Genomic DNA, 60948 nt, shown 5'->3' with positions numbered 1-60948 from the left:
TTCCTCAGCCCCGCCAATGGTCACCCCAGACTGCCAGTTAATTCTCACTGCCTGGGGCAAATGGGTGAACACAGCGGGGACTGTTCAAACGGGGTTCTAATTGGGCCCAGCCCTGTGGGGGCGGGGCCTCGGGTCGGGGGCGGGGCCTGAGCGCCGGCTCGGCTGGGAGCCCCTCCAGGAGCCGACCTGTGAGCCTGGCGGTTCCGAGTGGGGACTCCGGACCCTGCACGAGTCACCTCACTCCGTTGGACTCCCTTTCCCTACCCGCAGCTCCAGAAGAATGACGCCCTCCATGCCAACAAATCCTTGCACACGCATGCCCAAAGCAGCCCCGTTCGCCGTTGCCCAAATGTCTATCGAGGGGTGAAGGGAGAATCCAAATGTAGTCCATCCACGCTAAAGAATATTATTTGGCCACAAAAAGTTACGAAACGTTGACACACGCTGCCACGTGGGTGAAAACGTGGACGTTTATGCTGAGTGCAAGCCAGGCCGGAGAGGCCACACGGAGCATGATCCCATCCACGTGAAATGCCCAGAACAGGAAAATCCACAGAGGCAGGAAGCAGATGAGTGGGTGCCAGGAGTGAGGGAGGGGGTAGGTGGGGGTGACTGCTAACAGGGGCGGGGTCTCCTTTGGGGAGGTGATGGGTGCACACCGCACGTGTGAATGCACAAAACGCTACCAAACTGTATGCTTTAAAGGGGTTCATTTCATGGCATAGAAGTTTCATCTGAATAAAAACAAAAGCGGTTCAAACTCAAGAGAAGCAAGATCCACCTGTCCCGGGGTGCCCCTGCCCGGCCAGCTTTTTTCCTCTCTGAGGCCTCTGTCTGCCTTCCCCCATTCAAGTTCCTAGCCTCTGTGACTGTGCTAGGGAAGGGGCATGGGGTCCAGCTCCAACCTGAGCTCAGCCTCCCTTTGTGTCCCTGGGCCTCAGTTTCCCCTTCTGGGCAAGGGGCCCCTCCGCCCTCCTCGGCCTGGGGTTCGACCCTTGAGATCCTGACGCAAGATGGAGGTCACGGCCACTCAGCTCCCTTGGCAGCTGGGGGAAATAAACCAGTAAGCCCAGTCTCGTTCCCCACGCTTTTATTTAAAAAAAAAAAAAAAAAAAAAAAAAATCTGTAAAAAAGAGAACAATTTAAGGCTTATCAAAAATGATGAGTCCCAGGCGGGGGCCCCGCCCCCAGCTATGGCTGAGACTCTCCAACTGGGGGCTTGTCCAGCTGCCCCCTCACACTTTGTCCCTCCAGGATACAGGAGGGCTCCAGAGGCTCGCTGGTCCTCCTGTGTTACCCCAGGCTGACCTCTGACCCCAAGGTCTGGCTTAATATTCTGAACCGGGTTTCCCTGGTCATACAATACCCAGGCAAGTCGCATGTCCTGGAGTACTTGGAGGAGCCCCCAGACAGGCCCAGCCTAGGCCAGGAATCTCTCTGGCTTTCAAAGGCTGGAGGGGGGCCGGGGTGGCTCAGTCGGTTAAGCGTTCGTTCAGCCCTTGATCTCTGCTCAGGTCACGACCTCACCATCCGTGGGTTCAAGCCCCGAGCTGGGCTCTGCGCTGTCGGCATGGAGCCCGCTAGGGATTCTCTCTCCTCTCCCTCTCTCTCTCTGCCCCTCCCCTGCTCGTGCGCTGTCTCAAAATAAATAAATACTTTTAAAAAACAAACAAAACAAAGGCTGGAGCAGTGGTCTCCTGCCACCCATAAGCCCCACGGAGCTCCAATGACCCGCTTCTCTGAATGCCTCACTCCTGGGCCCTCTCGCCTGCCGGCCCTTGCCGTGTGGCCTCAACGGAGGCACTCGCTTTCTGAGCCCCAGTTCTAAGACGAAGGGGGTGATCTCCAAACATCGCTCAGCTCTGACCTTCTCCGACTTCTTTCTCCTCTTGCTTGTCTGCCTGCTGGGCCGCTATTCACACGCCACCGCCTCAGCCAGAACGCCCTCTGCTCCGGGAAGCCCTCTCTGCTCCCGTCTGGACTCTCCCAGTCCTGGGTCTCTTCCTCTGCTCCCACGGGACCGGAAGCGTTTACGTCTGGCGACGTCTCTCCCAGACCAGAGGCTCCCGGGGGACCCGAGCCCTGTCCACAGGCCGGCGTAGACAAGACGGGATCCGACAAGGGGCATCTGATGCCTCGCGAGGGCCAGTCCACGTCAGTCAGGTTCCAGACTCTTCCCCCGTCCTGGGTTATGTCGGAAAGCCCTGCCCTGTTCCGAGCCGCGGATTCCCCAACTTCAGCGCAGTCCGGTCGGGCCGCTCTCGATCCAGCCATTCCCCATGTCCACGGAGGCCGGAAGCCTGTGTGTACCCGCATCCCTCGAGGTATTCGCTCGCCCCTCAGCAGGTCATGGAGCGTGGCCTCATGGCCTCTGAGGGTGGGTTTGGATCCTCCTGACAGAAAGAACCCGGTCAACTACCACGGCGGGGCTCCAGAGGCTCGGAAACACCCCTCTCCCGCCCTGCTCGTCTCGGACTCCTGCATTCAGCCGGGAAGCAACACGCGGTGCGGGTTGGGGCACAAGGGGGGCTCGGGCCCTGAGCGAATGCATGCCATTCCCATTTAAAACTCATCCGAGTCCTACCCCCACCCGGGCTCCCAGGGCCTGGAGAGGCTTCTCGGACCCCCAAGCTCACCTCGGAGTACAGGGGTGGGGGGCGGTAGCGGAACTCCTGGATATAGGCGAAGAAGGGGCCTTCAAGGTTCACGTCAGCGTCCTGCAGCGGTGGAAAGGGACTCTGCCCTGCGGCCGCCACCTCCCCACCTGCCACCACCTCTGAGTACTCGGGAGGAGCTGCAAGTAAGAGACAGGGTGGGTGAGGCCGGTGGGAAAGGGGAGCCCCAGAATCGGGGACAACGGCCAGGAGCCGGCGTGCGCCAATCCTGGGGCTGCCGGGCGGTGTGCCCTCAGGATGAGATTCTGCGGGGGGGATCTGGGGCCACCGACGCGATCGTTACTGTGTACTTTCACAGACGTGGCCACTGAGGCCGGGGGAGGCGGGGAGGGTCAGCCTGGCGCCCGCCTCTCCGCCCCCCCAGCCCCCGGACAGCGGGATGGGGAGCTCACCCTCAGGTCGCTCTGGCAGGGCCCCCAGCCCCCAGTCCAGCAGGAAGCTGGCACGGCTGCCCACGCTGGACGAGCGGCTGCCGAAAGGGTGCAGGGGGATGGTGCCGATGACCAGCGGCAGCTCCAGGAGCAACTTGGAGGTGCCAGGGATGTCCACGCAGACCTGGAGGGACAGACCGTGAGGGAGGGCCCCCAGGCAGCCTCGGGGGAACCCCAGTCTGGAGAACAGAGCAGATATAGCCGCCTCTGCCTCCTAGGACCGACGGGACACTCTACCTTGAGGGAATAGTCCACGTGTAGCACCCGGCAGTGCAGGATGGAAGGACCCACGGGGGGGATCCGCAGCGCCCGGCCCTGCCACAGCGCCCGCCGCCCGGGGCCCACGGGCTCGCCCGAGAGACTGGCCACCACTGCTCGCTTCTGCTTGCGGGCACCTCGGGCCATGAAGGTCTGTGTCTGGACCACCGCTGCCCGAGGCAGCACTGGGCGCGTGGAGCCGTTGTCGATCTCGGCGAAGACGGGGATTACCTCACCTGCAGTGGGGAGCGGGGGGGGGGGGGGGGCTCAGTTTCCCCATCTGCAGCTCTGACGTCGGCCCTCTTCCCCAACCAGCTCCGCTCGCCTGGTACCTGGCGTATAGCCCTTTCGGTCAATCTTGGCCGAGAGGGAGACAAGGCCACGACTGCTGTACCACGATCGGGCGACTTTCTCCAGAGCTCCCGCCTGAGGGGCCTGGTGGGGCAGAGGAGAGGGACAGGAACAGGTCACTTTGTGCAAACCACAGACCCCGGCCCAAGAGCTTCCCGACCACCCCCAGCAGAGGGGGGATTTGGGGCAGCGTTCCTGGGTTCTTCATAACCACCTGTAACAGACAGCCGCAGATAAAACCCATCTCAGAAGGCTGAAAATGTGATGAACGAGCTAATCGCTTAGTATACAATCAGTGCTCAGAAAACCATTATCATCGCAAGTCCTGGCGGTCCCCTATTTCAGAGATGGAGCCCTCCGAGGCTCAGAGAGGGTGAGATACTTGTCTAGAGCCACACAGATTATTGGTGCAGGTGGGATCTGCACCCAGCTCCACTGGACTCCAAAGGCATCCCCACGCCTGCCTCCCTTCCTGCCAGGGCCCAGCAGTGATTTCCCACTTTGTGAAGGAAGTGAAGGGGGTGAGGAGCCCGTCGGGGTCACCCAGCAGCCAGGCCCCCACCTGCTCCCATCCCACCTCCCCTGGAACAGCCGCTCACCAGCAGGGCAGGCGTGTTGATGTCCACGGGCTCTATGACAGTAAATACCTTCCTTGCCCGGCGGGCAGGGACCCAGGGCCGGTGCAGGGTGGCCTTGATGCAGTATCGGACACTGCCATGTTTACCCTCGAATGACGTCACCAGGGTCCTGGGGGGGGGGTGGCGGGGAGATGGAGGGAAGGGACTTCAGGGGGCGAGATACAAGTTGGGGGTGGCCCCAGAGACTCAGGATGAGAGGCAGAGACGCGGAGGATCCTCCCCCAGGGGAGCAGTGCTGGGGGGCTGGGGTTTCGAGGGTCCCCAGATACAGAGCAATGGAGCCCTAAACCTGAAAGCAGCAGCAGGCTTAGGGATTCCCCTGCAATCCTGCGCCCCAGACACCGTAAGACTTACGGAGGCAGCTGGAAGCTGAACGGGAACTCGTGGCGCCCGGGAGGCAGCGTCGTGGTCTCTCCGGTGTCTGCAAGTAGAAGCCAGAAGGGGAGGCTCAGCGGCCGCGCCCGGTTCCAGGAGCGCGCAGCACGTGCGCCGCGTTGGGGTCGCCGGCCGGTACCTGGCGCGAGTAGCGTGGCACGGTGGCTCACGACCTCCACACGCTCGCTGTAGCTCTGCGTGTACGCGGTGCTCGAGCCGGCGCTGCGCGACTCGGTCCAGTGCACGTGGGCGCGGCCCCGCGCGCGCAGCTTCAGGGAGCCCACGCGCGCCGGGCCCGCCAGCTCCAGCAGCACTCGGCCGGCAACGGCCTGGCCGCCGCTGAACACCGGCTCGGCGCCCGCGCTCGCGCCATCCAGCTGCACCACGAACGCCTTCACCTTGTCGAACAGCATCGCGGCCGGGATGCGAACCCGCGACGCACAGACCCTGGCCTCGAACCCGCGACGCGGCGGCACGGCGGCGCGAAGCGCCGAGGCTACAGCTTCAGAACTCGAACCGGCCGAACGTGCGCAGGCGCACTCGCGGACCAGGCCAGAAATTCCTGTGCGCCCGGCGCCGGCGCTGCCTTTATACGGCGGGCGGGGTGGGGCGGGGCGAGACACAGGCCCCACCCCCACGAAGGGCCACACCAATGGCGCGGCGAGGGGCGTGGCTCCTCCCAGGCGTGGAACAAAACCTCAAACGCCCCAGCTGCCTGCCCTCTACCCTCGGTGAAACTAAAGCATCGGGGGCCAGAGCCGGTCTCTCGAAGACCCCGGGGGTAAAGAGGGGAAACAGGGCCGGAAGCGGGTCCCGGGCTTGCAGTTACCCAGCAAGAGCATTCTGGCACTAGGTTTAATCATCAACTGGCCACCACTTTCAGATATGACTCGAGACACGTCCAGCTCCGAGCTAGAGGAGTGTGGGATGGGCTGGACCCAATCGGGGCCTTGAGTGCCCAGGACTACCCTGGGCCTCAGTTTCGCCTCTAAGTGATGGCGGAAGGAGGAGGAAGTGCGTGGGGCCCTCCTCTGCTTGGGCGCCCGCCCCCCTCTTCTGATTAGAATCCCGCTTCGCTGGGTGACCCCGGGCTAGTGACAATCTCTTAAAACCTAAGTTTCCATGTTTGTAGAGCTGGAAGAAAATCAGTCCTGACCTCAGAATGTCGGGCCTTGAATCACTGTGTAGCCCATGCTCGACCTCTCCCAGAGCCTTGCTCCCACGTCATCAACCCACTCCCCACAAGCCGCCACTCTGTCGCACCTCGGCGCTTTTGCCCAGGCTGTTCCCAACTCTCGATGTTCCTGTCCCAATTTGCAGCCCCCAGCAAACTCCTACAAACCTCCTAGGCGTCCTTGTGCCCACTCCTGGCAGCCCCCTCCCCCCGGCCCCTCACCCGGGCCCCAGTCCCCTCCCAGACAACCGAGTGGAAGGGACGTCCCAGGAACCCCTAGGGTCAGGGCTGCGGTGTGCCCTCGAGACGGTAGGACTCCTCTCTGGGCCTCAGTTTCCTCAGAGAAGAACCTCCAGGAGAGTTTCTAAGGCAGTTTCCTCTTGGCGGTCTGCAGGGCACCGGCGCCCTCTGCTGGCAGCGAGATGAGCAGCTGCTCGAACCTACCCACTACCCTGGCGGCCACCTTTGAGGGGCCCTCAGACGACCCTGGGACCACCCCTGAGGCCTCGGAAGCCCCAGTGGGAGGAAATCATAACCGGACACGGTAACCTGCAGCCAGAGTGGCCACAGGGGCATTGGGGTCAGAACAGTACGTAAGGGAGGGGCAGAGGCGGTAGACGCAGTGATCAGCTTGGGGGGTCTGCACGGAAGAGGGGACTCTGAGACCAAAATGAAGGGCTAGTACCTTCCCCCCCGCCCACCAGGGCCAAGTGGAGCCCTGGAGGCTATAAGCCCAGGAGGAGATGGGGGATGAGGTGAGTCCATTTCACAGATGGGTCCCCAGAGGCCCACAGAAGGGCAGGGCCTCACCTGAGGTTACCCAGCAGTTCTGCAAGCTTCACCCCTGCAGTGTCTTAATGAAGCAGCTGGTGAGTCGAACCAGGGGTGAGACCGGCCCCAACTTCCCTTGAACCTCAGGGGAAGGGAAGTGCCTGGGGCGGGGGGGGGGGGGGGGGGGGGGGGGGGGCCTTGAGGTCTGGGTTTCCACAGCTAGTAAGGGGAGAGCCTGCACCTAGGGTGTTGAGACAAGACTGAAAGACTGTGGGCAAAGCATCTGCTTGGAAAAAAGGGGGCCATAGGTGGGAAACCAGGTCTGAGCTGCCTCTTTCCTCTGCCCATTTTACAGAAGAGTATAGTGAAGTCTGGCTTAGCCGAAGGGGTTTGGCGGACCCAGGAAGCCAACATCCTCCACAGCAAACAGAGCTCACTGCCGAGGCTCGCCCCTGGCCTGCTCCTGACTCTCTGTGTTGGCCTAAATGTGGGGGGCTGAGGTTCAGAGCTGGAAGTCTTCCCAGCCCGATCTGTCCCCACCCCAAGTCTCCTCTCTCTTTGGGATGCAAACCTCCCTGCAGCTATCACCAGAACTCCCAACCCGGGTTAGAACTGGTTCCTGCAAACACTGGGGGTAAACTGAGGGCGCGGGAGATGGGGGTCTTCTTTGGGAAATCAGGGACCCAAATCTGGAGTTAAAAGGAGATCCTGGGGTCCAGAGAGAAGGATGTCCCGACTCCACCCAGGGGTTCTCCCTGTAAACGGGGGGTGTCTCTTTCCTGGGAAAGAGGATTTGGGAGGGGGGTAGGTGTCCTGTGGGAGGGTCAAGACCCTGGGGAGGAGGTCCCCACTACTTAAGAAAGGTCACTCGACCACACAGCCTCTAAACTGAAACTCTCCCCGCACTGGAGTAGAGCGCCCAGATCTGGGGCGAGGGTCCCAGGGGATCCCAGCCGGGAGTGGGGGCGGGGGGCTGAGAGGCTCACCTCGGAGCAGCAGCTGCCGCCGCCGCAGGTACGTCTCGGCAGCAGCGTAGTCGCTGGAAACCGCGTTGACACCCACGCTTCGGCCCTCGAGCCAGTGCGTCGCCGCCCCGCCGCGTGCCGCCACCTCCAGCGCTCTCACCCGCAGAGGCGCCGCCGCCTCCAGCAGCACCCGGCCGCACAGCCGCTCCCCGCCGCGGTACGCGCCGCCGGGGCCCCGGGCCAGCTCCAGCGCGAAGCTTCGCACGCCCCCAGGGCGCATGGCGCAGGCCCGGGCGCACGGCGGGGACGCGGCACCCCGCTGGGAGGACGGCCCCCGCGCCCAGCGACCGGGGTGCGCCCGAGGCCCTCCCGCGGCTCAGCGCCCTTCCTCGCGGCGCCGGTCGCCCCCGAGCTTCCTCCGGCTTCCGCGAACTCGTGCGGGCGCCCCGGGTCCCCCACCCCCGGCGGGCGCGTCGGCCGCCGACTTCCTGGTCCTCCGCGGCCGCCCCCGTGACGCGCCCGGGGCCGCCGGGGACGTGCCGCCCGCGTGCCCGCGCTGTTGACTTTGCCACCCCCCCCCCCCCCCGGCGCGGGGCGGGCCCTGTTTTTGCAGGGTCGGCGCCGTTGAGTCAGAGGCGGGCGGGGGCGGATGTGGCTGGCCCGGAGCGGAGGCAGCCACCGGGCTATCTTGCGGTTTCATCTGGCCCCTACCCGGCACCTTTGGCCCCGGGCACCGACCCAGCTTCCCACTCTGGTCTCCGTGCCACCTCCTGACTGTTCTCCAAACCCCCCCGAGCTCAGGTCTTGCCTCTTGGCCTTTGCACTGACCAGTCCCCTACTAGGAACGCCCTTCCCCAGATCGGCTCTCCCAACTACCCCCCCCCCCCCCCCCGCAACCTCCGCCCCGCCCATGCCCAAATGTCACTTCCTCAGAGTCCCCTAGTCATACTCTGCCTTGTTGATTTCTTTATGGCTCTGGTTTCTTTCTGAGTGCTGTTTACCGTGCCTCCTCCCTCTGACTAGGTGATCCCCAAAGCTGGGCACTGTGCCCTATTCTCCTCAGCCCATCTTACAGACAGGGAAACTGAGGCCCCCACAGGGGGGCAGCCTCTGCCCGGTAGCACCCAGCCCTGGTAGTCAGGACTCCCAACTCCGGTCTGGAGCCCGTGGGCACGTCCCCACTCTTCTTGATCTTGCACCCACGTTATCTCCTGAGCCAGGTTGCTGAGCTCTTTATCAGAGGCTGCCAGGACCTGAGGCTCTCAGCTGGGCCAGGACTAGCCTCCCAGGGGCCAGGCCACCATCTCCCTGCTATACCCAGAGCCCAGCAGCTGCCAAGTGCCTGCCACCCCTGCCTCACCACAGCACACTGAGCCCAAGGCCTGGAGGGACCTTTCTGATTTTCCTTGTGTCCAGAACCGGGAAGGTTCCGGAGGGGAACTCCAGCCCACCCCAAGCCCACCCCGGAGGCCACTCTAACCCGAGGATCATACCACACCCTCCCCCACTTGTACTCCCCCCCTCCAGCGCCCTCCACCGAGGTTTTTCGCTTTGACCCATGGGCCCCCGAGTTTGAATCCCGACTCAGCCCTCCTCTCGTTCTGCAGCCCCAGGCAGGTGGCTTCACTTCTCTGGCCCGCGGTTTCCCCACCCCGCCCGGGCCAGGTTCTGGTGACGAAGTGTGGTGATTTACGTGATGGTCCCTGTCCACGGCAGGCCCAATGAACATGGTGCTCTTACTCATGTCCCCTTCCCCACCGGACCCTGGTCCACTGTGGGTGCTCCAGCAAAGTCGGCTGGTAGAATGGGAAGGAGGTCTCGATTATCTGCTGCCTCCTGCAGGCCGGGGCTGGGTCCAGTGGGGACTGCCGCTGCTGTCCTCAGGAGGTGCACCCAGCTGAGCTCCGGCTTGGGGGGCCACCAGGCTAGAACAGTGATGGCAGGGGCTCGCCTAGACCCCCACATCCGTTCTGGGACCTGGAGTCAGGTGGCCACCTCCCATGTCATGAGTGTCCCCCAGCCATGCAAAACAGGCAGCAACTGGGTGGGTCCTGCTTTATTCAGAACTGGCAAGGACCCCTCTCCTGGTTGCTCCGTGCCCACCGGGGGCCTGGGGAAAGCCAGGGGGCCAGGGGACCAGAGGAAGCTCCTGGCTCCCCCCGGCTCCATTCAGGGAGGAAACGGGTGGTGGCCCACCCCTGCCCTCGCCTGCGGTCCGGCCCTGCCTTCTGCCCAGACGGTCTGGGTGGGGAGGGCCCTGGTCCACTCAGCCCAACTCAGCTTCGGCTCCTTGAACTCCAAGAGGCACCACTGTACAGGGCTTCCTGGGTGGCGTGGACGTGGCGGCCACACGATGGCCAAGATTGAGGGGTCTGGTGGTGGGCAGGGTTGTCACCCGCAGTCTGAAGGGGCCATGGGTGGCCACCGGCACGGGGGGCTCCGGGCTGCCTGGTCCAGGGGTCCGGGGCCAGGCCGGGGAGGCAGGGGTGGGGGTGGCGGGCGTATGGCTTGGGCGATGAGGCCGGGCAGGGCCTGCAGGGAGGCGCCCAGCGCATCCAGGCGGCTTTCGAGGGCAGCCAGGCGGGCCTCAAGCTCCTCGTGCTGGGCGTGCAGCTCGGACATGAGGTCGTACATGACATTCTGAGTCTGCCAGAGACAGAGCGGGAGAGAGAGGAGAGGCCAAGTGAGAGAGAGGGAGGGCCAGGCGCAGAGATGGTTGACCAGCCCCAGTTGGGGGGGGGGGCCCAGGAAGGCGGACCCAAGTGAGGGACAACTGTGAGGACATGGCAGAGCCACAGGTCTCTTGCTGGGCCCCCGGAACTGGCAGAAGGAGAGACAAGAGGAGAGACAGGTCTTGGACGCCAGGCTGGGGGCCAGCAGGCCAGGGGAAGGCGGAGGGAGGTCCGGGGGCACAAGTGGTCAGAGCTGCCCTGAGGGGCTTAACTGGCCACCTGGACAGGCAGCCAAAGGGGGGGGGGGGTCTTGGGTGGTGCCTTCACCCAGGGGAACCACGGCCCAGAGGCCCGGAGGGGGTTTGGGGCTGACGCTGCTCCAGGCTGGGGCCATGGCTGAGAGGGAGGAGGTCAGTTGTGAACCGCCTCCCCGCGCCCCGCCCTACACTGGGGAAGGGACCGCTCCAAGGATCCGACCCGGTCACAGACCAGGGAGTACAACAGCCACAACAACTACTGTTACGGTAGGCCATGGGATGTCCCCGCCAACTCGACTGCTCCCCACAATCCAGCAAGCAGGAGGCGGTTCTGCCACTGTCCACGTGGGCCCTGGGAGGGGAGGCTGGCCACTCCACGTGGCGGGCCAATGCTGCCACCAGGTGGCGATAGAACATCGTTCCTCATTTCTAACCTCAGCTAAGAGCTGGGCACGCCCGCAAGGGGGACAGCCACTCCCCAGCCACCGCCTGGGATGGGAGAATTGATGCTGAGGCGGGGAAAGAGCCCCCAACCCCCCCCGCTCCACGGAAGGGGGACAGGATGAGGCATCTACCACGGCATTTTGCTGCGTTCCACCCCTAGCCTCTCCCTTCCAACCTCCATGCCTCAGAGGGCCGCGGTCCCCAGGGCCAGAGGACAACATCTGGAGGCATCCAGCCCTCTGATGATTTTTTTTTTTTTCCTGGCCTCTGAGGTTTAATTTTTTTTTAAACTTGGAATACGCATGTGACTTTTATCAGAGATACACAAATTAAATCAGCAACCTTGGGCAGGAGCGCATTAAAGTTTAATACTGGAAAACATCTTAACCTTGTTAAATTAAAACAATCAGGAACCCATATAATCCAATCCAATTAAAGCCTTCCTTCAAAGAAGGCTTTGTTAAATGTACTCGGAGTATACTACCGTGATTGCAAGGTTTAAATAACTTTGAAAAATTCAAATTTCAGTCATCTGCACTAACAGAAGGAAGTGTGATAGAGATAATCCAAATTATAATATCTAGTGTCTCGAAGGCATTTCATGTGTATTTATAGCCGTTATCTCACACGACATCAAATTAATTTGGCAAGGATTTTCCATATGCTTTTGGGACTATGTTCTCTCTACTACCAACGGGATGATTTCTTCAGGGTTCTAGAATATGTTTTCTCCTCCATAATGTTTCTTTCCAAATTAAATTTATGTAGGTTAACATTATATCGCATTCGCTTGACAATGATGAAGAGAATGAGTCCGAAACGCTCTGGGAATAAGAAATAGGATGGGACTTACAAGCATCTTCTGAAGATAATATTAAATTAACCTCAGACTAATTAAACTGATTCGGGGAGGGAGCCAATGAGCAGAGTTCACACATGAACTATTCGTGGAGGGTATGCCACTGCTCAGAAGGGGGTTCAGAACAGTGTGCCGAAGATTCAAAGAGCAGGACTTGCTAATAAGACCAACAAATAGATCGGTGTATACCATAAACTGATCTTTACAGAGAGCCCTTGCAACCAGCTTCAATTTCCTGAAAGATGTTTAATTGCCGTGCAAAGCAGCTCTCTGCTGATGCTAGGATTTGAATTTCCATCCGTAGCAAAAGAATTTGGATTTTCTCTTGAATTTTGGAGCTTGGGTGTCGATATGCCTAAAACACAAAGGACCACTTCACCCATGTGGCCCACTAATTAGATATTCTTATTAAAGGGGCGCCCGGGTGGCTCAGTTGGTGAAGCGCCCGACTTTGCCACGGGTCACGATCATGGTTCATGGGTTCGAGCCCGGCGTTGGGCTCTGTGCTGATGGCTCAGAGCCTGCAGCCTGCTTGGGATTCTGTGTTTTCCTCTCTCTCCGCCCCTCCCCTTCTCCTGCTCTGTCTCTCAGAACTAAATCAACATTAACAAAAAAGATTTCCCTTTAAAGCTATTTTACTAGATACGGTTTAAAAAAAAAAAAGCTGCCAACGCTAAAAAAAAGTAGTTTACTTACAGATGTGGATTCCTAGCTTCTCTGACAAGCGGACCCTGTGGAGCCTTGCAGACCCGGCCTGAGTCCCCCGTCTGCCCTACCAGTGCCCCGCACTGTTCCTCCCCGGGCAGGAGGCGGCCTCTGTTCTTTACTGAATGTCTCCCATCCTCCTTCGGAGGGGCCTGACCACCCCCTGCTGGCCTGGGGAGCCACCCTGCCCAGCCCGGCCTGGCTCACCTTGGCCAGGTCGGCGAGAGTGTTGGTCTGGTCATTCAGCTTCCCCTGCTCAATCTTCACACTCCGGAGCCTGGGAGACAGACAGGGGGGTGGGTAGACAGGGTTGGTGGAGGCTGCAGGGGAGTGGGGCCCTTCATGCACCCACCCCACCCGGGGTCGCCTTGTGGACATGCAGAAGGTGGGAGATGAGGGCGGAGGTAGGGTCGGGCCCCATGCTGCGCATTCCCTCCTAGCATACATGGGGTGGCAGGGCCTGGCGGGTGGCTAAGCCACCCCCGACAGCGTCCACCTTCTGGCCACGTCCACGCAGCCTGATTCAGGATGTCCCGGGAACTTGGACTCCCAGGCCCAGCTGAAGGCTGCACACGCCGGACACGCGCCCTGGCCACCTCCTGGGGCCAGCGGGCAGTGATCCGCCAGCGGCCCTGGGTGTGTCCCCTGCCCCGCGAGCACCATGCACCCCTCAACCCCCGGGAGAGACTTACTTCTGAGCTCTGGCAGGCCCCGGCAGAGCAGAGAGAAATCACAAGGCAATTTTAATCTCCGTGCGGCCGGGTGCCGCACGCCCAACCCTGCCCGCCTCCCACATGCACGACTCCCAAGACCAGACCGGGGGCCTTGGATGGCTGAGGGGCTGTCGCCCTGACTCTGCGAAGAGGCCCAGCCTGAGCGGGCAGCGGCAGCCCCTGGGGGACGCATCCGTTGGCCTCCCCTCCCTCCAGCCGCGCCCACCCAGCAAATGCAGCTGTCTGCAGCCTTGTGGTGCCACGGTATCCCAGTCTGTGCCAGGCACCTGGTCCCAGAGGTGGCATTCAGTCCAGGGGACTATGCCCATGCTGTTTCCCAAGAATAACGGGGCTCCGAGAGGCAAAGCCAGTGCCCACCGGCACCTCAGCGGGGATGGCCATTTGAAGATGGAGGGCTGGGGAGATATATCTAGAAGCCAAGGACCGCCCGAGGCTGCCAGAAGCTAAAAGAGGCCTGGAACAGATCTTCCCCTAGCACCTTCAGAGGGCAAACGGCCCTGCCAACTCTGATCTTGGACTTCCGGCCTCTGGAACAGTGAGATAATAAATTCTACTGTTTTAAAACCACCCAGTTGGTAGTAATCTGTTATGGCATCCCGAGCAAGTGCCCGCTACGTTCGTCGATCTGTCCAGAGATCACGTCCGCCTTTGCACTGGCTGATCATACGGTGTTCCCGTCACGGAGACTCCCCAGCCCAAGACCCTGCCAAGGCTCCCTCATGCCCGCATATCAGACCTCCAGTCTCCCTGGCACCACACTCATTCCTACGTCCCCACCACTGCCCGGGCTGTGGACAATCCTTGCTATGCACCCCCCCCCCCTTTTTGGCTTCCTAACCAAATCTCACCCACCCTTCAGGCCCTAGTTCCAACTTCTTTGGTTTTATCAGCTCTACGGGGCCATTTTTTTCTTTTTCTTTTCCGATTGGGAAGGGAGTAGGTTTAGGGGGACCCAAAGATGGAGTGAGGGGCGCCTGGCTGGCTTGGTCGGTGGAGTGGACGACTCTTGACCTCAGGGTCGTGAGTTCAAGCCCCATGTGGGTTATGGAGATTACTTAAAAATGAAATCGCTAAAAAAATAAAAAATGGGGGCGCCCAGGTGGCTCAGGTGGCTTATTTATAAATAAACAAATAAAGAAAGAAAGAAGAAGGAGACAGTCCTGCCCCAGAACAAAGGGACAGGTAACTCACAGAGCAAGTGCCTTCTCCACAGACCTGGCTTTCCTAAATTCCCACCCTCCTGCTTCCCTCCAACAACCTTCCGGAACCTCCCTTGGGGCAAAGTCCAGGACAGGCCCAATGTCTGTGCCCCCCATGCCTGGCACACCGGCTGGCATAGGAAATGCGTATACAGTAACCAAATGAACATATCGAGGGTTGTAATGACAACATTGCTGGTTCTCCTGTTTAGAAAACACTGTACGGCAGGTAGGCGGAGGTGAATCCCCAGTTGTGTTCTATCCACACCTCATCCCTGGAGGAAAGGCACATTAACGACCATTCGCTCCACTTATAAAGATACAAAAACGCAGCTTGGAATAGCACAGTCACTTGCCAAGGTCCCACAGTTAGGTGGCAGAAACCAGACTGGGACAACAGTAGTCAGTTACTAACTGCGGGAGGGCCAACGAGGAGGGGTCTCTGTCCTCAAGGGGCTTGGGGTCTTGTGAGAAGGCACTGGACACAGTGAGGTTGAGTAAGTGTGGTACCAGCTCCTCTCCCTGCTTTTTAGACGATGGTGGAAGCAGAAGCAGAGGGCATCATGTGTTACCAGTATTTGTTCTGTGCCAAGGACCATGCCAGGCATTTCTGCATATCCTCCCATTTGGATCTCCCTGCAGTCTTGTGAAGTAGGGACCGTTATCATTTGAAACCCATCCAATTATAACAGTAAACACAATAAATGTAAATGTACTAAACTCTCTAGCTAAAAGACAAAGACGGTAAGGAGCCCGAAGAAACTCTGGGGGCAATGGATCTGTTTTGTTTTTTTTTATCTTGACTGTGCTAATTGTTATGTGGATGTATACATACGGTAACACTGATTAAACTATGCAGTTTAAATAGGTGCAGTTGAATATAGTCAATTATAGCTTAATAAAGCTTTTTTTTTTTTTTTTTTTTTTTAAAGAGGCAAAGATTATTAAACAGGATTAAAAAGTTGAAATCCAGCTGGCTGAGCTTCCTCTCCTATGGCCTGGTCTCCTCATGGCCACACTCATTTACCTTCTGACATCCCAGAAGCTGGGCTGTTTCAGCCACACCCTCAGCTCTGCTCCAACCCAACCTTCCTACTCTACCATTGACACCAGGGTTCTCCATGCTGCCTCTTGTCTCTTTTCTCCACAGCTGAATCAGCTGCCTTGCTGCTGTACGAGTTCAGCCTCTAACACTATTCACTTTACTTTGTGACTCATTGGCCCCTGAGTCTGGCCTAGGAGCTCCCGGGGCAAGGAGCCACCTGATTTTCTTAGGGGAACCCAATTGTGAATAGGTTTTCCCACAACACGAGAGATGGGAATCCATGGGCTCATTCTGAAAAGTGCCGAAATATGTTTTTACTCTTTTAAATCAGGTACCACGGGACTCAGTTGTAATTTATATTTGAGTGCCTCACTCCCAGGATTTGGAGCTGTTTAAAATTCTAGACTGGGTGCTGGTCTCATACATCCTCAGTGTGGCTACCGAACATTTGAAAGGTGGATGGTCTGAATAAAAATGGGCTGTAAATAAATGTAAAACACACAATAGAATTTGAAGATTTGGCACAAAAAAAAATTCTAAAATACCTGATTTTTTATACTAATCATGTTAAGATAATATTTTGCATCTATTGCATGAATATATTAAAATTTATTTCACTTGTTTTCATTACTATTTTAAAATTTAATTTATTATTATTACTATTATTATTATTATTATTATTATTATTATTATTAAAATAGGCTTCATGCCCAGAATGGAGCCCAACACAGGGCCCAAACTCACAGCCCCAAGATCAACACCTTGATCAAGAGTCAGACACTGACTGAGCCACTCAGGTCCCCCTTTTTTACTTTTTTGTAATGTGGCTACCAGGAAATTTAAAACTATATAGTGGTTTACGTGATATTTCTAGTGGACAGTGCTTGGCATATGATAGCCTGGCCCAGCCCAAATCTGGCCAGCTACCTGTTTTGGGAAAATAAGGTTTTATTAGAGGATAGCCCACCCACTCCTCTTCACTGCGTTCCTGCTACAGTGGCAGAGTAGAGTAGTTGTGACAGACCGTCTGGTCCACAAAACCTGAAATATTTACCCTCCGGCCCTTTATAGGAAAAGTTTGCCAACTCTGGCTGCACACTGGACTCACCCGAGGAACTTAAACTTAAGCTCACGGTGCATCCCAGACTCTGCTGTGTTGGGTGCAGCCTGTGGGCCTTTTAAAGCCCCGTGGGGGATTCCGGTGAGCAGCCAAGGTGGAGAACTACTTGACTAAATAATTCTCAGGACAAAGGGACAACAGAGGGAATCAAGGAATTTCTAGTTACCCCACATGATCACATGGATCAGGACACAAATTTAATTCGGAGCTTCCTGGCAGCCAAAGCAAAAAAGGGAAATGGCGTCTCATCTAAAAGGTAAAACAATTTTGGCTATTCTGGAGAATACAATATGCTTCTTGCCATTTATTTGGGGTGGGTTGCATGACTTATCAAAGGTGATCGCCCTGGACAAGTGCTGGACCCATCACCTGCCTCCTTCTGACCATCCCACCCAGCACAGACACTGCAAGCCCCAACCGACCACCCGGCATGGGAGGGGCCGTGATGAGGCCATGCTGAGCTGTCTGGCCTGGCCTGTAGCCTCCTCCCGAGGACCACAGTTGCCTCCGCACCAGGTGGACACAGAAACGTGAGCGGGAAAGGTGCTGGACTTACTGATGGATGGCTTGGAGGAACTTACGCTGGTGTTTCCGAACCCGGGCGTGGTCTGGCTTCTTCACCAGCCTAGTGTGTTTGTAGATGAGCCACGTCTCCCTGAGAACGTTAGCAGCGGCATTTTTTACCTGGGGCCAGAAAAAGAACAGTTCCTCAAGGCAGGCACGAAGCTGTGGAAGGCTCTGGAAACTTCCGGAAACCTCCAGAAACTTTTAGAAACTCCTGGAAATGCCCCTCTGGGATCCTGGGACCGTAAGGCAAGGACACGTTTACGTGGCCACACCTGCACTGTGTGGGTCTGTGTGTGTGTGTGTATGTGTGTGTGCACTTCATTTGTATCATTCAGCGTGGGTCAGACCCTTTCTATACACCTTGCAAATGTTATATCAGTGAATCTACACACGCTGGCATCTCTCTCCCTTTACACATGGGGAAACTGAGGCACAGGGCGGTCGACCTGCCAAGGTCAGACAGCTTTTAAGTTGTACCCGGCTGCCTGGCCCCCAAATGCCTGCCTCTTGCTGTGTGGCTCAGGGTGGGGCTGTGACTAGGCACACAGGTGGGCGCCTGGGGCCACTGCCACGTCTCTGTGCATGGTTCATGCACATTCACATGGGCAGCAGAGCACAAGGCAGGGCAGTGACCGGTGGGCATGTGCACATGCCTGGCACGTGCAGAAGTAAGGTGGGGAGGGTCTGCCCTTGATGACCGAGAAGAGGACGTGGCTGTGATGGAGGTCTTTACCCGCTTGGTGAGCTGAGTGTCCATCATGAAGTTGTGCACGTGTTTCTCTGCCTTGGTGAGCTCCAGTTTCCGGGCCACCACGGCCACCACAAGTGCTGTGCAGCCGGCCCCCTGCATGCGGAGGGTGGGGAACACATCAGTGTCCTGCCCCATGTAGGTCCCGGGTCACAGGCAGGACACCCTCCCTCCTCCAGGAAGCCTGCCCTGATTCCACCCTCACCTTTACCTTCTAAGCCCACAGTGTTGGCAGGTCCCACCTGCTGAGCTCACTGACTCCCAGCCCCACCTGCTTCATATCGGTTGAATGTCTGGGGACTGTGTCCCACTGATGAGCTCATCCGATCCCCAACAGCCCTGGGAGGTAATACCACTCTTATCCCCACTAGACAGAGAGGGAAACTGAGGCTTGGAGAGAAGAAAGGGAGAAGAAAAGGGCAGGATCTGCAGGTACGTTCGGAACATGGAGGAGGGAGGATTTGGAAGCATTTCCCTCAAGGCGCTGGGGTCTGGGCGTTGAGGGCAGAGACCCAGACAACACGTCTTCCTACAGTCATGGGAGGGGTCAGTTGGCAGGGTGAGAAGGCAGCGTGAGTGGAGGGTCAGGCTGGCTGCCTGTGGTGGGGCATTTGCAGGTAGGAAGGAGCAGGGCGGAGGTCCCAGGAGGGGTGGGGAGTGGAGGGGAGAACGGTGGCCTGCCCGCCTGATGCAATCACACTCCCCAGGATGCCCGAAATGGCAGATCTCCTGGCTAGTGAAGGAGGTTAGAGAGGACTTGTATGTCTACTGGGAGCAGCCTAGGAGAGAGAGAAAAGAGCAGGAGCGAGGACCCAGGAGAGGAGAGGGCAGACAGGTGGAGGGGGGCAGCAAAAAGTGACGCGGGAGGGAGGGAGAGGGTCTGCCACCGAGGAGCAGGGGCCAGGGGCCAGCCTAGAACCCCCAGGAGTGTCATCAGCCCCAGAAGTGCCCGAGGCCGGTGACAGGAGCAGGTGAGGGGGGCCAGCAGGTGTTCAAGGCAGGTGGCGGGAGCAGGTGTGAAGGGGGGAGGCAGTTCCCCGCCCGCACTGAGGGCTGTTCCTGATGCTTTCCTGCAAGCTGCTTGCTCCTGAGGCCATGACCTCCAAGAAGGAAGAAGGGAGAGGTCGGCCTGGGACACTTGGCCAGGGATGCTCAGTTCTTCTTAGGGATGGAAGGAAACCTCTATGGGGAGGGGTGGGCCAGGGCCAGGGCCACCATCGGACGGTCCCGGGCAGGTCTGGGTCCCCACATGCCCCACTAGGGCGACATGGGCAGGCGACATGGACAAGGTTGCCTTCTGAGAAAACCCTGACATGGGTTCCTGGAGTCTGTTGTCAGAAGAAGCCCTGTCAACTGGGGCAAAAAAACACACAAACAAACAAACGAAACAAAACGAAACAAAACCCTCCAGGTGGAATACGACGCAGAAAGGAAAAAAAAAAGACATCTGGTGGCTCCGCAAAATAGCATGGAAACCACGTCCAGCAAAAGACGCCAGGCTCAGAGGGGGCCACACTGGGATGCCCTGAAGTTCAAGAACAGACAGACGCATGGCTGGTGAGATCCTGGACAGGGCAGTGACCGGGAGCAGACACGCTTGGGCAAGGTTGGCAGAGAGAGCCAAGAGGAGAGCTAGAAACCAGCCCAAGCGTGGCCACCCGTGCGTGTGCCAGCAGCGAGGGCGGAGACGTGGCCACACATGGAACTCATTTTCCAGAAGGAGCCATGTCCCAAAGAACGGAACTCGGCGTTTCCATTTTGTCTTGGGCTTTCCGGGTTTGAGCTCGCCTTACCTGAGTCCTTTTTTGGTTCTTTTGAAAAGTTCGTTTGCTTGTAGTGGGGGTTGGACTGTGGACCTTTAGTTTTTCCCCCTTCGCCTCTTGCAAAGTAACACAGGCAAATAGGCGTGGTGCCATTTCACAAGAGGGGGGCCGCGTCAGCGCAGCCAGGAGAAGGGAGGCCCCGGTGGGGGCCCGAGGAGGACGTGGAGCCCCCAGCTTCTGCTCAAACAGCTTAGAGAGGGTGAGGAGAAATGGGGACAGAGCCATGGGCCTCGGGACACAGTGACAACTGACCACGGTCTGCAAGCAGCGTAACAGGGTAGGCAGAGGCACCGCAAGATGCTCCCTCCGTCGGCGGGAGAAAAGGAAACTCTTGTGGGGATCGTGCCCTATGTTTGCAAGAACGGAGGAGGAGTGGCCTGGCGTGGAACCTGGGGGGGTGGGATTAAGTCAGTTTCTTTGGTGCTACTTTGGTCCCACCGATGCTCACTGTTCTTCACAAATGAACAGGTTATTAACTGGGGACTGGGGAGAGGAGTCCCCTGTCACGCACCCGATAATCTGCAACCCAAAACACGGAAGAGCATTTGTGAAGGAGGTGGAAGCTTGGAGAAAGAAGGTTCCAGAAGGTTCCAGAAGGGGATGAACAGCAAAACCGAAGACGGGACCAGGGAAACAAGGTGCTGGGTGCCAAAGGCTGCCCACACCCACCGACAGACTTGAGAAGTCTTGGGGGGAGAAGGGGTGCTGTCAGGGCCCAACGAGTCACAGGAGACAAGCTGCACAGCACGGGGGCTCAGCGGGGCGCTTGGGATGCCCCAAGAATCAGGCAAGGATGGGGAAGGGAGCCGTGACGGCACAACCCAGAGGGTGTTGACTGGGTGTCCACAGCATTCACCGTTCTAGACGTTTCACATAAAGGAACAGACTTGAGGGGCGCCTGGGCGGCTCAATCGGTTGAGGGTCTGACCACGGCTCAGGTCGTGTGATCTTGCGCTTTGTGAGTTTGAGCCCCACGTCGGGCTCTGTGCCGGCAGCTCCGAGCCCGGAGCCTGCTTCGGATTCTGTGTCTCCCTCTCTCTCCGCCCCTCCCCTGCTCGTGCTCTGTCTCTGTCTCTCTCAAAAATAAAGAGAAACATTTAAAAAATTTAAAAAGACATAAATAAATAAAAAGGGACAGACTTGAACTTCACGATGAACAGAGGAGATGGGCACCGGTTATAGCTGGGGAAACTGAGGCATGGAAGCATCAAGTCCCTAGCCCTGGACCCCAGGGCTGTGAAGTAAGCAGGCTGCAGAGAATAAAGGGGCAGACAAACGCCGGGCTAACAGCGGACCACAGCATCCAGCCCTGCGGGGACCACAGGAGTTACATACATACCTAGGGCTGGAAGAAGCCAAGAAGAGATGCCCCCCAGGAAGCCCAAGGGTGCAGATTTCTGAGTCACGGCCGGGGTAAGGAGGAGGGGGGGGCGGTGAGGGAGCAGGATGACACAAAGAGGGAGGGGCAGGCTGATGCATTACGGTTCACAATGGAGTGAGCTCCCCGTCCGTAGGGGGTGTGCAAGGGCCCCCGCCCTTACCATGATGCCAGTGAGCAGGCACACGCCCTTCCCGCAGTAGGTGTGGGGCACCATGTCGCCGTAGCCGATGGAGAGGAAGGTGATGGAGATGAGCCACATGGCCCCCAAAAAGTTGCTGGTCACTTCCTGCTTGTCATGGTACCTGAGGGGAGCCGGGGAAGGCCCAGTCAGTCCACACTGGTCTCTCTGCCTTCATCATTCCCTCTGGGGCCCTGGGTCCACCCGGCTGGGTGGGGACCCTGACTACAAGCAGCGGACCACTTTGAGGGCTCGGAAAGGTACCGCTGTAGGGAGAGGGGATGGTCAGCATCCTCCCAAGGGTCCGTCGGGCAGAGGGCACCCGCACTCTCCTCCCAGGATCCCTTCCACCATTCTCCCTTCACCCCCACCCCACGCTGCCGCCCAGGATGTGTGCCCTCCCTGGCCCTGGTCCTGGTCCGGGGGCAGAGGGGTCCGGGTGAGGGTACGTCTACTGTGTCCACGCGATCCCCCTCCCAAAGACAGACGCACAGACAGACGCAGACACGGGTGGCCACGGGTGCCAGAAGCGGCAGGGAGTGGAGGTGAGGATTCAGGTGAGACATCGGGAAGAACTTCCCCAGCCAGCAGGGCTCCGTGAGGTTGAGGGGGCAGGGGGAGAGGGCCCCTGGGGGACACGGGTGGCTGCAGTATTCCAGGACTTGGGAGCAAAAGGGAAGTCAGTATGTGTGGGGCAGCACCAATGGTCCCCAAATCCCAGGCTTAGGGTTCGTTTGGGAGTTGGGGAAGGAGGCGGCAGCTTGGCACTGGGGGGAGGCTGGCGGTTAACTTTTTGGTATGGGGGGGCGGGCCCCAAGGGACATGAATTGGTCCCTGGCCATGGCCAGCCCTGTGAACCCGGTCACGTGGGCTACAAACACGTCCTACCTACGGTCAGCCCAGGCTGGGGGTCAGAGGGGTTTCTCTCGAAGTTCCCCAGCCTGTGAAGCCCCTCCAGCTCAGGGAGCCCTTTCCTGATGACCCACTCTTTCCCAGGCCTCAGGCCCTGAGGGGGCTCCAGGTTAGAGGTCAACTGAGGTGGTGCAGAGGAGGGGGGACGCTGGCAGGGTCAGGACAGGGGAAGCTGGGGGGAGGGCTGCTCCAGACAGACAGGGCTGGAGTTAGGGGCTCAAGAGGAGGCCATAGAAGCCCCCAAAGGAGGATGGGAAGGCGGGAGACCTTCTCGGCAGGTGTGGTGTTTGGGGGTCCCTGTCGGGATGCCATTCCAGGCCCCTCCTCCTGGGCTGCCAGTCTGCTTGCTGGGTGCGGGGGACCTGGGACCGAATCCCAGCGAGGCATCTGAGCCCCAAGTTACCCTGGCTTCTGTCTCCCGGTAAACCAGCACCCCATACCAGGAAGACGAGAGGGAGGCCCTCCAGCAGCGCGTGGGGGAGCCCGGGGCCTGGCTGGAGCTGTGGTGGGTGCTGCAGGACCCCCCCGGGACTACCTAGGACCACAGAGTGGGGGACATGCGGGAGGCGGGGTGGGGGTGGGACAGAGCCGCAGGGGTGGAGCGAGGCAGGCGAGGGGGCTTCAAGCAGCATCGTAGGGCTCAGAATTTAGGATTGGCTGCCCCCCTGGTCCTGCCCCGTTCCCTGCCCCAACCTGGGGACCCCTGCGATGACCCAGACTGCGCCTCAAGGATGCCCGAGGAGGGGAGCCCCTCTCTCACTCCCCAGACCACAATCCTGACCCCGCCGTGACAGGGTAGGGGATGGGCTGTGGGAACTGGCATAGGGACCCAAGCAGGGGTCCAAGGAGACCCCGTCTGGTCCCAAGACGGTAAGCCTCGAGGACGAGAAGGGCTGGGCCCTCGCCCCCATGAGCCCCACATCGGGCTGAGGCAGGCGCCATGGAGGAGATTAAGGGGTGAAGACTGGGGTCCTGGGGGGACAAGTCCAGCCCAGGGACCCCCAGGAAGCCCAGTCTCAGCCCCACCTGCCATACACCCTTCCAGGGCCTTCCCCAGCAAAGCATGAGGTAGGAGAGGCTCTTTCCCAGCCAAGGCACCCCCACGTCCCGAGAGGCCCAGTGCAGACCCTCCCTTTCCCGAAGCACCCTGTGGGTCTCAGGGCCGACCAGGAATCAGGCCCTCAGGAATGTCCCTTTGCCCCAGAGCCTCCCTTTCCCCGTCTGTAAGTTGGGTGAATGGCCTGCACCTTCCAGGGCTGTTGAGAACAAACCCCGTGCAGAGAGAGGTACTAAAGGCTGGGTCAGTTTTTATTTACTCCAGACCCACCTAACTCTCTGGAGGGGCTGTCCAAGTCCCCCAGGGTCAGCTGTCCAGACAAAACCCTCCCCAACCTCGGAGACAAGGACCTCCAGGATGCCCAGTGGACACGGCCTGAGAGCAGTCCTGGGCCTGACTCCGAACTTGCCTGCCCCGGCCCCGCCTCACCTCCCTATGCACCAACGCACCCCCTCCCCGCCCCACCCCACCTTGCGGCAGCTAATCTTAAATTCCTGGCGGACAGGACGGCAGCGGCTCTGTGCACACAGCTTGGTCAAGGGTAGGACTCACATGTTTTCCCTACAGTCCGGTGGGGCGGGCGGAGGGGAGAAGGAGAGCTGGTTAAATTGTGGGGGAAACAGGCAGATGGGGGGCGGGGGGCATCCTGTTCCTGCTGCCTCCACTGCCCTGGGCCAGAGGTCAGAGGTTAGCTGCTCGCAGCGGAAGAGCTGGGAGAAAGACGAGCATGAGACCCGCCCCCACCCCACCCTGGGGGAGAGGCCGGGGGTCCCAGGGGGGTGTCGCTTGGGGTAGGGGACAGGATACACAGGCTGGAGTCCCAGGGATGAGGTGGCCGCGCTTGAAGGTGGTCACTGAGGCCAGGAACTGGGAGGGGGGGTGGGTATCATGTGGGTCAGGGTCTGTGATGGCCAGGGGAGCCCTGGGTCCCCGGAGCCGCGGGAGGGCACGGTGGGCCCCGGGGCCGGGGGCGTACCTCTCACAGACCCGCACCGTCCAGGCGGCAACAATCCAGGAGGAGATGCTGAAGACGAGCAGCACCGTGCCCGGGCAGATGGTCATGAGTGTCTTCATGACAAAGCGTGTGTTGAAGGTGACCTTGTTGAGGGCGCCGATGCTGCGGCTGGAGGCATCTGTGAATATCTTGCTGTGCAGCAGCATGACGCGGCCCAACAGGTAGAGGCGCAGGAACATGGGGACAGACAGCAGCACGTCCACGTCAGCCTCGGCTGCCGACGGCGCATACGTGAAGGCCAGCCGCGCCGTCCACGTGAAGCGGTAGTGACCCGGCACCGGGTGGATGGCGCACACGGCCAGCTCCAGAGAGATGAGGAAGACGCGCTCGCATGTCATGGCGATGCGCCAGTCATCCGCCCCGTTGTCCACCATGAACAGCTGCGGGGGGCGGGGCGGGGGAGGGGACAGGCGGCGGTGGGTGTCAGACTCGCGCCCGTGCCCCCCTCAGGGAGGACCCCCCTCCCTCCCCAGCCCTCGAGCCCCTGGCTTGGCTTTTATGAGAAACACAGCCTCCGACGCGAAACTCCCCAGCTCTCGGGGTCAGCCACGATTCAAATTAAATGTGGAAGAAAACACGGGGTTACCAAGGGCCTAGCAATCTCGTCCCCGGGGACACACGCAAGAGAAATGAAAACGAGCATCGGAAAAAAAACCCAAAAAACATAGAAACCAAAACAAAACCGGCATTGGGACAAATCCTTGCACGCGAACAACTACCCAAAGCGGAAACCACCCAAGTGTCCGTCAATGAATGAATGGGATCCTTCCAAACAATGGAGTATTATTCGGCCGTCAAGAGGAAGGGGCTCTGATACACGCTGCCATGTGGCAGAACCTCGAAAACATGCTGAGTCGAAGAACACAGGCACCAAAGGCCACCACCCAGAGCCGAAGGGACAACGGTGCCACCCCAGTGGGCCCGGAAACCGCAGCACTGAGCATTCAGAACGCAGAGAATTTGCCTTGGGAGCTCTTTGACTTGCTCAGCATCTGCCAACTTTCCTTCTTTCAGATTTCCCTTCTGGAATAGGAAGGCCTATCCTACGCCTGTCCCACCCCTACATCTTGGGTGATTTGTCCGGCTCTCGGCTGGAGTGGCACCTCAGTCTCACCCGTATCTGATACTTAAGTGATACATGGAACTTGGGAGTTGGTGCCGGAATGCCTTAAGACTTTGGGGCAGGTGGGAAGTTGTGAATGCGTTTTGCATGGGAGGACATGAATTTCGGGGGATGGGCCCGAGGCTGAAATGTTCTGGACTGACTTGTGTCCCCTCAAAACTCATAAATTGAAGCCTTAACTCCCATTGTGACTGTATTTGGAGAGAGACACCCCCTCCCCCGCCGCTTTTTTTTTTTTTTTAAGCAGGCTCCATGCCCAGTGTGGGGCTCGAACTCACGACCCTGAGATCACGACCTGAGCTGAAATCAAGAGTCAGACATTGAACCAACTGAGCCACCCAGGTGTCCCTGGAGAGAGGGTCTTTAACGGAGTAATTAAGGTTAGGGGCGCCTGGGTGGCTCAGTCAGTTAAGCGTCCGACTCTCGATTTCAGCCCAGGTCATGATCTCACCGTTTGCGGGTTTGAGCCCCCATCAGGCTCTGCTCCGACAGCGTAGGGCCTGCTTGGGATTCTTTCTCCCTCTCTGCCCCTCTCTTGCTCACCCTCTTTCTCTCTCTCTCTCTCTCTCTCTCAAAATAAATAAATAAGCATTAAAAAAATCAAGGAAGTAATTAAGGTTAAATGAGGTCATTAGGGTGGAACCCTGCTCCCACAGGACCGGTGTCCTCGTAAGAAGAGGCAACTCCAGGGATGCGCGCACACAGAGGAAGCCGAGAGGACACAGGGGGGAGAAGGCAGCCGTCTGCAAGTGGACGAAAGGGGCCTCAGCAGAAACCGACCCTGCCAGCACCTGATCTTGGACTTCCAGCCCCAGCACCGTGAGAACACATTTCCTGCCGTCTCAGCCCCTCGGCTGTGGTGCTCTGTTAAAGCAGCCGGGAGCAGCCTCACACAGTGCTTCGGTTTTCTAGCGGGTGAACCACATGCCGCTGGGGGGCACACGACATTTTGTTGGTCCATACACCGGGGATCTGGGTTGTTTCCACTCGGTGGTACCCGCGAATAGGGCTGCTAGGGGCATGCGTAGACGAGTTGCGTGTGGATGTAGGCGGTGTAGGTTTTCATTTCTCTTGCCCTGGCCGGCCCGCCACTGACCTGGATCTCCCTGGCGTGGTAGAGGACCACCAGGCCCAGCAGGATGACCGTGGAGAGGCTGATGAGGCATTTCAGTGCAAACGAGTACAGGGACTCCTGGGCGGAGAGAGAGAGGACAGGAGGACCAGGGCGCTGGGGGGGGGGGGTGGCCCTCCTGACCCCCCCCCCCACCTGGGCTCCCCCCTCAGGAAGGAATGCTCCTGTCCTCTCTCCTTAGGCCTGGGTCGATGGCAACGCTGGCCTATACTTCAGAGTGGATAAGGCCTGGCCTCCTAAAGGCCCAGCATGTCACAGCCGATAAGGCCTGGCCTCACGTAGGTACTTCACCGTTTAGAAGGCCTCGCCGCATCCACCGGCGGCATTTCACAGTCTACCGGCGGACGTGCCCCGATCTCTCTCTCTCTGTCCTCACACACCCTTGGGTGGCACGAGGGGGCGTGCAGCCATAGCCGCAGCCCAGCCCGATCACTCTCAGGAGGAGAAGCTCTTTCCGGGCTCTGAGGCCCAGGCCTTCGCTGGGGCTCTCCTGTCCTAGGCCTGGACTGGGGGGCAGCCGCCACCCCCCCACTCCCTTAAGCCAGGGTGTGGCCTCTTGGTGCAGGGCGGAAGGAATGGGCTGGAGCCTAACTCCCCCACGTACAGCCTGCCTGCAACCCCCAGAAGGTAGACACATTGGGAGGCCCAGTACCCACCCCCTGCCCTGCCTCCAGGACCCCCGCCCCCCCCCACTCCTCCAGCATCTTCCACCTGCTCCTCCTGGGGCCAATATGGTCCCTGACCCCACGCCCCAGGGGCAGTGAGGAGCCAAGTAGGTCCACAGGGCCCTCCCTGGGCCAAGGGGAAAGGCCATGCCTACCTTGGTGTAGACCCCCCAGGACAGCTCCGTCTCGGTCACCATGACGACAATGCCAAACATGCCGAAGATGAGGGCGTAGTCGCTGAGGCGCTTCCGCTTCTCGAAGAGCGCCCGCCGGTGGCCCAGGCGGTGGCCCACGTTTGGGGTCTTCCCCAAGTCCCTCCTCCTGCCTGCCTCATCCTCTTCATCGTCTTCCTCCTCTTCTTGGTCCTGGGGCTGCCCCCGGGGACTGCCGGGTGAGGGCCGGGCTGGCTCGCTCTTGGCCACCACCACCTGGAGGCCCGGGCCATGTGGGGGCTGGGGGGGGTGGCCGGCCTCGGGCTCCGAAGGGTCTCTGCCCAGGGCACCCAGCCCGCTGCCCAGCGGCCGCCCCCCACAGCCATTGTGGCTGTGGCTGTTCATGACTATGTGGGTGCCGGGGTTGGGCTCGCTGTAGGCCACCCGGGGCCCAGCATGGCTCAGTGACTGGGCTCCTGTGCCGACCTGAGGGGCATGAGGGACACAGTCAGGGAAGGGCCTTGCCAACCGACCAGAGGGCAGGGACCCCTGTCACCACCCCAAGACATTCTGAGGCTCAGGAAGCCCTGAACCCAGATACGTGACTGACACGTGGGTTGGCCATCCAAGAAACACCCAAGTCAGCCTATATTCCTCTCCTGCTCAAAACCCTCCCATGGCTCCCCAGTGCTGCTGCACAAAAACCAAAGACCTCACTGTGGCCAGGAGGCCCTCTGTGGTCTGGCTCCTACCCACCTCAACCCTCTCACTCTTCCAGAGTCATTCTCTTCCAGCCACATAAGCATCCCCATCACCAGATCCTGACCAGCCTGGTCCAGCCTGGGGCCTTTGCACCTGCTGGGCCCTCTGCCTGGAACACCCTCTTATTGAACCTTTGCCCACTGGTTTTCTGTCTCCAAGTACCTAGAACAATGCCGAACACTCAGCTGACACTCAGTAAACACTTGGGAATGTCTGGAGACAGAATGTGCTGGCAGGTTTGCCTGGGAGGACCAGAGGCCGTGTGTGTGGTCAGGAGGTGGTTCCAACCTGGGCTCGTCTCCTTCTGACCTTCAGGTTCTCGGGCAAGTCAAGCTCACCCTGCTGGGCCTCCAATTCCTCCCCTAGAGCTGTCCGAAGGCCTGAACACACGCAAGCATGGGGTATCAGTGTGGGGACACGAGGACCGTGGCTGTGGCTGCAGAGACCCCCAGCCCCCTCCTGCCTGCGTGGAAGGAGGTTTGTGATCTCCAAAGAGACTCCGGGACCAACGTGGCAACCCGGTATTTACCTCTAAGATCCCAGAGTTGATTCTGTAGGGCCTTGTGAGATGTGCTCAGCCTGGCCCTGTGACCCCGGGTCAGCCTCAGTTTCCCCACCAGGCTACCAGAGAGCAGACTGTCTGACCGCCCCGACATCCTGGGATTCTGCCCTCGCGTAGGGCAGTGTCCTCTGGGATCATGTTCGAGAGTGAAGACCTTGAGGACAGTGACCCATACAAGATGAGGCTGCGTGGAGTCTCACCTTCTGGGTCCCAACTTGCTAGACCCTCCCCTGTCCCACCCCAACCCACCATCTCTCCCTCCCTCCTGTGTACCCCCCGGTTGCCACTACGAGCTGATGTTTAGCGAACGTCTACAACACGCCAGGCTACGTCCTTCACACAAATTTGCTCCTTGATCCTTGCCAATACCCCCCAAGAAGGGGTGCTGGGATTTGGCCAGTTTTACCGGTGGGGAAACTGAGGCGCTGTGCCGTGAAGGGGCCATGTCCTTCTAGGGCAGATTCTGGACCGGGCTGCTTTGTAAGATTCTCTCAGCAGGAATAAGCGGGGCAGCGACAGGCAGTGGCCAAGTGCTGACCCCCTTTGAAAAGGCCAGCCTGGCATGCACGGCGGGCCCCTGTGGACCAGGCCCGGGAGAGAGGGCTGTGCGCACAGACAGGATGCCTCTGCGGCCCTGCAACCACACTCTGGGGGGGGGGGGGGGGGTGACAGACACGGAAACTGTCACATAAAGACATGCCAAGATGACACCTTGTCGGGCACCCCCAGACAGTGTCTGTCCCACTCACCGCATGTCCCCAGATGCTGGTGCCCGTGCACAGTAGGGGCACAAGAAACCTTCCTTTCGTGGCAGAGCGACCTCATGAGTATTAGAACATGTCCCTTCCCTCGCCCCTCCATCCATTACCTCAACCAGGCCGTGGCCACCTGTGGCCTGACACGTTGGTTTATAAGTCCTGGCCTCACACGGGCTTAGCACTTCATGGTTTATATGAGCTGGTCTCCTGCACGCCCCGTACTTCACGGCTTATAAGGCTGACCTTGGCCCCGGATCTCTCTCTCCACCTTCACGAACACTCAGGGGCCTTGCTACTCCCGGGCGAGGGCCCCTGCTCGCCACCTGAAGGGCCATCAGCTGGTAGGTGGGGCCGGGAGCCTGTCACCAGGAGACACACAGCGATCGCAGACCCTGCTCTCTCCCAGGAGGTGAGGAAACCCCAGGCATCGCTCCTACCATCCCTCCTGAAAGCGCGGGGGGTCCTCACCCAGGGCTCGGGGGCACAGGCAGGAGAGGCGAGTGGCCTGGCAGACGGAGCCAGGAGGGGGTGGGGGTGTTGCAAACGACCTTCCGAAACGCACTTACGAAGATACAATTTGGGGATGTGACTCAGCCGCCCGACGCACAGGCCAAATTCAGCCGTGTGTCGGCCATGCTCCTCCTTGCCTGGCAGCCTCGTCCTAAGGTGCCCTGGGCAGGGAGGGGTTGGGGGGATGGGTACAGGTGGCTTCTGGGAGGGAGTGAGGTGGAGGGCCTTCCTGTGGCCCATCACCTTAACGTGCCCATGGCGCTTACTGTGGGCTTGTTGGGCTCTTTATCAGAATTATCATGTTTAACCTCCGTGGCCACTAAGTGAGGCGGGCGGCATTCCCGCTCCCATCTTACAGATGGGAGACAAGGCTCAGAGAGGTTTAGCACCTTGCCCAAGGTCACAAAGCCAGGAAGGGAGCAGAGACGAAGTCAGTGCCATCTGGGGGGGCAGAGGGTGGTGGGATGTGCCAAGTTCCCTCTTGACGAGCCTTCTGGGAAGGGAGTCAGCCAAGCCCTGCCCTTGAGGGGCCACAGAGCTCAGGACCCAGGCACGGTGGGTGTCTGACCCTTCCTGTGACCTCAGAAGAAACAGGACAGAGTGGCCTGCCCGAGATTCCATAGAAGGGGGCAGCTGGTTTCTGCAGTTCGGGTGGGACCGGGGGGGGGGGGTCCCTGGGAGACGAGAGACCCCACCCCTTCCCAGGTATACCTTCCCCTCCCCCACTGCAACTAGGCCCAAAGCTGGGGTCCCTGGAACCCTCAGAGATTCCCAAAGAACCAGGAGCCTCTCTAAAACTCTGGCCAAGGTTTGGATGTCTGTGAAAGGGTGTATTTTTCTGGGTGAAGGCCCTGGGTTCGCCAATGAGTTCTAAAAAGTTAGAAACACCTCGTGGGCTGCATCTGGTTCGGAAGGTCCCTAGAATTGCCAAAATTACCTAATGTGTCTGGGGCACGAGCCCTCTGTTCACTGAAGGCTGGCATGGGAGGATGAGCCGAACCCCCCCCCCGTTCACACCACCCCAAGAGACACTGTGGGAACCCGGCGGGCCACCCACGGCAGGGGGCGCCCAGGAGGACTCGAGGAGTGGGAGAAGGCAGGCAGGTGGCAGGAAGCAGGGCAGCTGGCTTCTCCAAGCTTTTCTACTCAACAGAAAGACAAAGAAACTGGCCAGACCCCCCCAAGGTCCTCGAGTGAGCCCTTTTACAAATGACAAGTTGGTGCAGTGGCTGCCTGGGAGGGACCCTTGGGTGTCCCAGCCAGGATGAAGTCACTTGCCCGCCCCCCGCCCCCCCCCCCCCCAGCAGGTTGGTGGCCAAAATGGAAGTGAGATCTCACATGGAAAATGCTTAGCATGTGGCCGTGGGTACATCTGAGGAGGTGCTGCTGCCCATCCTTCGGAGCTGGACCAGAAGGGGCCCATCTCCAAAGCAGAGCCCCCCCTTGCGGTGAAGTCCACATCCCACCGCTCCCTGGAACCGTGGCCAGGGCAGCACATGGCAGAACCTTCCAGGACGTGTGGGTGAGCTGTGTGGGGTGTGTGTCCCAGTGGAGGGTGCGGAAGGATCCTAAGACAACCCACCCACCAGCACTGTTTGCACCCTAGCTCTCTCTGCAGGGTGGATGGGATCCACTTGCCCTCCCACCCCTGGGCTGCCCAGGAGTGGGTACGGTAAGGCAGGCGGACTGCCCAATTCCCTTGGGTGGGCGCCCCACCCCCCACCCCCATCACCAGGAGTCAGGAACCTGCCAGCGCTCAGCAGGGTGCAATTAGCCTGCTCTGCCCTCCGTGGGGCTGCCTCCACCAGCGCCCTCCACGCTGACCCCTCTCCATCAGCGGCTCCCATTTGGCTCCCAGCCTCCAGCACTCACATCTGCAGCCTGCCCTCCAGGACAGCCAAGGCAGTGCCCTGTGTAGGGTACCCGAACCTCTGTCCGGGGACAGCTGAGAGACCTAGCTCCTTGGCCCCTGCATTAGGGCGACCCTAACGGCAGTATCTGGGAGCCAGTGGTGAGGGTCTCCTCCCTCCCGTTCCCAAATAAGTCCCAGGTCACTGCCTTCACCCCAAGAGCTCCCCCCACCGTATCTATGGAGTTTAGAGACTCACTGCTCTACCCCGGCCAAAGTGAACCCAGTACCTTCCCCCTCCGGGATTGGGGGTCCGCGAATCTCCACTCGCTCAGGCAGTGCACAGACACACATTCCCTTCCTCTCCGTGTCCCCTGGGTTCCGGATCCTTCGGAGACCCTCCGTCCTGGCCCCTGTCCCAAACCGCGTCCCCCCTCCAGGACGTGCCTCCCTCTTTGGGCGCTCCGGTCCGTCCCACCCGGTACCTGCAGGGCTCGGCTCCCGTGGGCAGAAGAAGCTGGAGGGGAGAGGGTCCCGCGCGGCCGCAGACCCTCGCGTGGGGGCCGGGCCCGGGGCCGCGGACGGGGCGGGCAGCAGCCGGCGGGCGTCGGGCCCGGAGGCGGCCGGGCCGGGGGCGGCGGCGGGTGCATCCCCCGCCGCCCTGTCCACGGGCCCGGCCGGGGGCGAGCGCCCGCCCGGGCCGGGAGAGGAGGGGGCGGTGCGACGCGGACGGCGCCGCCGATTGGTCGAGCCCGGGTTGGCACCGCCCCCGGCGACCCCGCAAGCTCCGCCTACATTTAAAGATCCCACATTCCCGGGAGCCCCCTTCGGCCCCCAGCGCTCAGCTGGTCCTCAAACTCGCTCTCTGGCTGGGCGCAATGGAGGGGACCTTACTTAGCGAAGCGACAACTCCGGTCCCCGACAGGTCTCGAGAACTCCTAGCCGCCCCCTTTCTAAAATCGGGTCTTCCAACTCCAACCCTCCTTCAACCCCTCAAATACACGCATTTGCTGAGGGGATAACTTTGCAAAGCGACTGGACACCTCCGTCCTGAAACTACCTCCTCAGATGTCCTGCTTGCAGGATGTTGCCACGTGGAGGGTGCCTAGGACCCCGACGTGGGGGCTTCCAGGAGCTGAGGGGATGCCTGCTAGGGCCATAGGTTCAAGGCCACCATCTTCGGGACTGAGCCCCCACCCCCATTTCTAACCCTTATCACCAATGCCAGGAAGACAGGCCAGCAGAAGCCTGCTTTGGGGCTGTCCAAAACCAAGCTCCTTTCTGGCACAGAGGGCGTGCTTGGGCGACTCATTCATTCAGCCTTGGGGACAGGGAGGTGGGGAGCCCTTTCCTCCTCCTCCCCCAGGCCTCCTAACTACCTAGGCCTCACCCTGTCCCAGCCTGGCTGGGGGCGACTGCGTCCAGCTTTGACACACACACACACACACACACACACACACACACACACACACCATCTCTCTCCCAGTGTTTTCTTCCTAGCTCTGAGCTTGGGACAGGGTCAGGACATCTGATTGCTCGTCACTGTCTGTGGGCAGCTGATCTGTTTCCTCTGTGGTGTCCAGAAAATAGCTGGGCCGCATGAATGAATGAGCGGACGGCTGCCTGGGCAGGGGGTGGCCTCATGGGCCAGTGATGAGGCTGAGCAGAGCCAGGTGATGGCCTGGGGTCTGCGGACAGGACTTCGGTTTCTCATCCCAGCCTCTTGGGGACACCCTGGAGAAGGCCTGGCTGTGGTGGCAGAGGAGGCCTGGGGACCACTCATGCCCTCCCATGTCCACAGGGATGCCAGGAGAGGGGACCCTAAATGGACGCATTCTCAGCCATGCTCGAAGAGCAGCCATCCCCTCTCCATCCCCCCATCCACTCACCAGGCCCCCACCCCAGGCCTGCATGGCCTGCTGGGGGCTCTTTCTAAAGCACAGTCGTGATGAAGCCACCCACATCTCCCTCAGGACCGGGCACACATCCCTGTATGGCATTCAGTGCCCCAGCCCCTGACAACAGAGCCTGCCCCTGTGCGGGTCCCTGCCCCGTAAGAAGCATTCACACCGTGCCCACCGGCTGACTCCAGCCTGTGCAGACTTCTGTGGGGTCCTTGCGGCATCTGATGCTTTTTGAATTCAAGTCCAATATGTCAACATCCAGATACTCACAAAAGCACGAGCCACAGACCCTGGAGGCTCTGCCAGGCCTCCCACCCTGAACAGGCCCTGCAGGCTCTATACCCACCTTCTCTCTCTGGAAAGATCCTTCCTTCCCCTTTGCACTCATCTGCCCTGAGGGGTCAGAGACCCCCTTGAAGGGGCTGAACTTAGAATGGGGGGGCCTGGTGAACGATCACCATCCACCCGTGTCTGCCCTGCTGCCTGCTTGAACCTCACCCCTCAGAGACGAGGCTGGCAGAGGTGGCTAGGGGTCAGGGGTGGATGGAGGTGGGGCTGTGGGTGGGCATCACCTGAGATTCCATTCCAGATGGAGCCTCTTATCAGCCCATGGCTGGCTGGAAGAGAACTGAGGAGCCTCCAAACGAACCTGTCAGTTGGGATGCCCCAGGACTCACACTCCCAGGAAATGGCCGATCAAACAGGCAGGGGTTGGGGTGGTGGCTGAACAGGAAGCCCCTCTTCCAGGAGCCTGAGGGCTGGGCCACAAGTCTAGGTCCGGATGCCAGAGACCTGGGAGAGGTCTCCCAGGGGCTGAGGGACCCACAGGCTGCCTGAGTAGGGAAGGACTCAAGCCCGCAGGTGTGCATCCACAGAAATCTCAGACCCATCCTGGGTCTAACAGATAGCTGCCCAGAAGGAGGCTAGACCCTGAGTCCCCCATAAGTGTGGAGATGACAGAGTGGGGAATGTATTCACTCATTGGCTCATTCATTCATTCACTCACATATTCATTCATTCATTCATTCATTCATTCATTCACCAAGCCCCTTTTCTGAGTCTGTTGCTGGGAATGCAGAAGCAGAGATACAAACCCGTCCTTCGTGGCGTTGCATTTCTAGAACGCTAGGCACAACCCTCTCCAAATAAAGGGACCAGTAAGAATTCTAGATACACAAAAGTATTAGGAAAAGATCCAATGAAGTTGAGAAAAATAGGAATGGGGATGGGGAGACTTTGAGGTGGTCACGGGAGGCCTCCCGGAAGGGGGGACATTCAAAAGGGGTCAAGGAGCAGGCCCTCGAAGAGCTAGAAGGGTGCATCGGGTAGAGAACGCTGCAGGGGTCAAGACGTTGAGGTGGGCAATGTTTGAGGAAGGCAAGGGAGACCTGTGTGGCTGGAGGGAAGGGGCAAAGGGATGGGGCAAGCCAGAGGCTGGCAGGGGTTCCACCTGCAGGGTTGAGTGCGCGAGGCCTCAGCAGACTGGGAGTCATGGGGGGTTAAGCCCCTTAGGGTCCTGTGAATTGTAGGGGCAGGAAGGGGGACAGGAAGGCCCAAGGGAGCTGGAGTGTGTGTCTCGGAGGGCTTATTCCTGGGCTCCCTGGGATTCGGGAACTTAGAGAAGCTTCATTCATTCTATCAGTGTTTCTTGAGCACCTCCCATATGCAAGGCATGGACCCGAAGTGGAGATACCATGGTGAAGACACACAAAAAAAAGTCCCCTGAACTCGTGTTTTCAGCAGGCAAAATCAGATCTTGAGACAGTAAGTAAATACAGTTGACCCTTGTAGATGGTCCCCGGAGGAAATGAGGCCAGGGAGGGGTACAGAGGAGCTAAGCCTGGCAGCCCCTGGTCCTCCCCATGGGCAGCCCACCTAATCCTTGCTCTGGAGGAGGAGCTGGGAGTCTGGGGGTGACAGGCAGGCAGGGAAGCAGCATTATCGGAAGCACAGACTCCCCACAAAGCAGCCTCTGGCCTGGGAGCCCCTGTCACACCCACCAGGGGATCCCCGCCGCCTCCCCCCACCCCACCCCCCCACCCCGGGGGCTGTCTCCTCCATTCAGCTGGCGGCAGCCTCCCTATTCCAGGCACCAGCGTCCCCTCCCTTCTCACACTCAGGCTGGAAGGCTCCAGCCTAACTCTTCCTTTCCGGCCACCCTCACATCCAATGGGACCCCAGGTCTGCCCATCCTCGTCCCTAAATTCACTTGGTCCCCATCCCTGCGGCCACTGCTTCACCATAGGCCCTGGGGGCAAAGGCATGACTGCAGTAGGGCATTCTGCTTGTGGCCATACTAGTTTGGAGAGTATTCCCCCCCAAATTCCAGCCCACCCAGGACCTCAGAATGTGACCTTATTTGGAAACAGGGTCTTTGCAGACACAGTGAAATTAACGTGAGGTCATACTAGACACAGGCGGGCCTTAACCCAATGACCAGCGTCCTTCTCAGACGGCCACGTGAAGACAGATACAGGGACTGGAGTGATGTGGCCATAAGCCAAGGGACACGTGAAGCCCCCCCAGGAAGGGGAAGAGACAAAAAGAAGGATCCTCCCCTAGACCCTCCAGAGGGAATGTGGCCCTGCCGATGCCTGGATCTCAGGCTCTGGCCTCCAGGACCGTGAGACGCGACACTTCTGTTGTTCTCAGGTCGTAGTCATTTATTACTACAGCCCCTGGAAAGTCATACAGTGGTCACAGGCAAGGCACATCCCTCTTTGAGCCTCAGTTTCTTCAGCGGGGCAGTGGGGCCCTCCGAGGGCAGTGAGAGGGGCTGGGGATCCAATCCCCCTCAGATGTGCTAGGCACGCAGCAAGCGCTCACTGGGTGCTCCCAGTTGCTACTAGCCTGATGGGGATCTGAACCATTTCAAGTGCCTGCCTGACTTCTCTGGCTCCCGTCCAGTCTCTGCCAGGCGCCCCCGAGGGATACTTCCTTGCTAAAATCTCATTATGTTGCTTCTAATTCTGAATGCTCAGTGGCTCCCCATGGCCCTCGTGGCATCTGTACAATTTGACCCTCAGCACAACTCCAGTTGGACACCAGCAAAGACCTACTTGCCCGACCAGACCCAGCTCAAAGAGCAAGAAGAACACCTCTTCCAGGATGCCTTCCCAGATTTCCCAGAGCACAACAAATCTCTCCCTCCTCCCTGTGGTTCCTCAGCATTGGGCAGAAAACTGGCCACACACAGTCCATCCTCCACGCCCAGCTTAGTCCCAGAGTCTGCCCACTTCTCTTCGTCTCTGCCTCTATCCAGTCCTGGTGGAGCTCACTCTACCCAGTTGCCTCCTGGGCTCCCCTCCGGCCTTCTGCCGCTTCCACTCCTGCCCCACCAGTCCCTGCTCTCCACAGTAGTCACAGAGGCTTTTGAAAATCATAAACCAGACCCTGTCCCTCTCTGCTCACACACCCTCCATGGTTCCCCACGGCTCTGCAGTCTATTTCTTGACCTCAGCCCCTGCCTGCAGATCCCTCGGTCTTCCTCTTCCTCCTCTCTCCCCCTCGCTCATTCTGTTCCAGTCACAGCAGCCTCCTCACTGTTCCTCAAACGTGCCAACCTCATTTCTGCCTCAGGACCCTTGCACTTGCTGTCCCTGCTGCCAAGTATGCCGTTCTCCCAACTGCCACCTGGCTGGCTCCTCCTCCCGCCTTCTGTCCCTCCTCCAGGAGCCTCCCTCTCCCCGGGTCGTTCTCTCATACATCATTGCAAGGGGGGATGGCTCAGTCGGTTGAGCACCCAGCTCGATTTTGGCTCAGGCCATGATTCCACACACAGTTCGTGAGATCAAGCCCCGCACTGGGCTCTGAGCTGACAGCAAGGAGCCTGCTTGAGATTCTCTCCCTCTTTCTCTGCCCTTCCCCACTCATTCATTCTCTCTCTCTCTCTCTCTCTCTCTCTCTCTCAAAATAAACGAATAAACTTAAAAAAAAAAAAAAAGGATCACTGTGTTCTATTTCCCTCCCAGTATGTCTCAAGGGCTGATCTGGGCCTTCCTCAGCCCCTGCCGTGTCCCCAGCACCCAGCCCAGGGCACACAGTACCTGTTCGGTGTTTCCTGACTGATTAAACCGACCATACGTATTTAGAACCCTTGTCTCCACTTTCCCCATACCCCGCCCCCATTGGCAGGTCATTGCTGACCCTGAAATGTCAGCCAATGTTTGCAGGGGACAGGAGGAAAGGAGCTACTCCCTAAAAGCTGTCTCCCGGAGCGAGACCACAGAATCTGGGTGGCGGACCAGGGGTGGGGGACCTTCCAACCTGGCTCATCTCCTCCCTTCTGGCTGTGTGACACAGAGCGGGTTCCCCACCACCAGCGACGGGAGAAAATGGGCAGTGACTCTCTGGGGGCTCTCGAAAGCGCAGCTGTTGTGGTGGTGGTTATTGTACTGTTAGTCTGATGTCAGAGGTTGGCGCTTTTTTCTTACGTCGCCAGATTGTCCACGTAGCTCCCGGGCCACCCTTACTCCCAAATATGACCCAGACCTGGATTCACTCACCCTGGTGTGCAGGGGTCTCCCGGATGAGCCACCACCAAAGGGCCTGTCCCCTTCAGTCCTGCTGGATTACCACCTGGCTGGCAGGGGGCTGAACTGCCTTTCTTCTCCCCTTGACCTGTAAGGACCAGACACCGGTAAGGGGTAGAGGCGGGGCCCCAGGAGGGTGGCGTGTAGGTACCTCCCACACTGCAATGGTTTTTAGAGTAGACCTGTCTTCTAACTAGCCGAATTACCCTGTGAGCGTGAAGGAAGTTTAAGATCAGTTTAAGATCAGTACCCCACACCAGGCCCTCTCCCTGGAAGCCCCACTTCCATCCACTGGACACTGCACACTAAGGGCTCTACCTGCCTTTCCCCATGCTGTTCCCTGTCCTGCTCCTAGGTCCCCCCCAATTCCTTCACCACAGGGAGATCTAGATGGATGAGGCTGGGACAGGCTGCTGTAAGGGTGAAGGAGGTAGGGATCCCTGACTCAGCCAGCTGTATTCTTGGCCACCCCCTGATCCTCACCCTGTCTGCAGCTGCCCTGGGGTAACTCCCTCAAGGAATTCACTCTGTACTGGGCTGTTGGGAAAGCCCCATGGTACCCATGGAACCCAGGCCCCACTCTGGAGGAGGGGGCGAAAGGGGACCCAGGGCAGCCCCATGGGGGAGAGGGGTGAGGGAGCACGACCCCAGGATGGAACCGAAGGGGAAACATGGGCTGAGATGGACGTCCCAGCTGCCCTTCCTCTCGCTGGGGATCTGGAGTGGGGCCAGTGGCCACCTGGACGAGTCAGGGGCTGCCTGTTCTAGTCAGGGGGGGCTTTGGATCTGACTCTGGCTCTGGGAGAACAGGGAGATTGTCCAAGGTCACCCAGTGGGTCGGTGCGTCAGAGTGATCACTCTACCAGCTCTGGAAGGACCCCTTGCCCTCCCTCCCCCCTTCTCCCCTTCACCAGCCAGACTTCCTTTGAGGTCTAAGGCAGCTTGAGGAGGCTGGGGGAAGAAGGACTAGGAGGGACATGAGACCCGGGAACCCGGAGGAGGGAGCCAGTTAGGGGGCTCATCCACTCAGTCCTGTCTGGGCCTCCAGCAGTGTGGAGAGACTTGGAGAGAGTGTGGTACTCCCCCTACCCAGTTCCAGACAGGGCCCTCAGCCCCACCCTGACAGTTAAACGCAGGAAGCAGAGGGGACCCTGGAGCCCACACCATCAGCTGAGTTCTGGGGTTCCAGAATCTGAGTCCACCACAAACACAGCTCTGCCTCTGCCCAGCTGGGTGACCTTGGGTAAGTGCTCACCCTCTCTGGGCCTCGGCCCCTTTCCCAGTCAGTGGGGTGGGGGCGGGGGGAGGTGGAGCTTAGGGAAGAGAGCAGAGGAGGAGCTCCCACGCACAGTAGGCTGGCAGGTGGGGGGGAGTGGGGGGTTCCCTTCCACTCTGCAGTGGGCCAGCCGGGGGAATCCCCACCACACTCTGTGAGAGGGGGAAGGACTGAGGGGGAAGGCAGGGGAAGGGAGCAATGGAGCCACCACCGCCCCCCCCCCCCCTCAGCTAGCGCCTGAGGGTCCCCTGGTCTCCACCTTCTCCTCTGTGGGAGGACGTCTCCGCATTCCAAATTCCGGGAGCGGAAGCCCCCCTCCTCCCAGGGGGATGCTGGGGCGGGGGGCGTCTGGAGTGACTCGAGGCTTGGAGTTGGGGAGGGGGGGGCGGAGATGGAAGGGGTTCCCCTCCCTCCCGCACCTCCCCCCTTTGAATTCCGGGAGTCGGGGCAAACCCTGACCGAAACGCCCACCAAGGAGAAGGGGAGCGCCGCTGGGCCCTCCGCCCTGTCAGCGCCCCCACCCCAATGCCCCACTAGTGCCTACTCACCGGCCAGAGACGGCCGCCGCCGCCGGAGCCCCAGCGCCTGGCCCGAGCGCGAAGACAAGTGCACGGCCGGGCAAGGGCGTGTGAGCCGGGAGGGTGTGCGCGCGCCGCCGCAGAGCTGACCCCCTCCCCGCCGACCTGGGCCCCGCCCCGCCTCCCCGGGAGGGGCGCCTACCCGGTGGAGCGAGAGAGGCAGACTGCGGCGGCCACCGTGCGACCCCCCCTCTCCCGCTCTGCTTTTCCAGAAAGGGTGGGGAGGGAATCCCCCTCCCCGCAGGAGTGGAACAGCCAATCTCCAAGAACGCTCAAAGAGCTGGGAGGACCCTCCGCCGCCGCTGGCCCATCACGTTCATTTTACAGATGGGGAAACTGAGACCCAGAGTTGGGGCGCCCCTGGCCAGGGCCCAGCGCCCCAGCAGCATAGAAATGCGGCTGCCCGCCTGTCTCTGGGGGGTCGCTTCCTGGCGTCCGGGTTAGGAATGGAGCCGCGGAGAGAAAGGGAGGCAATTCAGCCCCCCACCTTGAGCGGGGTCTGGGGCCCGGGAGGTCCGGGGGGGGGGGGACCCGGAGGCTTCAGGCAGCTGGTGACGTTGCTGGGGCTGGAAGGTCCCAGTGAGGGAGGGGTACCTCGGGTGGCCATGAAACAAACCACAGAAAACTTCTCTAATATCATTGTTGGGCTGTGACGTCCCTCTTCTCACCGCACGATTCAGGGACCCCGCTGAACGTGAACAGCCGGGCCCTGGGCCGCGAGATTGTTTGTGAAGGTCACTCTGCCAAATTAGAAGAATGCGGCTCCCGGGGTTAGGGTCACTAGGGGATGGCAGAGGGGGCGCTGCGCAGGGCTCAGCCCCTCCTGTGACCTTGGCCCTGTTCAGGCCCCTCTCTCAGCCTATTTCTTTCTTGCGAATGGACAGCATTCACTTCTGGGGTCCCTCCAGCTCTCCGAGGTCTTTGGGGCTGCCGGCTGTATTTTGCTGTTATCCAATTCCGCCCCCCCCCCCCACCCCAGGAGGAGTGGTGCCCTCCCAGACCACCGTGTTCTCCCTCTCGGCCCCCTGCCCCCCGCAGCCCCACCCACCCAGTCTCCGAACCCCCACCCACCTTCCGCCGTGGCCTGGGATGAGGGGGGTTTCCTCTTGGGAGCCAGGAAGCTTCCATGAGCCTCCATCCTTTTTCTTTTTGGTTGTTTTTTTCCCCCCTCTTTTCTTCCATTCATTCTAAAAATAGCCCTCCCTCTCCAACTCTCCTCCCCCCCGCCCCCCCACGCCGCCGGGCGCCTCCCTTGGAAAGGTAATGCACTCCCCGGGTGGGGTCCCGGAGGCCGGGATTCCGCGGTGCGGGCGGGGCCGCGGGGGGGGGGGGGATGCAGTGGGGGGCGATTGGGAGCGCACCCCCCCCATTGTGTGTGAGATGCTCTCAGAAGGAGCCGCCAGCGTGACCGTGACCGTGTGTGTAGGGAAAGAGAACAAAGGGGCGGGGGACCTCTAGGGTATTCATTGTGGAGGCAGATTGAGGGAGGGCTGGGGGGAACCGCCGGGACTCCACCGATGAGGGGTCCCACCCAGTACCTCTGCGGGGATGACTCTCCACCGGCGGGGGCGGGGGGAAGGCTGAGGTCTGCACCTTGGTCGGACACAGGGAGGGTCAAGAGTCAGCAGTGACAGGGTGGCTTCACGGGGGGGGGGGGGGGGGGGGGAGGGGGGAGTCCTCCACCCTTGAACCTGGACATCTGCCCTGCGGAGCCCCCAGAAGGCCCCTCCCACTGCTCCTGGCCTCGCACCCATGGCCTCCCTCTTCCCTTCCCCGTGATGCAACTACAGAATTCCATACTCAGCTATGTGACTGATCATGGCTCTGTCCACAGAACTAGCACCTTCCTCCTTGAACTCTCCCCCTCTTCCAAGTCCTGAGAGCTGCGGCTCCCACTCCCTTTTGTCCCAGCACTAGGGCTGTCTCCCTAGACCACCCACCACACTCTGGCCTGACTCAACCTCTGTGTTAATGTGTCCAGCCTCAGGGGATTTGCATCCGCCCTTCTTTCTGCCAAGATCACCCTTCCCTCACCCCCTATTGTCTTTCAGAGCCCGGTTCAAAGTCACCTCCTGCTCTGGGAACACCCCTCTAGTTTCAGGTCTTCCATTCCTTGTGTGCTGTGTTACTTGTTCACCTTCTGCCTCCCCCAGGGAATGGGGGGGGGGGGGGTCTCGGCAACTTGGGCTTGGCTGATGACGGCTGGGCCAACTCTGACCCAGCACCTCCCCAGGAGCTACCCAGCTCCAGAGACAGAGATAGCACCACTGCCCCAGCTAGCCACTCTGGAAAGCACCCCTGGGACGTGGCACAAAAGATCCATCATCTGCTCCCGTAGGGGTGTCACCTTGCACAGGGACACTAAAAACCACAGGCCCCCAAATGTTCCCCACCAGGAATGGCTTAGCCCGTTTCCAGAATAACATGATGGTTATGGTCCACAGGGACGGAGTTCCAGGCCGGTTGAGAAGCCAGCTCGGAGGCGTGTCTGCTCAGATGGCAAGTAAGTATAAAGAGCAAAGGCTGAGGGGAGGAGGGGGCACTGGGAGCAGTGACCTTTCCGCAGCAGTGACCTCAGCAGTGACTGAGGGGAGCGGAGTGACCTTTCCTTTGTTATTAGCTTTTCCATGTTTCATTAGCTTACACTTTTTGAAACCAAGGGGAGGATAAAGGGAAAATCTCTTTGTTGGAGGATATAAAAGCTCAGAGAGGGTATGTGCCCCCCATGGGACAGAAAACGCAGCTGCCAGTGTTGAGAAATCAAACACCCCCCCCCCATACTTTCCTCCATAAATTTACCTTGAAAGCTTTGAGCAACTACTATCTATATATTTATATGCCCAGAGATTGAGGGTTGAATTCGGAGGGGGGGGGATTCCTGGGGTCCCTGAGAATACAGAGCCTTGTGGGTTCTGGGAAAAGGTGATGGGCTGGGGATGAGCAGGGACATGTGGTGTCAGCAGGGCCAGGCCCACAGCCATGGACGGGGGGGGGGGGGGGGGGGGGGGGGGGGGGGGGGGGGGGGGGGGGGGGAGGGGGCTTGTGGGTGCTGAGGGAGAAAGCCTCGGGATGGGTGAGTACCCTGTCTTTGCACGTTTCACTGCCTGGCCCAGACTACACCTCAGGCTGGTGTTCAAGGCCAGAAGGGTGGGAACTGGCATGGGAAGTGGGGGGACCTGGCATGCAGGACCAGGGGAACCAGCCAGGCAAGAGACAAAGGCATCATCCGAGAGGTTTCAGAAAGTCTCAAAGGACAGGCCGGAATGTGGGGGAAGACAGTAAGGGGGGGGGGGGGTTGCCTGACCATGCACAATTAGGGCTGCCACATAAAATACAGGACACGGAATGGGACATACTTGTAAAAATAAAAAGTATTCGTTGTTTATCTGCAAGTCAAGTTTTACTGGGCGACGTAGTTTTCTTTTTCTAAACCTGGAAACTCTTCTGGCCAAGCAAACCTGGGGTTTGTGCGGAGGAGGAGGAGAAGGGGCCCTGGAAGTGTCCGTCCTCTCCCAGTCCATCACGCTGTCGCCGGCGCCGCACATGTTCCCTTCCTAGGCTTTCCTTTGTCCCCCACACGCTGTCCACGTCCCTTAACAGCTCCTCAAGTTTCCCCCTCCCCTCCTCTCTCTTCCTTTGTTGTCCCCCTCCTTCCACGCCCTCCCTCATTACCCCATCCTCCGACTCCTCCTACTCCTCCTGCACCCCTCTCCCCATCTTCCCCAGCCCTTCGCGTTTCCCCCACCTTCTCTGGCACCCACCCTTCCTCCTCGTCCCTCCACCATTCCCCCCCCCCTCCTCTTCCACGGCCCCTCTCTCCGCGCTAACCTCCTCCCTGGGCACCCACCCTCTCCTCTCTTCTGCGAACCCTCCCCCGTCAATCCCCGGGGCGCGCAAGGGGGAACCCCGGCCACCGGCGCCGCGCTCCACGCAGGCGCAGAGCCGCCCGGCTTCCCTGAGGCCGCCGCACCCCTCCCTGCGGCCCGCGCGCCCGGTTGCCAAGGCGACGGCGAGGGCCGGAGCGGGAACCTCCGGAAGACCCCACTCTCTCTCCCTCCCCCGCCACCTCCTCAGCAAACCCCACTCTGGTTTGAGCCGGTTTCCCCACCCCTCCCCCAGTGCGCACTGCGGCGTGCGAGGATTCCCTTGCCCACAGGGCGGGGGTCGGTCGGGGATCGACGCATGCGCGCAGGGCGAGGCTTTCCCTCCCAGACCAGCGCTCGACGGGAAAGCCCTAGCGCGTGAAGCGAGCACCCCCGCGCAGGCGCAGTGAGCACCCGGCGTCCCCACAGCCCCGCCCGGTTGTCCCGGCAACGCGCGCGGGGAGGGCTGGGAGAGCACGGAACTCCCGTCTCACGCCCCCTCCCGCGCACCGCAGCCGAGTCGGGGATTCCCTGCTGCCCGCGCGCAAGCGCGGGCCCGGGATTCCGCGGGGGCGGGGCCGGAGAAAGAAGGGGCTTTTCCGTGCTAGGGAACAAAGGCTATTACCATATTCCCTTTGTCAGAGGATCGAAGCGGTCCTCTCAGCTCCGGAGTGTTATTTCCTCTCTGGTCCACCGGCCATCCCTCTGCAGGTCCCCAGGAGAGCTTGCCACACGCAGCTCCGATACCTTTCCTACCTTGCTCACAGACCCGCCGTGGCTCCCTACCTTCCTGCGGTGAAGCCCTATTCTTCAGCCCGGCGTCTGAGGCCCTGAACGCCCAGCTGGTATCTACCTTCTGGTTATTCACCATTGGTCGCTAGCCACCACCCCCTCTCCCCACCCCCCCACCCCCAATTCCAGACCACAAAGACCTCAACGTGCCCACGCAGGAGGCCCCTTTGCCAAGCCTTTCTTCAGGATATGCCCTTCCCAGGCACCATCTCGTTGATTCTCGAGATAGCCTGGGGTTAGATACGGTTTTAGTCCCGTTTTATACAGGAGGAAATTGAAGCTTAGCCCCATTAAGGCCCTGGCCTAAGACCGCAGAGGTAAAAGGCAGAACCCTCTATTTGTGAGGAGACATCTGGGCCCCTCCACCCATTATTTGGCCTTCAACCCTGATTCTGGACCCCACTGCTGTCCCTGCTGGCTCCCTCACAGCCCTGGGTGCCTTCTGGCTATGTGACAGGCAGGTGGCTTCGTTTTCCCATCTGTAAAGGGGATAAATAGCTCATGGGGCTGTCCCCAGGCTTCGGTGACATATTACCATGTGCTAGGCCAGGGCCCAGCATCTAGGGGATGTTTCTCACAGCGGGTCTAGTTTGGTGGTGGCTTCCCCACCCTGCGTCCTGGTGCGATTTTCCTCCTTGTCATGGCAACCCCTGCAGGGCGCCTGCTTTCTGTCTCGCTTCCCTAGAGCCCACGGGGTCTTCTGGGAATACTTCTTGGATTCCTCACATGTCTTCTAGTGGTGGTTTTAGAATTGGCTCCAGGATCCCCAAACTAAGCCATTGTTCAATATATGTTGGTTAGTTTTATGCCAGCCAGCAATTGCTTCAGGAACCTTCCATTTTGCATTTTAGCTGTACCCAATTATTAATGGCACCCCTCCCTTGAACAGGAAAGCTGTGACCTCCAGGCCTTTGCACATGTGGTTCCTTCAGCCTTTTCTGTCCCTGTCTGTGCACAGAATTCCTATGCATCCTTCGAGGCCTTCCCTCCATGAAACCCTCATGGCCCCCTTTGGCCCAGCCCTGGATGCCACACAGTTGGGGGGTATGGAGACCAGAAGCCGCAAGGGCAGCCTTGTGGAGGCTGTCACGTGGGTGAGAGCCATAGCAGTGACCTGGTAAATGCTTGGACCCTACCCCTACCCCTGGGGGCCCATCTGGCTGCTGCCCTCCCTTTCTGCCAACTTTCCAAGGCCAAGTAAGCTCTAGGAAACCAGAACCAGGAACAGATCTCACCCAACCCTTCCCAGACATGCAGCCTCTGATGGGACACTTATTCCTACCCGGATCCACCTGCCCGTTCCAGCCCCCAGGCCCTCGCCTGCCTACGGCCCTGCCTATACAATGGGATCTGACTCATCTCCCGCTCAGGCCCGCTCTGAAGAAATCCTCCACTGGGAAGCCTGCCCATGCCTTGACCCAGATGCCTCCCCTGTTGGAGTAACACCAGAGCAGCCAGCATTTCCTGACCCCCTGAGCACAGCATGTGACCTGACTGCTGACTCTGAACCAGAACCTCAGGATGCTAACATCGCCTTCAGCTCGCCTCTGGTTCTGCCCCTGAAGTACTCTGTGACCTGGAGCCAGTGCCTCCACCTCTCTGAGCAGTCCCCTCGTAGCAGCCCAGCAAAGCTTCCAGGGGTGGTGGTCCAGGTCCCTTAATGGACAAGTGGCCAGCCAGGTGGGGAGGCCGTAAGAGCCAGGCACAGGTCTCAGCTTGCTGCGACAACACGCAGTTGGGGCCCCTGATCTTCTCTGGCCGTGACCCCTGCATTCCAGCCCTCCTCTCCCCGCCACCCACCCACAGAGACGTCGAGTGCACGGTTTGCCTCACCGATTGCCTTTATTGGGCATCAGCCCCAGGGCTCCACGGGCGCAGGAAGGGGGTGGTGGGTGTCACTTGAAGCAGGGACCCTCCGGTGGGAGGCACGACCGATGATGCCACCTAGCCCCCAGGATGCTTGCCTCAGCCCCGGACCTCTCTGTAACCCACGCAGCTGACCCAGCGGACGGCGTGTGAGGTCATGACCCTGACCGCCTGTAGGGCGGCTCCCCCAGTTCTGGGCTCACTTGGGGGTATTGAAGGGCACGGCCCGCTGGTTCATGGGGTTGTCTGGCGACCGCAGCCACTCCTTCTTGAGCAGCTGCTTCAGCTGCGACAGCCGCATGTTGGGGTTTTCTTGCTTGAGCCGCGGCAGCTGCGCCTCCTCGAAGGCGGTGAAGGCCGCCCGCATGCGGCGCTCTGGGTGCCGGTCTGCAGCCTCCTCCGTCACGCTAGGGGAGGACAGTGAGGAGGAGAGCGGAGTGAGGGGGGGGAGGGGTCTAGGGTGCGGCCCCGCCCGCGGGGAGGGCAGTGCCCCGCCCCCAGACACATAGCCCCACCCCCGGCGCTCAAGCCCCACCCCCTCACCTGAGCACCGCGATGGCATCCTCGATGGTGCGCGCCTCCACACTGCCCTCCTCCAGCACGCGGCGGTTCACATTCTCCTCCAGCGGCACCTCCAAGTGGCTCTTGGCTTTCTCGGCTGGGGGCGGAAGACAGCCAAGTGACAGGGACACACACAGGGACAGAGATAAGCGGGGATGCAGAGCTCCGGAGAGATGAGAGCGACGCAGTGGGGGAAGAGAGGAGAGAGAAGGAGGCAAGCAGGCAAAGAACGATGGGGGGCGCCCTCCTGTCCTCCCAGCGCCCAGGCCCCTGCCCAGGCCCCGCTGCCATCCTGACTTCCCTGCAACTGAACACACAGGAGACACCCCCACTCCTGGCTGCTGTCTCCTTACCCTCCGGGCACCCCATTCAGTCCCCGGAGACCCCATGGCCCACAAGCGGAGGTCAGATGCACAGCAAGTAAATACACACGTGTTTGTGCCCATGCTCTCGGTGCTCAAAGCCAGGCCTGCCAGGACGCTGCCCACCCCTGCTTCACCACACAGCCCAGGCAGCTTCTCTGGGGGTGAGGAAGGGGCTCTAGATTCAGCCAGGGTTAGACCTGCGGCCTGGCCTTTAGTGGGGAAAAAGGCAGCTCCAGAGCGAGCCAAAGCCCCACCTGGGTCTGGGGCTTCCTTGTGTTGGTGGTCTCGACGGAGCGTCTCCTCAATCTGGGCGCGGGTGACCTTGCTGGGCGCGGCCGCCCGGGGGGCCTTGCCACCCTTGAGCTTGGAGTCTTCCTCCTCCAGCAGGCGCTGCGTCTCCTTCTTGCGCTCTAGCTGCTCCAGGCGCCGCTTCTCCTTCTCCTCCTGGGGGGAGGGAGGCGATCAGGAGTGGGCCCCACCACTGGCATGAGGTCTGGGTTTTTATCTATCTCACCCAAGGCAGACTGGGGCCCTGCTGTGTGCTAGCCCCTGTGCTGGGCACAGCGGACACAGCTGGAGCACAACAGGCCTACCTGAGGGCTCCCAGCCTACAGGACTACGGGAGCAAAGGGAACCTTGGCCAGGGCAGGTGGATGGTGGCTCTTGAAGGAAAAGCGACACCTGGGCTGGAGGAGGAGCCAGACAGGAAGAGAGATGGAGGACAGGAAAGTCCTTAGAGGTGGGAATGCAGGTGCAAAGGCCCTGAGGCAGGAACCTCCTGGCAGGACAGAGGAGAGACTCACAAAGGCTGGTGTGGCTGGAGCAGGGAGGGGAAGCTCGGCAGGAGAAGAGGTGGGGAGGACATAGGGTGGGACCCCAAGGGGCCTCAAGGGAGGGCTTTGTATTGGATTCCGAAGGTGACAGGACCCAGGGAAGGTCTGAGCCCATTTTCTGGCTGGGGCAGGGGTCTGCCCTTATGGGCACTGTCCCTAGCCAAGTGTCGCAGGGGCTGTGACTGGTCCCACCTTGCCCCCCAGGGAGGCCTTGATGCCATCTGACCTACAGGACTTGCCCTTGGCCGCTGCCCCTCACCACCTCCACCAGGGGGCAGAGTCATGGCCTGGTTCATTTGTAGTGCAGGGCAACCACAGGCTTGGAATATTCGGCCACCTCCCACCCGCACCCCCACAGGGCCCTGCACCTCAGGCACCTCCACCTGCCTACCCTCTGCCTACAACTCTGCCATCTGACTTCCATGCCCTGGGGGTGATCCCCACTCCTTGAGTGCCCTCTGTGACACTCCTATAGTGGAACGAAGTATCCCCCTGGGCCTCTGAACTCTAACCTGCCTGCGCAGCAGGAAAGTGGAGGCGAGGTTAAAGGTTAAGGGCCCCCACATCTGTGTTCAGGCACGTCAGGCAGGGCCACTGTCCGAGCCTGAGTTCACCCATCAATTAGAGGTGATGTCCTCCCGAGGCCCCCTAGTCCCTGCACGGTACTCATACAGCCCGTGTTCGTTCTGTCCCCAACACGGCCCTGCCTCAGCCTTCGCACTGGCTGTCCTCTCCTCCTGGGGCGCCGAGGCCTCCTTCCCTGGCTAACTCCGGCTCCTCCCGAGCTCCTGGCTCCTTATCGGCCCCTCCGCCCCATGGCTCTTTCCCGTGTTCCGCAAATCCCTGCTTCTGGTCTTCTGACTATCTGGTTTGTCCTGGAGGCAGGAGGCAGGCCCTGACCTGGGTTCTGAACAGCTGCCTGCTGGCCCCAGGCCCAGGAACACAGTAGGTGTTAGTAAAAGTATGCTGCATGAATGCATGAATTCCAAAAAGCTCCAATAACTCAGGAAAGACACTCGCTTGCGGCCGTTAGTCTCTGGTGGCATGGGACTGAGGAGGAAGCGTGAGCATTTATGCTTTGACATTCAGCAAAATTTTGTGACAAAGTCACTTGCAGTTTGTAAAAAAAAAAAAAGAGCCATCAGCAATTGGCAGTATCTGGTGATGGGTGACGATAAGTCCACTCTGCAGAATATTCCTGCGCCATAAAAAGTGAGTCTCATAAATAATTGACATGGAACCCGGAGAGTCAGGTGCTCAGGCAGAGCTGCTTAATACGGAACAAGTGGAGATAAACTGCTGACTTCCGGGCGGCGAGGGAGGGGGCGGCGATGAATTACGGGCCCCATCCGCGACCGCTGCCTGGTGGCCAGGAGAAATATGGCTGTGGGACCCTACTGAACTGAAGACACGGGCTTTAGGGTAGGACACTGGGTGAGAAAAGTCTGGTGTCACGTGAGGGAGGACGTGGGTTGTTTAGTGTTTTGGAGTGAGCATGAATTTGCTTTTTTCTTCCCTTTTTTTTTAATTTTTTTTTAACTTTTTAAAATTTATTTTTGAGACAGGGAGAGACAGAGCATGAATGGGGGAGGGTCAGAGAGAGAGGGAGACACAGAATCTGAAACAGGCTCCAGGCTCTGAGCTGTCAGCCCAGAGCCTGACGCGGGGCTCGAACTCACGGACCACGAGATCATGACCTGAGCCAAAGTCGGACGCTCAACAGACTGAGCCACCCAGGCGCCCCTCTTCCTTTCTTTTTTAAAAGATTTTTAGGTGGCTCAGGCAGTTGAATGTCTGACTTTGACTCAGGTCATGATCTCACGGTTCGTGGGTTCGAGCCCCGTGTCGGGCTCTGGGCTGACAGCTCAGAGCCTGGAGCCTGCTTCCGATTCGGTGTCTCCCTCTCTCTCTGCCCCTCCCCTGCTCATGCTCTGTCTCTCTCTCTCTCTCTCTCTCAAAAATAAACATTAAAAAAAAATCTTTTTAAATAAATAAATATAAATAAAAAGATTTTATTTTATTTTAAGTAATCTCTACACGCAACGTGGGGCTCGAACTTACAACCCTGAGATCAAGGGTCGCATGCTCCACCAATGGAGCCAGCCAGGCGCCCAGATTTGCTTTTTTCATAGAAACGTTTTTTTTCATGTATATATGAAATCCTAAGCAGGCTCCGTGCTGTCAGCATAGAGCCCGATGTGGGACTCGAGCTCACGAACTGTGAGATCATGACCTGAGCCGAAACCAAGAGTGGGACGCTTAACCGACTGAGCCACCCAGGGGCTCCCACAGAAACAATGTTTTTAAAGCAGCTGTTGTATAGGGAAGAAAAGAAGGACTAGGTGGGCCACGTAAACTGTGGGCACCACATCAGCAGGAAGAGGGCTAGACAAACCGCAGAAAACCACCCAATGTTGGCAACTCCATGCAAAACAGTCAGGAGGCTGGACTGCCTGGGAAGGGCCTGGAGGCTGGGAATATTCCAGACGGCAGGGGTTGGCAAACTACAGTCCTCCACCTGTTTTGGTAATGGCTTTGTGCCAGAAGGACAGGGTCAAAAAGCTGTGAGAGCTCATCTGGCCCCTCCAGCCTATCTGACCTCTGCTCTGCATGTTCTTGTAGGCGCATGCTACACAGGCGGGCAGACAGACAGCTCCCTAAGCCACACACCCAGGACAGGGCCTGTCCTTTAAGCCAACCCTTGTAACAGACCAAAAGGCAGACCCATGGCCTCGGCTAGTCCCAGCCCTTCCCCACAGCCCTGCGACCTGGGCTTCCTGCCTTATCCGTGCCACACTTTTCTCAACCAGGGACCCCAGAGCCCAAGACACTAGCCCAGGGAGGGCTCTTGGGGCCCGGGGCCTGGGGCCTGGGCTGCTACCTCTGCTTCAGGTCTCTGTGGGGCACCTGGTTAGCTCAGGCAGTTAGACATTGACTCCTGAGCTCAGGTCAGGTCTTGATCTCAGGGTCGCGAGTTCAAGCCCCGTGCTGGGCATGGAGCCTACTTTAAAAAAAAAAAAGAAAAGGAAAAAAAAAAATGGTCTCTGGCTTTTTCTCTCTGCGTAATCCTATATTATCAAAATATTGACAGTCAAAAAGAAACTTGAAAGACCTCCATGGACCCAATGCAGCACAGGGCGTGGGGAGGGAACCAATGACGTGCCATGTCCAACTAAAAATAAGGCAGGATCCAGTCCTGCACAGCAAGGTGATGGGAAAACTCACAAAAGCACCCAGGCATGCCCGGAACCGGGCAAGCAGGGAAGGTATGTCACCAGTGCTATTTTCTGCAGTTGTTACCAGTCTGGTCAGGAACCTCTGATCAGCCCCCCGGGGGGGGGGGGGGGGGGGGGGGGGGGGGGGGGGGGGAGAAGAGACAGCGACAGTGGGTCTCTGGCGCCACCTACTGGACAGAGCCAGTCAGCGTCACCCGTGATCCACTTCCCAGACACCAATTCAGTTACCCACTGGGTGCCTGACACTGGGACCCACTAGGGGACAGATGGCCATCCCTGCACTCTTCTGTGTTTTTGCACACACCTAGAAGAGCCTGCGAGCCCTGGGGCCAGCAGGGTGGATGCGGGGGACCTAGTACAGCAGCTCCCAGCCTTGTCGCTGCGGACGTCTGGGGCTGTCTCGTTCTTTTCACGGCGGGACTGTCCCGGACCCTGAAGGGTGTTGAGCAGCGATCCCGGCCCCCGCCCGCCAGATGCCAGGGGCCCCTTCCCACCCACCGGCTGTGACAACCCAAAATGTCTCCGGATGTTGCCAAGTGCCCGCTGGGTGCAGAACTGCTCGAGGCTGAGAAGCGCCAGTCTGACCCAGCCCGGACATTACCCGGAGGAGAGAGAGGAGCCCGCAGGGGGTGGTGGCTGCCTTGCCTAACGACCCCCCCCCCCCCCCCCCGCCCTTTGCCTCCACCGCCCTCCTCGTCCTTGGTCTACGTCCAGGGCCTTCTCACTTTCTAGCCAAAGCCCCAGGGGCCTCCTGCCACCTTCTACCTCGTTTCCATGTTGACTGCCCACCTTACCCGCAGCAGCGGGAGCCTGGGAACCACCCACCTTGCGCTGTTCCTTCCTCATGACGTGTTTGTCCTCATCCTTCCAGTAGGCATCCTCCAGCTCCTTCTGCTTCCTGGCATCAGCTGCCGCCTTGGCCTCAGCCCTCCGCGCCCGGGCCGCTGCCGACTTGGTGTTCTCACCCTGGAACTTCTTGGGCATATCCCTCAGCAGGCTGCGGGAGGAGGGCAGGGACCAGTGAGCAGGGGGCAGGCGGCCTTCGGCGCCCCCGCGCCCACACTTGCAGTCAAGAGCCCCTTGGAGCCTCAAGGGCCTTGTCTGTCAAATGAGGGCCTCAGACTTAGTGATCTCCCTTTAAAAAAAAAAAAAAAAAATGGAGGTCGCGATCTCGCGGTCCGTGAGTTCGAGCCCCGCGTCGGGCTCTGGGCTGATGGCCCAGAGCCTGTTTCCGATTCTGTGTCTCCCTCTCTCTCTGCCCCTCCCCCGTTCATGCTCTGTCTCTCTCTGTCCCAAAAATAAAATAAAACGTTGAAAAAAAATTTTAAAAAAAATGGATTGAGGTGAAATTCACGCAACAAAAAATGAACCATTTTCAAGTGCCCAATTTGGTGGCATTTAATACATTCGCAATGTCGTGCAACCATCGCCTCTATAGTTCTGGAACATTCCCGGCACCCCAAAAGGAAACCCTGCACCCACTAACAAACAGTCACGCACCCTCCCCCCTCCCCCTAGCCCCTGACAACCACCCATCTGCCTTCTGTCTCTACGGATTTGCCTCTTCTGGACGTTTCGTATAAACAGAACGGTGCATTCTGTGGCCTTTTGTGGTCTGGCTTCTTTCACTCGGTGTGATGTTTTCAAGGTTCCTCTACGCTTTTTAGCATGTCAGTGCTTCGTTCTTTTTTTTTTGTGGCCGAGTAATATTCCATTGTACAGATTGACCACATTTTGTTTATCCGTTCACCACTAACGTTCACCCGGGGTGCTTCCGCTTTTTGGCTTTCATTTTTTTTTTCCATCATTTTTTAAGCTTATTTATTTATTTATTTTGAGAGAAAACACAAGTGGGAGAGGGGCGGGGGGGGGGGGGGAGGCGGAGAGAGACAGAGACAGAGAGAGACAGAGACCCTGTCAGCGCGGAGCCCGACGTGAGGCTCGAACACACAAACTGTGAGATCACGACCTGAGCCTCAGTTGGATATTTCACTGACTGGGCCACCCAGGCGCCCCCTCCACATTTTGGCTTTTGGAGTCATGCTTCGGTGGACCCCTGCGGGCCAGTCTGTGTGTGGCCCCTCCTATTCTGCCGCTTATGACACCTCAGTCCCCAGAACCCTGAGGCCAAATCCTCCTCGCTGGGTACTCGGCTGCCGTGAACTGCTCCCAGTGACCCAGCCCAGGCTTGCACAGCCAGGAGATGTAGAAGTGGAAAGCTGTTGTCCAGCAGGCACACGGTCGGTGCAAGTCCCACGCCGGGTGCTGGGGAAATGATATACACAAACGGCAGGCACCACCCTCCCTCCACTAACCCCTTCATATGGACCAACTCAACTGAATGCCTCCAAAGCGGGGTGCCTACGTGGCTCGGTCGGTAGAGCATGGGACTCTTGATCTCAGGGTCATGAGTTCAAGTCCCACAGCACAGAGCTTACTCAAAAAAAAAAAAAAAAAAAAAAAATTCATGAATGCCTCCAAAGCTTTCAATGTGGGCACTGCCCCTGTTACCAATTCTGAGATGGGGAAGTCAAGGTACCTGGCCAGGTCACATAGCTCTGAGCCCAGAGTCTCACCTCCAAAGCCTGCCTTCCAGGTGAGAAAGGGAAGGCTGTGCGGCCCAGGGCATGTGCCTTCAGTCCTCCGGGCCTCAGTTTTCGTCATCTGGGAAATGGGCTGATGTTCCTGACTCCTGGGTTGTTTGTCTCCCCTGAATATCTCCAGCTCAGTCCCCTTAGGGAAATAGGCCCAGCATCCACAGATGAAGGGGAGAGAACGTGGGGGCCACTTTGACCCAGGACCACCAGGCCACCCCATTCCAGCCTCCTAGCTGTGTGACTTGTGGGGCAAGGAGCTTCCACCTTGGAGCCCTCTGGAAACTCTAACATCAGCTCCCATCTGCAGCAGCCCTGTGCACTGGGCTTCGTGTTTTGTACGCAGCGTCTGAGTGGATTCTCACAACCCTGGTATGTGACGGCAGAGCTGAGCCCCGCGGGACGGGTCAGAGGCAGTCCTGTGAGGGTGAAGGGGTGAGGCTTCTGGGCAGAGGGCACAGGATATGCAAAGACCCTGCGGCACTGATGAGGCCACTGAGCGCTGGGAAGGGGGAGGAAAAGAGGGTGGGAGGGCACGGGGCTGTCAGAGTGGGGTATTATGGGCCAAGGAAGAGCAAGGATTTTATTCTCTGGGCACCAGGGAGCCGTTAAGCAGCCCGGAGCAGGGCACGGACACATTTTGATTCAGGCTGCTCCCAAGCCCACTGTGGCTGCTGTGCGGATAGGCCAGGGGACGACAATGATGCGATGGGCAGAACGGGAGGTGTGGGGTCGGATGGAGCCGGGCAGTAATAACGATGTCAACTCAGACCGATGCCCGGCCCCAGGGACACGCTAAACCACTTCATCCCCCGGCAGCAGCAGCAGAGGCTACTTTCAGCCCCATTTTACAGCCGAAGGAACCCAAGGCTTTGCAGGAGTAGGTAGTATGCTCAGGGCCACACAGCAGGTTAGTGGAGGAGGCCCAATTCCAACCCAGGGCCAGACCCCCAATCCCAACTCTGCTCCTAACCGCTGGCCCACCCCGGGGTCCCGACAGGCCCCGTTCATGTTCCCCGCGGATCAGGATTCTGAGACCACTGCCCCCCCCCCCCCCGTAACATCAAGGGGTGGCCTCCTGGCCAGGTGGTCCAGGCTGAGACTGAGGAGAGGGCCCCACGGGGCAGAGCAGGGCAAAGTAGGGGCGATCGGTGGACCCAGGAGACCCAGAGCTGCGATCACAGCTGAAATGCTCCCCTTGAGCTGAGACACAGCACGGATCCCAGTCCCTCTCCCGACCCCCTGGATTTGCGAGCTGCCACAGGGGGATATGCTGGCCCGATCCCGCGGGCCTCCCAGCTGCTCCTTGACCACCTAAGTCAGCATTCATTACTGAGTGTCCACAATATACTCAATAGAACCACCCCCACCCTGGATTCTCCAGGGGAGTGCCAAGAATTGGGAGTCACTGTCCAAGTTACAGATTAGAAAACTCCCCACCCGGGGCGCCCGGGGCGCTCGATTGGATCGAGCTTCTGATTCTTGGTTTTGGCCCAGGTCATGATCTCCTGGGTCGAGCCCCACGTGGGGATCCACACAGTGTGAAGCCTGCTTGGGATTCTCTCCCTCTCTCTGCCCCTCTCCCACTTGTGCGCGTGCGCGCTCTCTCTCTCTCTCTCTCTCCATGAATAAACTTTAAAGAGAGAAAACCTGCCACCCTACTCTCCCTCCATCTTCCCCTCACTCACTGGTGGCAGCCACACCAGCCTCCCTGCCATTTTCCAAACATACTGCAGGTTCCCACCTCAGGGCCTTTGCACTTGCTGCATCCTCCACCTGGCTGCTCTTCACGCCTCTTTTTACCCAATTGACTATTTATTTATTTTCATTTTTTTTAATGTTTATTTATTTTTGAGAGAGAGAGAGAGAGAGAGAGAGGCAGAGACAGAGAGGGAGACACACAATCCAAAGCAGGCTCCAGGTTCCGAGCCGTCAGCACAAGGCCGGACGTGGGGTTTGAACTCAGGACCCGTGAGATCACGCCCTGAGCCGAAGTCAGACGCTTCGCCGACCGAGCCATCCAGGAGCCCCAGTTAACTCCTATTTAAATTTCAGGGCCTACGTCAGGTGTGTCTGCCTCGATGAAGCCTTCCCTGAGACACCCTCTCTCAGACCGCAAGCTTCTCTTTGAGGCCCTCGTCCGGGTTGCTATTTTATGTTCACGTATATGATTATTTGACAAATGTCCATGTTTCCCACCAGCCTGGGAGTTCTGTGAAGGCAGGGACTGCCTTGGTCCCTACTGGGTCCCCATTGCCCGGTACAGTAGGGGCTCAACAAGCCCTAACCCTCAAGACGACTGTCTTTGGAGACAGGGCCAGTGAGGGAGTGATAGCGATTAAGCGAAGTCATAAGGGTGGGGCCCTAACCTAATGGGGCTGGTGCCCCTATCATTGCAAAAGACACCAGGGCTTGCTCTCCGCACCACGTGAGGACATGGTTGAGAAGGTGGCCATTTGCAAGTCACGAAGGGTGCCTGCGTCAGGAACCAAACTGGGGGGCACTTGGATCTTGCATTTCCTCCCTTCCAGAACCGCGAGCACAGAAATTCCTGTTGCTTAGGCCGCCCAGCCTGTGGTATTTTTTAATGGCAGCCCGAGCTTTACACAGACAGCTTCTCTTCTGTTGTGGTAAACACTTACTCACGCTGTCGTTCAGTAGACACGCACGGAGCACCTAGTACGCGTGGGACACTGGGTAGCGAAGCAGCACCCATCTGACCACCAGGCTGGCTAGGGCTTAGACAGTAGTAGGAGTGACAACTTGCCATACAAACTGTGATGGGGACATGCAGGGCGCTGGGGAAGCCTCGAGGGGGGTTTCTGACCCAGGCTGGGGTTAAAGGGCTTCCTGAAGGAGACATCTAAGAAAAGGCCTGAAGGGGTCAGGGGCTCCTGAGCCCCCAGGAGGGTGGGGAAGGCAGGCTGCGAAGCGGGGATCTGTATTTCAGGGTGATGGAAACACGCGGAGGGTGTTAGAACCGGGAGGCGCTGATCTGTGGATAAGAGGCGAACTGTAGGGGTGCGATTAAGCAAGGAACTCAGGCGGGGATCCGGGGAGTGGCTCCGGATGGACAAGGGGGTACGTTTAGGACGGAATCCAGACCCACGTGGTTGACTGGATGCAAAAGTAAAGAGAGAATAGAAGATAAAGCTCAACACCGCCTCTTCCAAGAAGCCCTCCCGCTACCCCTTCCGGGCTCCCCCTTGCCCGTCGTGCCTCTCCCCAGTCCTGACCCCACTGCAAGACACCGGGGGGGCGTCCGTACCCAGCTCTGTCACCCCCAAGCGTGGCAGGGCTGGAGCTGGCTGGCCTCCAAAAGGACGCAGTTCTCCCCGGGTCTTGGTCGCCCGCTCCGGGAAATGGGCACAGCCCCCGCGAGAGCCGTCTTGCCTGGACGCTGAAAGTGCCCGGGTCTCCGACCACCCCACCTCCAGCCCCCCCAGGGAGACGGTCTCAGGCCTAGCCACCCCGCCGGGCCCACCCGCACCCCGCCCCCCGGCTCCGCCCGCGCCGCGGCCGCTCCTACCTCCTTCCCCCAGCGCCGGCCCGGTCGCGAATCCATGACGTCACCGCAGGGCTTGCGCGCCGAGCTCCCGGAGGCGCGGGCTGATGACGTGTCAGCGTTGTCGCCATCTTGGTAAGGGAAACGCTCCCTGGCCTCCCACCCGAGCCAAGGTTATCAGCCACTTCTTTTCCTCTCCGCGAAGAGGCTATTTTATGAGGCCCCCACCCCCTCCTCTCGCTTCAGATATTGGCAAACTAGGAGGGGCGGCTAAAAACGACAATCTAGAATGTCGCCTTTACCAAGATGGCCGTTGCCCGGATGAAATATGGCGGCCTCCACTTCACACGTGGTCCGACGGCGTCAGGCGGGAGTTGCCCTGCCACCAGGGGGCGCCAGAGCCTGCGGTCCAATCGCTGTCCGCAGCCGGCCAAGCCCAGAAGAATCCTCCCAAATTGTGCTGTCGCTTTGCGCTGGGAAGGCGCTCTTCTAATCCACACTCTCTGCGTCCCACCTGCGAAGCTGGGGAGAGGGGAGGCCTGAGAAAGTGGCAGAGAAACGAACCACCCCACCCCGTTCAGCTGGGGAAACCGAGGCTCAGAGACACCAGGAAGTGAATTTACTCAAAATGTAAGCCCCCCCCCCCCCCCCAGCAGCTCACATTCCTCGCCGGCCCCTCCTGAAATGCTCCACTCTCACCCACCCCCTGCACACGCACCTTGCTTTTTTATTTTATTCAGCAATTAGTTTGGGGGGCCAATTTGTCCCAGGCACCTACACTTGAGAGTTTCTGCATTTCCTGGGGCTCCGTGTCCTCATCTGTAAAAATGGGGAGTACTAGGGGTCTGAGGGTGGTTACCCTGGACCTGGCTGTGGGGAAAGAGGCAGGCTTTGGATCTAGGGGACCGTCCGGGCAGGACGAGTGGACCACAGAGTCCTCTGAAAGGCAACCCCAGTCACACTGCCAGGACCTTGCTCTAGAGCCTGGTGGGTTCCCACTGCCTTTCAAGACTCCTTTATTTCGGTCAGAGAATCAGCTTGCGTTGTCCATTTGTTGACCTGTTTGTTTTCTGCTTCTCCCGTGGCTGTGACATGGGACGGAACCCACGCAGCTGGAGCAGCCTCAGCAGAAAACATGTACAACTGACCCTTGAACCACACAGGATTTAGGGGCACCGACTCCCACGGGGTCGAAAGTCTGCATATAGGGGCGCCTGGGTGGTTCAGTCGGTTGTGTCGGACTTCGGCTGAGGCCCTGATCTCGCGGTCCGTGAGTTCGAACCCCGCGTCGGGCCCTGTGCTGACAGCTCGGAGCCTGGAGCCTGTTTCCGATTCTGTGTCTCCCTCCCTCTCTGCCCCTCCCCTGCTCGCTCTCTCTCTCTCTCTCTCTCAAAAATAAACATTGGAAAAAGAAAAAAGAAAGTCTGCCGGAGTGCCTGGGTGGCTCCGTTGGTTAAGCGTCGGACTTCGGCTCAGGTCACGATCTCACGGTTCGTGGGTTCGAGCCCCGCGTCGGGCTCTGTGCTGACAGCTCAGGGCCTGGAGCCTGCTTCCGATTCTGTGTCTCCCTCTCTCTCTTCCCCTCCCCTGCTCGCGCTCTGTCTCTCTCAAAATTAAAGAAACATTTAAAAAAAAAAAAAACAAAAAACCTTGCAAAAAAATCTGCCTATAACTTTTGACTCCCCAGAAACTTAATGACGAATGACCGGAAGCCTGACCAATAACAATCGGTTGCTTAACGCATATTTGGCATGTTATATAGATTATGTAATGCATTCTTACAAGAAAGTAAGCTAGAGAAAAAAATGTTACTAAGAAAAGCATCAGGGAGAGAAATGACATTGGTAGCCCTGTACTGCATTTATGGAGAAAACAAAACAAAACAAAACAAAACCCTTGGATAAGTGGACCCGTGCGGTTAAAAACCCATGCAGTTTAAGGGTCACCTGTATTGTTCAGTATTAGGTACAGGATGTGTGGAGGCGGCAAAGCCGACACCTATTCAACCTTCTGCTGGTAAAGAGCCAGGTTTTAAAAAAAAAAAATGCTAATAATAATTTAAAAGGGAGATTGGCTCGTCACACCTTCCCGGGGGCAGGATGCCTCTTGCTTCATATTGACATAACTCAGAGGTGTAGGTCAAGTGAATCATTCCAGAACAAGCAAAATCTTCTGCAAGATGACTTTTGCCACCGGCCAGGCACTCTGCCTCACAGTGCTACTCCCCGTCCTACGGATTCTTAGCTTCTATCGTGGTGACACTACAGCTCTTTGATGCCCTCCTTCTCAAACAAGTGTTGAGTGCCTACTTCGAGCCTGTGCCGGAATACAGAGACAAGTTGGGGGCACCTGGGTGGCTCCGATGGTTAAGCGTCCGGCTCTTGATCTCGGCTCGGTTCGCGATCGTTAGTGAGATCGAGTCCCATGTGGGGGTCTGCACTGACAGCGTGGAGCCTGTTTGGGATGTTCTGTCTCTCTCTCTCTCTCTCTCTCTCTCTCTGCCCCTCCCCCTCTTGCTCGCTCTCTCTCTCTCTCTCTCTCTCTCAAAATAAATAAGCTTTTACAAAAAAATTAGACAGACGTGGTCCCTGGTCTTCTGGGGCTCACACAGTCAGGAAGTCACACACACAAAAATTATGATCCTTTATTTTTTAAATGTTTATTTCCTTTTGAGACCGAGAGAGACAGAGCGTGAACGGGGAAGGGGCAGAAAGAGAGGGAGACACAGGATCCGAAGCAGGCTCCAGGCTCCGAGCTGTCAGCGCAGAGACCGACGCGGGGCTCGAACTCACGAGCCGGGAGATCGTGACCTGAGCCGAAGTCGGACGCTTAACCGACTGAGCCACCCTGGCGCCGCCCCCCCCCCCCAAATTATGATCTTCACCATACTCAGAAGATATTCCCCACGTTGAGAGTGGGTGACAGAAGCCAGCAGGCTGGGTGATCAAAGAGGCCTTCTCAGAGGAGGTGGCCTTTAAACAGGGCTGCATGAAGAAAGGGAGAGAAAGGCGTCCTGGGCAGAGGGAATGGCATGCACAAAGGCCGGGTGATAGGTGTAAAGTGAGAAAGAAGAAAGCGGACCGTGACCTCGGTCCGGTGGGAGTTGGCCCAGCGTCTACAGCTGCGCTATGGTTTTCTCCTACGTGACGTAATTTCACAGAACGTCAGTGTCAGAA

General features: G+C 59.0%; 3 protein-coding genes across 19 annotated transcripts; all 3 read right to left on the bottom strand.

Annotated features, from left to right (window-relative positions):
* Positions 1-693: 693 nt before the first annotated feature.
* Positions 694-8454, bottom strand: ARRDC2 (arrestin domain containing 2). 4 transcript variants are annotated; one of them, XM_043587015.1, is made up of 8 exons: positions 7660-8454; positions 4708-4774; positions 4315-4462; positions 3697-3799; positions 3344-3600; positions 3068-3230; positions 2637-2794; positions 694-2390 (listed from the first exon to the last, which is right to left on the bottom strand). In XM_043587015.1, the coding sequence occupies exons 1-8, from the start codon at positions 7916-7918 to the stop codon at positions 2340-2342; spliced, it is 1206 nt and encodes a 401-aa protein (XP_043442950.1). In that variant the 5' UTR covers positions 7919-8454; the 3' UTR covers positions 694-2339. The 4 variants fall into 4 exon arrangements, with proteins under 4 accessions (XP_043442950.1, XP_043442948.1, XP_043442946.1 ...); XM_043587013.1 differs by having other exon boundaries at positions 694-2393; positions 7660-8449; XM_043587011.1 differs by lacking the exon at positions 7660-8454 and adding an exon at positions 4868-7650 and having other exon boundaries at positions 694-2393.
* A 1225-nt stretch (positions 8455-9679) lies between these two features.
* On the bottom strand, positions 9680-40249 carry KCNN1 (potassium calcium-activated channel subfamily N member 1). Of its 13 annotated transcripts, none has more exons than XM_043587009.1 (12): positions 40128-40249; positions 38277-38391; positions 27430-27912; positions 26574-26669; positions 24316-24734; positions 23892-23900; positions 21353-21494; positions 17974-18084; positions 17230-17357; positions 13268-13276; positions 12783-12852; positions 9680-10284 (listed from the first exon to the last, which is right to left on the bottom strand). In XM_043587009.1, the coding sequence occupies exons 3-12, from the start codon at positions 27829-27831 to the stop codon at positions 10030-10032; spliced, it is 1641 nt and encodes a 546-aa protein (XP_043442944.1). In that variant the 5' UTR covers positions 27832-27912; positions 38277-38391; positions 40128-40249; the 3' UTR covers positions 9680-10029. The 13 variants fall into 13 exon arrangements, 9 of the variants coding, with proteins under 9 accessions (XP_043442944.1, XP_043442945.1, XP_043442937.1 ...); XM_043587010.1 differs by lacking the exons at positions 38277-38391; positions 40128-40249 and adding exons at positions 28351-28568; positions 32353-32460; XM_043587002.1 differs by lacking the exons at positions 38277-38391; positions 40128-40249 and adding an exon at positions 32353-32519.
* A 6386-nt stretch (positions 40250-46635) lies between these two features.
* CCDC124 (coiled-coil domain containing 124) lies at positions 46636-57905 on the bottom strand. 2 transcript variants are annotated; one of them, XM_043587001.1, is made up of 5 exons: positions 57797-57904; positions 52499-52670; positions 47859-48048; positions 47222-47336; positions 46636-47085 (listed from the first exon to the last, which is right to left on the bottom strand). In XM_043587001.1, exons 1-5 carry the CDS (start codon positions 57901-57903, stop codon positions 46878-46880), a joined length of 792 nt encoding a protein of 263 aa, XP_043442936.1. In that variant the 5' UTR covers position 57904; the 3' UTR covers positions 46636-46877. The 2 variants fall into 2 exon arrangements, with proteins under 2 accessions (XP_043442936.1, XP_043442935.1); XM_043587000.1 differs by having other exon boundaries at positions 47222-48048; positions 57797-57905.
* Positions 57906-60948: the final 3043 nt, after the last annotated feature.

The sequence above is a fragment of the Prionailurus bengalensis genome, chromosome A2 (assembly GCF_016509475.1).
Source record: "Prionailurus bengalensis isolate Pbe53 chromosome A2, Fcat_Pben_1.1_paternal_pri, whole genome shotgun sequence".
In the NCBI taxonomy this organism is placed as follows: Eukaryota; Metazoa; Chordata; class Mammalia; order Carnivora; family Felidae; genus Prionailurus; species Prionailurus bengalensis.
This window is presented reverse-complemented; position numbering and strand designations above follow the sequence as displayed.

Coding starts and splice junctions, on each gene's coding strand:
- ARRDC2 (XM_043587011.1), bottom strand. CDS start 5,141: ATGCTGTTCGACAAGGTGAAGGCGTTCGTGGTGCAGCTGGATGGCGCG. Junction 3,800..4,314: donor TCAACACGCCTGCCCTGCTG/GTGAGCGGCTGT, acceptor CTGCCCCACCAG/GCCCCTCAGGCGGGAGCTCT. Junction 2,795..3,067: donor CCTGCCAGAGCGACCTGAGG/GTGAGCTCCCCA, acceptor TCTTACTTGCAG/CTCCTCCCGAGTACTCAGAG.
- KCNN1 (XM_043587002.1), bottom strand. CDS start 32,517: ATGCACCCGCCGCCGCCCCCGGCCCGGCCGCCTCCGGGCCCGACGCCC. Junction 18,085..21,352: donor GCCTGCTCACTGGCATCATG/GTAAGGGCGGGG, acceptor CTCCGCATGCAG/GGGGCCGGCTGCACAGCACT. Junction 17,358..17,973: donor ACACTCAGCTCACCAAGCGG/GTAAAGACCTCC, acceptor TTCTGGCCCCAG/GTAAAAAATGCCGCTGCTAA.
- CCDC124 (XM_043587000.1), bottom strand. CDS start 57,903: ATGGCGACAACGCTGACACGTCATCAGCCCGCGCCTCCGGGAGCTCGG. Junction 52,671..57,796: donor GCCGGCGCTGGGGGAAGGAG/GTAGGAGCGGCC, acceptor CTCCTCCCGCAG/CCTGCTGAGGGATATGCCCA. Junction 48,049..52,498: donor TGAGGAAGGAACAGCGCAAG/GTGGGTGGTTCC, acceptor CCCTCCCCCCAG/GAGGAGAAGGAGAAGCGGCG.